We start from the raw sequence: 55,784 nt of genomic DNA, 5'->3' as shown, positions 1-55,784 counted from the left end.
TTAAAAACTCCAGACAAAAGCCGCCGCAGCCGCCAGCCAAGGAAAAGCCATTGCAATGCCAGGCTTTCCAATCCGACACACCCCCACCTCCGCAGGCCCGCTTATGCAGCCCCCAGATCAGGTTCTGGAGAAATCCAGCAGGTTCTGACAGGTTCTGGAGAACCGGTAGCAGAAATGTCTAGTAGTTTGGAGAACCGGTAGCGGAAATGTTGAGTATTTCGGAGAACCGGTAGCGGAAATTTTGAGTAGTACAGAGAACCAGTAGCGGAAATTTTGAGTAATTCAGAGAACCAGTAGCGGAAATGTTGAGTAGTTTGGAGAACCGGTAGCGGAAATGTTGAGTATTTCGGAGAACCGGTAGCGGAAATGTTGAGTAGTACAGAGAACCGGTAGCGGAAATGTTGAGTAGTACAGAGAACCGGTAGCGGAAATGTTGAGTATTTCGGAGAACCGGTAGCGGAAATGTTGAGTATTTCGGAGAACCGGTAGCAGAAATTTTGAGTAGTTTGGAGAACCGGTAGCGGAAATTTTGAGTAATTCAGAGAACCGATAGCAGAAATGTCTAGTAGTTTGGAGAACCGGTAGCGGAAATGTTGGGTAGTTTAGAAAACTGGTAGTGGAAATTTTGAGTATTTCGGAGAACTGGTAGTGGAAATTTTGAGTAATACAGAGAACCAGTAGCGGAAATGTTGAGTAGTTTGGAGAACCGGTAGCGGAAATGTTGAGTATTTCGGAGAACCGGTAGCGGAAATGTTGAGTAGTACAGAGAACCGGTAGCAGAAATGTCTAGTAGTTTGGAGAACCGGTAGCGGAAATGTTGGGTAGTTTGGAGAACTGGTAGTGGAAATTTTGAGTATTTTGGAGAACCGGTAGTAGAAATTTTGAGTAGTACAGAGAACCGGTAGCGGAAATGTTGAGTAGTTCGAAGAACTGGTAGCGGAAATGTTGAGTAGTTTGGAGAACCGGTAGTGGAAATTTTTAGTATTTCAGAGAACCGGTAGCGGAAAATTTGAGTAATTCAGAGAACCAGTAGTGGAAATTTTGAGTATTTCGGAGAACCGATAGTGGAAATTTTGAGTAGTACAGAGAACCGGCAGCGGAAATGTTGAGTAGTTCGGAGAACCGGTAGCGGAAATGTTGAGTAGTTTGGAGAACCAGTAGTGGAAATTTTTAGTATTTTGGAGAACCAGCATATACCACCACTGGCTGGCCCCAGAGCGGGGTGGAAATGGAGATTTTGCAGTATCCTTCCCCCAGGAGTGGGGAGGGAACGGAGATTTTGCAGAATCCTTCCCCCAGGAGTGAGGTGGGAATGGAGATTTTGCAGTATCCTTCCCCCAGGAGTGGGGTGGGAATGGAGATTTTGCAGTATCCTTCCCCCAGGAATGGGGAGGGAATGGAGATTTTGCAGTATCCTTCCCCCAGGAGTGGGGTGGGAATGGAGATTTTGCAGTATCCTTCCCCCAGGAGTGGGATGGGAATGGGTATTTTGCAAGATCCTTCCCCTGCCATGCCCACCACGCCCCCCAAGCCACGCCCACAGAACCGGTAGTAAAAAAAAAATTGAATTTCACCACCACCAGATAAGCTTTCTCCCCCCCTCCTCCCAATCCCCGCAAATCCCTGAACCCCACTCCCACTGGATCTGGGGATTCACATGACACGTGGATCCTTCTCCCGAGCATCGGCTGCGCACGGACTGAATGAAAGTGGAGATTTTTCAAAACCGAGGCTGGGATGAATGACTCCTTGAAGAATGCTCCCCACTTTACTGCCGCCATTGCGTATTTGCGAAGCGGCGAAAGCTGGCTGGTCGCCTGAAAGGGCCTCTGTGGCTCAGACTGGTAAGACAGTCTTATTAACAGCAGCTGCCTGCAATTACTGCAGGTTCAAGCCCCACCAGGCCCAAGGTTGACTCAGCCTTCCATCCTTTATAAGGTAGGTAAAATGAGGACCCAGATTGTTGGGGGCAATAAAAAGTTGACTTTGTATATAATATACAAATGGATGAAGAGTGTAAGCCGCTCTGAGTCTTCGGAGAAGGGCGGGATATAAATGCAAATAAAATCAATCAATCAATCAATCAATAAATAAAAAAAGGGCGAAGGCAGCAAATGTCCTCGGGGGCCGTGAAGAGAAGCTTCTTCGTCACTGGAAGCTTTTCAAGGAGAGACTGGACTGCCATCTGTCAGAAATGGTGGAGGCAGGGTCTCCTGCTTGGGGGTGGGTGGGTCTGGACTAGATGAAGGGGAAGGGCCTTCTCTGTGGGGGCTCCCGCCCTCTGGAACGAACTCCCCCCAGGACTTCGTCAACTTCCGGACCTCCGAACCTTTCGCCGCGAGCTTAAAACCTACTTATTCATCTGCGCTGGACTGGGTTAGTGTTTTAATGGGTTTTAATGGGTTTTTAGCTCTAAATTTTAATCCTGGCCAATTTTAATAAGTTTCTTAATTGTATTTTAATTTGTATTTATTGTATTGTATTCTATTCTGTTCTATTCTGTTCTATTCTGTTCACGGTATCCATTTTAATAAATAAATAAATAAATAAATAATGACCTCCAAGGTCCCTTCCAGCTCTGTTTATTCTATTCTATTCTATTCTATTCTATTCCACTCCAATCCATTCCATTCCATTCCATATTTCCTATTCTATTCTATTCTATTCTATTCTATTCTATTCTATTCTATTCTATTCTATTCTATTCTATTCCACTCCAATCCATTCCATTCCATATTTCCTATTCTATTCTATTCTATTCTATTCTATTCTATTCTATTCTATTCTATTCTATTCCACTCCACTCCAATCCATTCCATTCCATATTTTCTATTCTATTCTATTCTATTCTATTCTATTCTATTCTATTCCACTCCAATCCATTCCATTCCATTCCATATTTCCTATTCTATTCTATTCTATTCTATTCTATTCTATTCTATTCCACTCCAATCCATTCCATTCCATATTTTCTATTCTATTCTATTCTATTCTATTCTATTCTATTCTATTCTATTCTATTCCACTCCAATCCATTCCATTCCATTCCATATTTTCTATTCTATTCTATTCTATTCTATTCTCTTCTATTCTATTCTATTCTATTCCACTCCAATCCATTCCATTCCATTCCATATTTTCTATTCTATTCTATTCTATTCTATTCCACTCCACTCCACTCCATTCCATTCCATTCCATATTTTCTATTCTATTCTATTCTATTCTATTCTATTCTATTCTATTCTATTCTATTCTATTCTGTTCCATTCCATTCCACTCCACTCCACTCCATTCCATTCCATTCCATTCCATATTTTCTATTCTATTCTATTCTATTCTATTCTATTCTATTCTATTCTATTCTATTCTATTCTATTCTATTCTATTCCACTCCAATCCATTCCATTCCATTCCATTCCATTCCATATTTTCTATTCTATTCTATTCTATTCCATCCTATCCTATCCTATCTTCCCCTCCCTCTGTTCCAGTGTTGGCAAACCTTTTCAGAACCAAGTGCCGAAACGGGAATGCGCGCACGCGGAGCGAGAGAACACTGGAAATTGGAAGAGCAGCTCCCTGGCACGTGTGCAGAGGAGCACCAAAAACCGGAAGAGCAGTTCCCGGGCGCGCATGTGCACGCCGGGAAGCTGAGCTTCCGGTTTCCAGCGTGTACATGCACGCCGCTCATCTGGTCTTATGGTTTCTGGCGTGCCTGTGCGCGGGAAGATCAGCTGGCCTACGTGCATGCGCGCAGCAGAAACCGGAAGCTCAGCTTCCCGGCGCGGGAATGCGCGCCAGGGAGCTGCTGTTCCGGTTTCCGGTGCTCCTGCGTGGCGCGAAGACCAGCTGCCAGGGTGCATGTGGGCGCTGGAACCCAGAAGAGCAGCGGATAATGCTCCTATTCTATTCTATTCTAGTCTAGTCTAGTCTAGTCTAGTCTAGTCTATTCTAGTCTAGTCTAGTCTAGTCTAGTCTAGTCTAGTCAGCCAGCTGATTTTCAGGCCTTCTGGGCTCACCAGAAGTAGGGAAACAGGCTGTTTCCTGCTTCCGGAGGGCCTCAGGGTAGTGGTGGGGAAGGCCTGTTTTTCTCTCTCCCCAGCCTCCAGAGCCTTTCTAGGAGTCTGGGGAGGGCAAAAACGACCTTCTCACCCCCCGAAGGCCCACCAGAGGCCAGAAACGGCCCATTTGCCAACTTCCAGTTGACCTCCAAGGTTCTCTTCTATTCTGTTGTTGTTTTTTTATTTGCATTTATATCCCGCCCTTCTCCGAAGACTCAGGGCGGCTTACACTATGTTAGCAATAGTTTTCATCCTATTTGTATATTTATATACAAAGTCAACTTATTGCCCCCAACAATCTGGGTCCTCATTTTACCTACCTTATAAAGGATGGAAGGCTGAGTCAACCTTGGGCCTGGTGGGACTAGAACCTGCAGTAATTGCAGGCAGCTGCTGTTAATAACAGACTGTCTTACCAGTCTGAGCCACAGAGGCCCCTTTGAAATATTCTATTCTATTCTATTCTATTCTATTCTACTCTACTCTACTCTACTCTACTCTACTCTACTCTACTCTACTCTACTCAGCCTGCTGTTTTTCACGCCTTCTGGGCCCACCAGAAGTAGGGAAACAGGCTATTTCCTGCCTCCGGAGGCCTCGGGTAGCAGTGGGGAAGGCCCGTTTTTCTCTCTTCCCAGCCTCCAGAGCCTTTCTAGGAGTCCGGGGAGGGCAAAAACAGCCTTCTCACCACCCCCGGAGGCCCTCCAAAGGCCAGAAATGGGCCATTTGCCAACTCCCAGTTTACCTCCAAAGTTATATTCTATTCTATTCTAGTCTAGTCTATAGTCTAGTCTAGTCTAGTCTAGTCAGCCAGCTGTTTTTCAGGCCTTCTGGGCCCACCAGAAGTAGGGAAACAGGCTATTTCCTCCCTCCGGAGGCCTTGGGTAGCAGTGGGGAAGGTCTGTTTTTCTCTCTTCCCAGCCTCCAGAGCCTTTCTAGGAGTCTGGGGAGGGCAAAAACAGCCTTCTCACCACCACCCCCGGAGGTCCCCCCAGAAGCCAGAAACGGCCCAAAGCTGGCTGAGGAACTCTGGGAGTTGAAGTCCACAAGTCTTAAAGGGACCAAGGTTGGAGACCCCTGGTCTAAGAAAATAGCATCTCGGCCTGTAACAGAAACTTAATAACTGGGCTGGACATTTAGGGATGAGAGACAATGAGGAAATCTCATGGTTTCAGACTAGACAGGGAAATTGGAACCTCAACATGGAAGGAGGAAACGGTGCATCACTTCCATGTATGTGCACTCTTTGACGTACAACCACAATCGAGGCCAATTTTTTTTTGCTGCTAAGCGAGACAGCTGTTAAGTGAATTTTGTCCCCTTTTTACGGCTTTTCATGCCGTAGTTGTTAAGCGAATCTGAGTTTCCCCATTGACGTGGCTGATCAGAAGGTGTCGTGTCCCACTCCTCCTCTGACGGCCGGGTCGGGGAAGTCTGTATCAAGCGTGGCTGCAAAGCCTCTGCAGCTTTGCCAAAGTTCTGTCAGAGTTCTCAGGGCAGGCAGGAGTCCAAGATGTGACTTCAGCAATCCAAATTAGACTTTGCCTGACTCAAAGAATGCCAGAAAGCAGATCCTTTATATAGGCCATGGGGTGTGGCTCCATGACTCAGCACTTATCCAGGCCTGCCCCTCCCTTCCTTTTGCTGACGTCGCCTCTCCATTCTCCGAAAGCGTGGATCTGTCTATCCTCCGGCGGCCGTCAATTCCAGCTCGTGACTCGCTTCATGCTCCTCATGTTCACATGCTGTGGGGCAGGGGTTTATTTGCTCGGTTTGTCCGGGCATGGTGCCAGGACTGGGGGCTGGAGGCAAGCCAGGCCATTCGTCTGCACTATCAGTCCCTGGCTGAGATAACAGGAGATGAGAGGGGCCCGGCTGCGGAGAGGGGGGCGGGCGAGGCACAACAGAAGGTGGCGAAAATGGACCGCGTGACCCCCCCCTGCAACCGTCGTAAATGTGAGTCAGTGATCTGAATTTGGATGACATGATGATTGGGATGCTGCATTGGTCGTAAGTGTGCAAACGGTCGTAAGTCACTTTTTCCCATTGCCGTTGTAACTTCGAATTGTCACTAAGCAAACTGTTGTAAATCAAGGTTTTACAGGGTTGTAGGAGATTTTAGGAATTTAATAGGATTGGCGACTTGATCGGTCTGTGTGGGGCAGGAGTCAGCAACCCGCAGCTCGGGAGCCGCATGTGGCTCTTTCATCCCTCGGCTGCGGCTCCCTGTCGCTCAAAATATGTGTCACAACCGCCACTGTGCAACACCCGCCGGCACACCATTTATTGAGCTTTTCGAGCCTGGTAGGCCAATCATGGATAAATCCAAGAAAAGAAAAGTTTCAGAAGAAAACAGAACGTTTAATTCAACTACGCATGTGTTGTGGTCCGCCAGCAGCCTGCAGAGCTGGCAACAGAGTCGGACAGTGATGAGGCTGAGGAAGAACGTGAGCCAGTCCTGGAGGCTGGGGAAGGCCCGGATGAGGGCTTTGCGTCAGAGGCAGAGGTGAGGCCAGGGCCATCGGGGAGTGAGGTGCGGACTCCGGAGCCTCCAGAGGCTGACAGTAGTGAGACAGAGTGTCGTGTCCCACTCCTCCGCTGACGGCCGGGTCAGGGAAATCCGAATCAGGCTTGCCTCTGCAGCTCTGCCCAAAGTCCTAGCAAAGTCCTCAGAGCAGGCAGGAGACCAGAAAGTGACTTCAGCAAGATAAGTTCGACTTTGCCTGACTCAGAGACTGCCAGAAAGCAGATCCTTTATATAGGCCATGGGGTGTGGCTCCATGACTCAGCACTCATTAAGGCCTGCCCCTCCCTTCCTTCTGTTGCTTCCGCCTATCCAGTCTTCTGATGCGAGGGTCACTCCAATCAGCAGCTGTTGGAAATAAACCCTCCTCAGGCTCACGTGCTGTGGAGGAGGGGGAGGGGTCTAGCTGCTCTGTTTGCCTGGGCATGGAGCCAGGGCTGGGGCTGGGAGGTGCTTCTTCCTCTGCAGCTTGTCTGGGCATGGAGCCAGGACTGGGGCCGGGAGGCATACATTCCTCCGTGTTCGGGAGCAGGTAAGAAGGCCCCGGCTGCTGTGAAAGCGGGCAAGACACAACACAGAGGAACAGGAGGAGTCTGTTCCTAATGCACGCATGAGAAGAGCTGCCAGAAGGCAAGAACAGCTCAAGCAAAGAGGACGACTTGGGTTGAGTAAGGCCAGGAGATGATTGGGCCCTCCCATAAAGCTTAAAAGACCAGCAATGGCTTTTGGGCTCTTTGCCGGAAAACAACGTTATAGCTTCGTCTTGCTGCTTTTGAACTTTTGCCAAGAAAGCCCTTTGCCTAATGAAAACCAAGGTTGGTGATAAGACCGAGGAATTGTGTTGGGAAGAATTTGCTTCGGTTTTAGTTTGGATGACGCTGAGCACAAGTTAATTCTCAGCTGTTCTAATAAAGTTTGTTTGTTTTTAAACTGAGTTTACTATTACCTGCTTGGGCCTTGGTCACAAAAACATGCTAGTTTTGTGGCCGCTCGGGAAATAATCAGGCACGGGAAGGGTTTTTGTGGCTCCCGGTGTTTTCTTTTCTGTGGGAAACGGGTCCAAACGGCTCTTTGGATGTTTAAGTTTGTCGACCCCTGGGATTCTGGGGAATTCTGGGAGTTGAAGTCCACGTACCTTCAACCTGCCAAGAAACAGCACTCTATCTAGATCATTCTGTCTCTGCCAGCTTAGCATTGCCAAGACCCCTGTTAGAGAGGAGTTCGGGGAACTCAGCTCATGTGTGAATGTGATGTTTTTGGATCGATCGCTGTCGCGAACAGCCGCTGTTGAGATGGCAGGCAGTTGTGGTTGCTGCCTTTGAGTGGACGGTGAAAAGGGCATTTTTCTGGCTGATCAGCAACACTGGCTAAGGCTGAGGTCTGCTGCTAAGGGAGAGAGGGAGAAATACTTATTTTCTTCCCTGGTGGGCATGCCTTTTTTCTCATTTTGTTTCTCTTTTGCCTGCTCTTTTAGATGCCCTCCCTGTGTGCAAGCGATAGAGGGAGAGAGAGAGAGAGAGGAGGGAGGAAGGGAGGGAGAGAAGGAGAAAAGAAGGAAGGGATTGAGGAAGGAAGGAGGAAAGGGAGGGAGGCTTGAGGAAGAAAGGAAGGGCTTGAGAAAGGAAGGAGGGATTGAAGGAAGAAAGGGAGGACGGAAGGAAGGGAGGGAGGATTGAGGAAGAGGGAGGAAGGAAGGAAGGAAGGAAGGGAAGGAAGGAGAGATTGCAGGAAGAAAGGGAGGAAGGGGGGGAAGGAAGAGAGGGAGGATTGAGGAAGAGGAAGGAAGGAAGGAAGGGAAGGAAGGAGGGATTGCAGGAAGAAAAGGAGGAGGGGGAAGGAAGGAATTGAGGAGGAAGAGATTGAGAAGAAGGGAGGGAGGGAGGGGTTGAGGAAGAGAAGGAGGGAGGGATTGAAGGAAGAAAGGGAGAAAGGGAGGGACGGAGGATTGAGGAAGAGGGAGAAAGGAAGGGATTGAGAAGGGGAAAGAAGGAGGGATTGCAGGAAAAAAGGGAGGATGGAGGGAAGGAAGGGAGGAAGGATTGAGGAAGAGACGAAAGGAAGGATTGAAGGAAGAAAGGGGGGAAGGGAGGATTGAGGAAGAGACCGAGCTGGAAGGAAGGAATTGAGGAGGAAGGGATTGAGAAGAAGGGAGGGAGGGAGGAAGGAAGGGAGGATTGAGGAAGAGACGGAGGACGGAAGGAAGGGATTGAGAAGAAGGGAGGGAGGGAGGGGTTGAGGGAGGGGGGAGGGAGGGATTGCAGAAAGGAAGGAGGGAGGGAGGGAGGAAGAAGGAAGGGATTGAGGAAGGAAGGAAGGAAGGAAGAGATTGAGGAAGGGAAGGAGGGAGAGAGGAAGGAAGAGTGAGGGAGGAAGGAAGGAAGGAAGGAAGAGATTGAAGGATGGAGGGATGGAAGGGGGAACGAAGGAAAGGAGGGATTGATGAAAGAAGGAAGGAAACAAAGCCGGAAGGGAATGAGGAGGGAGGGAGGGAGGGATTGCAGAAAGGAAGGAGGGAGGGAGGGAGGAAGAAGGAAGGGATTGAGGAAGGAAGGAAGGAAGAGATTGAGGAAGGGAAGGAGGGAGAGAGGAAGGAAGAGTGAGGGAGGAAGGAAGGAAGGAAGGAAGGAAGAGATTGAAGGATGGAGGGATGGAAGGGGGAACGAAGGAAAGGGGGGAAGGAGAAAAGAAGGAAGGAAACAAAGGCGGAAGGGATGGAGGGGGGAGGGAGGGAGGGATTGCAGAAAGGAAGGAGGGAGGGAGGGAGGAAGAAGGAAGGGATTGAGGAAGGAAGGAAGGAAGAGATTGAGGAAGGAAGGAGGAGAGAGGAAGGAAGAGTGAGGGAGGAAGGAAGGAAGGAAGGAAGGAAGGAAGAGATTGAAGGATGGAGGGATGGAAGGGGGAACGAAGGAAAGGAGGGATTGATGAAAGAAGGAAGGAAACAAAGGCGGAAGGATTGAGTAAGGAAGGGATTGAGGAGGGAGGGAGGGAGGGATTGAGGAAGGGAAGGAGGGAAGAAGGAAGGGCTCAAGGAAGGGAGGGAGGAGGAAAGGGAGGGAGGGAGGAAGGCGGGAAGGAAGGCTTGAGAAAGAGACGGAGGAGGGAAGGAAGGGATTGAAGCGGGAGGGAGAGAGGAAGAAGGGATTGTGGGAGGAAGAAAAAAGGAAGGAAGGAAGGAAGGAAGGAAGGAAGGAAGCCTACCTCCCACTGCCCCTGTTTGGAGACCGCGTGGCTTTCTCCAAAGGCCCCATGTGATCGATGTGGTATTATTAGGCCTTGTCACTCCGCCGACCAGCTAGCCATACCGGAGGTTGGGACAGCCGAGTGCAAGGAAGGGCCTGGCCTGAAAACCCCAGTTTGAATAAACCATGATGTGGCCAGTTATGATGGGGGCTGCTGGGGGTGGGGGTGGGGTGGGGGGAGAGCAAGGACATTGAACCGTGGCTTCGAATCCCCTCAGAAATCATTTCCCTCTGGAGCAGCTTCGGATTTCGGGACGTGGCGTTTCTTGATTGGGACGCATTAGGACTACAAACACCATCATCAAGGAAGGACGGGGACTCCCCAGCCCGTTGTAACTGGAGGTCAATTTGGAGCAAGGGGGCTCCAGAAAGACCCCCCCCCTTTTCTCTCCCTGCAGAAAACTCCAAAGGGGTTTTTCTGCAAATCCAGGGAGAATTTCATTTCAATTCTCCTTGCTTCCTTCCTTCCTTCCTTTCTCAATCTCTTCCTTTCCTCTTTCTTTCATCTCTTCCTTCCTTCTTTCCTCAATCTCTTCCTTCCTTCCTTTTTCAATCTCTTCCTTCCTTCCTTTCTCAATCCCTTCCTTCCTTCCTTCCTTCCTTCCTTCCTTCCTTCATCTCTTCCTTCCTTCTTTCATCAATCTCTTCCTTCCATTCCTTCCTTCCTTCCTTCTTTCCTCAATCTCTTCCTTCCTTCCTTCAATTCCTTCCTTCCATCCTCAAACTTTTCCTTCCTTCCTTCCTTCCTTCCTTCCTTCCTCAATCTCTTCCTTCCTTCCTCAATCCCTTCCTTTCTCAATCTCTTCCTTCCTTCCTTCAATTCCTTCCTTCCTTCAATTTCTTCCTTCCTTCAATTCCTTCCTTCCTTCCTCAACCCCTTCATTTCTTCCTTCCTCAATCTCTTCCTTCCTTCCTCAATCCCTTCCTTTCTCAACCTCTTCCTTCCTTCAAGTCCTTCTTTCAATTCCTTCCTTCCTTCCTTCCTTCCTTCCTTCCTTCCTTCCTTCCTTCCTCAATCTCTTTTTCCTTCCTCAATCCCTTCCTTTCTCAACCTCTTCCTTCCTTCCTTCCGTCCTCAATCTCTTCCTCCCTCCCTCCCTCCTTTCAGTCCCTCCCTCCCTCCCTTTTTTCTTCCTCCCTCAATGCTCCTTCCATTTAACCCAGTCGTTGGGGAGAGGGGGGGAGGAAGACGACCTTCCACCTTCCCTCCCCCTTTTATTTGCCCACATTGAAACTCTCTTTCCAAAGCTATTCTTCTGGCCTTCGTGATTTGCAGGCTGCGGAGGCTCAGCCCGATGCAGCCTCCGTGTTCACGCAAGCGTTTTCCAGGCTGTTTAATATTGCATGCTGGTTTTTTTGGAGGGTGGGTTTTCTTGGGGTGGGTGAGCGACAAAACAAGGATCTGTATCTTTTCAGTGAACAGATTTGAACCTGTATGTGTCCCAATGAAACTCTGGAAAAGAGAGAGAGAGAGAGAGGGAGAGAGAGAGAGAGAGAGAGAGAGATGGCTAGACAGACAGACACAGGTAGATAGACAAATAGATTAGAGATAGATAGATAGATAGATAGATAGATACTGTGTGTGTGTGTGTGTGTGTGTGTGTGTTTAGGTCTTTGGTTATTCGGGTTTTCTCCCGCGTAAAATTGGAAGTGTCTTGGCGACGTTTCGACGAAATCCCATTCGTCATCTTCAGGCTAGGTCTTCGTCGTCTTCACCTAGCCTGAAGATGACGAATGGGATTTCAAAACGTCGCCACGACACTTCCAATTTTACGCGGGAGAAAACCCGAATAACCAAAGACCTACATACAAACACCCGTGAAAACCTCAGAAAACAAATATATATATATATATAGAGAGAGAGACAGTGACAGACAGAGACAGACAGAGAGAGAGGCAGACAGACAGACAGACACAGACAGATAGACAAATAGAATATATATATATATATATATATATATATATATATATATATATATATATATATATATATATATATATATATATATATATATATTTTCTGAGGTTTTCACGGTGTTTGTATATAGGTCTTTGGTTATTCGGGTTTTCTCCGCGTAAAATTGGAAGTGTCTTGGCGACGTTTCGACGAAATCCCATTCGTCATCTTCAGGCTTCAGCCGTGCTTCTGGTAGCAAGAAGCAAGCTGAAGCCTGAAGATGACGAATGGGATTTCAAAACGTCGCCAAGACACTTCCACTATATATATATATATATATATAGGAGAGAGAGAGAGAGAGAGAGATATGGATCGACAGACATATATGGATAGATAGGCAGAGATAGATAGGTGACAAATAGATTAAATTAAATAGATAGATAGAGATGGGTGGATTAATAGAAATACATAGATGATAGAGAGAGAGAGATGGATAGATGATAGAAAGATAGATGATAAATGATAGAGACAGATGATAGATAGAAATATATATATATATAGAGAGAGAGATGGATAGTTAAATGATAGCTAAATGAGAGAGGCAGACAGACAGACAGATAGACAGAGATAGATAGATAGATAGATAGATAGATAGATAGATAGATAGATAGATAGATTTAGATAGATAGAGACAGAGCGACATATAGATATAAATATAGATATAGATATATGCTCCAACGGGCAGAGGGGAAACCAAGTTTGCCAATTTCCTGCAGGGGGAATGTGGTTATTTTTAAATGGCAGGAGAAAGAAATTAAGAATTTGGAGGAGTGTGCGTGTTTGTGTATGTGTGTACACACGCTTCAGGTAAGGGTGAGCAGGTGAGGGAATAAGAAAAATTGATATTTTTGGCAGCTGTTTCACGTGCCTCTGTTCGAAATGGAGCGAGGAAGAACAAAATGGAAAATAAAAGCAACATAACGCAGGGAGTCCTCGACTCACGACCTCAACTCAGCCCAACGTTTCTGTCGCTAAGCGAGGCATTCGCGAAGCGAGTTGGCCCCCACTTTACCGCCTTTCTCTCTTGCCACGGTTGTTAAACGAATCGCGGTGGTCGTTGAGTCCGTCGCATGGTTGTTAAGCGAATCTGGGCTTCCCCGTTGGACTTGGCTTACTAGACGGTCGCAAAAGGGGACCGTGTGACCCCGGGGGGACACCCGCAACCGTCGTAAATAGGAGTCGGTGGCCAAAGCGTCTGAATTTTGATCACGTGACCAAACGTCACGGAAAGCTGAAACGGTCGTGAGGGTGAAAAACGGACGCAAGTCACTTCTGCCGGTGCCGTCGTAAGTGCGAATGGTCACTGAGTGAACTGCTGTGAATTGAGGACTATCTGTATAGCTTTCCTCCTTGAGCAGGGGATTGGACTAGATGACCTCCGAGGTCCCCTTTCAACTGTTCTATTCTGTTAACCTCAGAAAGGCTCATTGATACGGACAGAGGAGAAGACTGGGAAAAAAAAGGCGAGGTATCAGATTAGTTTCCTATTATAGATTGCCCATTCGTTTAACGACCGTCCAAAATGACTTAGGATTTGTCTTTTCACACTTAACGGCCGTTGCAGCATCCCCGTGGTCAGGAGATCGAAATTCGGACGCTTGGCAATTGACTCACATTTATGGCGGTTGCGGTGTCCCGAGGTCGTGTGTGACCTCCTTTTGTGACCTTCGGAGGCGCTATGTCGATGGAGAAGCCAGCTTGGCTTAACAACGGCCTTACGCGCTCAAGGACGCTTCATTTTATTTATTATTCATTTATTATTCAAATGTCTATACCGCCCTATCTCCCGAAGGGCGACTCAGGGCGGTTTGACAGCCTTATAAAACATAAAGTATAAAATAAATAAATAAAGTATAAATAAAGTATAAAATAAAGTAAGGTTCTACATTTAGGCCAAAAAAACAAAATGCACCAGTACCGGATATGTGGTACCTTGCTCAATAGAAGTAACTGTGAGAGGGATCTTGGAGTCCTAGTGGACAACCATTTAGATATGAGCCAGCAGTGTGCAGCAGCTGCTAAAAAAGCCAACACAGTTTTGGGCTGCATAAACAGAGGGATAGAATCAAGATCACGTGAAGTGTTAGTACCACTTTATAATGCCTTGGTAAGGCCACACTTGGAATATTGCATCCAGTTTTGGTCGCCACGATGTAAAAAAGATGCTGAGACTCTAGAAAGAGTGCAGAGAAGAGCAACAAAGATGATTAGGGGACTGGAGGATAAAACATATGAAGAACGGTTGCAGGAACTGGGTATGTCTAGTTTAACAAAAAGAAGGACTAGGGGAGACATGATAGCAGTGTTCCAATATCTCAGGGGCTGCCACAAAGAAGAGGGAGTCGGGCTGTTCTCCAAAGCACCTGAGGGTAGAACAAGAAGCAATGGGTGGAAACTGATCAAAGAAAGAAGCAACTTAGAACTAAGGAGAAATTTCCTGACAGTTAGAACAATTAATAAGTGGAACGACTTGCCTTCAGAAGTTGTGAATGCTCCAACACTGGAAATTTTTAAGAAAATGTTGGATAACCATCTGACTGAGATGGTGTAGGGTTTCCTGCCTGGGCAGGGGGTTGGACTAGAAGGCCTCCAAGGTCCCTTCCAACTCTGATGTTATGTTATGTTATGTAAATACATGTTAAAACAACATTTAAAAAACTTATTCCATTAGGCCAAATTTAAAACTACGGTTAAAAAAATACAAAACCCCATTTAAAATTAATTTTAAAATTAAACCCCAGGCCAGCCCTGCACAAATAAATAGACGCGTCTTAAGCTCGCGGCGGAAGGTTCGAAGGTCAGGAAGTTGACCTAGTCCTGGGGGGACCCTCGTTCCAGAGGGTGGGGGGCCCCCACAGAGAAGGCCCTTCCCCTGGGTGTCGCCAGTCGGCACTGCTGGGATTCGCTTCGCGATTATGGCAAGCGACACTCGCTTAACGAATGGAAATTTTGGTGCTGAACTGTAGCCGTAAGTTTAGGGACTGCCTGTATTTAACTACCGTTTTTCCCCCCTTCTAATTCTTACTGGTCATTGACCGAATAAATAAATAAATTTCAATTTTTTTAAAAAAAAAAAATCATTTTTTCCCCCCTAATTCTTTTCCAGATGCTTCTACTTCTTCTTCTTCTTTGTTTTTGTTTGTTTTGTTTTTTTGTCGTGGGCTATTTTTCAGTTAAGAGTTTTTGGAAAATCGGGCCCATTTTTCTCCCTCGTTTCTCGGCGTGAAGTAGATTGCGTCGGTCGAAGAGATCCCGAAGCCAAACAAGGCTGGGAGCGATGGGAGTTAGCGAAGGGTGTGTTTCCCTAGTATGGATATTACGAAATACAGGCCGCTCTCCATTTTTACAACCATTTGTTTCGCGACCGTTTAGTCACGATGACACCCAAAAAAGTGGTATGTAAACCAGTCATCGCGCTTACGACTATCTTGGCATTCTCCATAGTCACATGATCGCTTGGCAACCAGCACAACGTCTCGAGGATGTTCGCGTCGTCCTAGGATCACGTGATCCGCTTAACAGGTGAGGCGAATAAAATCGGTAACATCGGGGACGATTTTGAGTTAAACGCCTCGCTTTATAAAGGAAATTCTGGACCGTAGACCTCCCTGGGCAACGGAAATGCCTAGTTTAATGAAAAGAAGGACTAGGGGAGACATGATAGCAGTCTTCCAATATCTCAGGGGCTGCCCCAAAGAAGAGGGAGTCACACTATTCTCCAAAGCACCTGAGGGTAGAACAAGAGGCAATGGGTGGAAACTGATCAAGGAGAGAAGCAACTTAGAACTAAGGAGAAATTTCCTAACAATTAGAACAATTAATCAGTGGAACAACTTGCCTGCAGAAGTTGTGAATGCTCCAACACTGGAAATTTTTAAGAAAATGTTGGATAACCATTTGTCTGAAATGGTGTAGGGTTTCCTGCCTGGGCAGGGGGTTGGACTAGAAGACCTCCAAGGTCCCTTCCAACTCTGATATTATTATTATTATTATTAATATTCTGGAAATTCAAGGACTTCCCCATATTGGGGGAGCTACGGACTTTTTTTTTTTTGCTTTAAACCAAATTCAGCAGCTTTTCAGTGGAAAAGTTCTTTCCATTTCGACATCTGAAAAAAAAATATCGTTTTTCCCCCCCTCTCTTGCCTATCCATTTTAATCAATTGCTTCTGCTTGCAATTATAAAGGTCCTTGAGGGACCAGTATATTAGAAACCACTTATGTCCACTTTCTGGGAGTTTCTGCAGCTTGATCAAATAAAAATCCTTCCTCCAATTAGTTATGTCGGTGACGGATGTGACTAGGCAAAGGGGAAACTCCGGATTCCCAACCGGAGCGCTTTTTGGATTGCAGCCGTAGTTTTGGTAATAACCCCTTCTTCTTAAAAGAGAAGAAGAGCTGGATTTGTATCGGTGCGATGGTCATTGAAAGGAAGGTTTCCAGAGGTGGTTTCACATAATTTTACCGCCGGTTCGCCGCGCACCGAAAATGTGAGCATGCGTGCTCACATGCATGATTAAATAGGACGGCATAGCGCCGGGGCAGGTAGCCGGGCAGGCGGGCCCACCTGCAGGTTGACATTATCAGTTCGTTTGAACCGGTCTGAACCGGCGGAGTCCTGAAGCTTTCATGTACTTTTGGGTACCGGTTTTGTAAAGTGGCTTTGAAAATGAAAAAAAAAATTCTTTTTCTTCCTTTATCTATAAAATGCTTGAGTAATTTTTAAAATTTGTGAAAAGCGCTATCGAAAGTGAGTCGGTAATAAGGCAATCCTTATGATTTATATTGATATATTGATCATCAATTGTGTTGTAAATGTTGTACCTTGATGAACGTATCTTTTCTTTTATGTACACTGAGAGCATATGCACCAAGACAAATTCCTTGTGTGTCCAATCACACTTGGCCAATAAAAAAAAAAATTCTAATTCTAATTCTAAAGCATGTGTGTTAAGAGGAAGTTTTTTTTAAAAAAGCAAAGTTTTAAGCAATGGCTTTAAAATTTAGAAAGGGTGGGTTTTTCCCCCCCTTTAGGGTTAAACATTTAAAAGATTGCAGCTGATTTTATTAATATAAATTAGTCTATAAAGATTAATGATAGTCTATAAAGATTAATCCCACAGCAGAGATTGTTAAAATGAAGAGAATATAGTTAATTTTGTTTCTCTTCGGAAATCGCTTCTGGACTTTTTGCTCGTGATGAGAGGGAGGAAACGAAATTTTGATTCTTTTTTGGGTTGATTAGATAGGTTTTGTTGTTATAGAAATGGCTAGTATATACTATTGTATAAAAGTAAAACATTAAATCAATCATAATAGAGCTAGAAGGGACCTTGGAGGTCTTCTAGTCCGGCCCCTTGCTCAGACAAGTGGCTGTCTAGTCTCTTCTTAAAAATCTCCAGTGATGGAGGACCTACAACTTCTGGTGGCAAGCTGTTCCACTGGTTAATTGTCCTCCCTGTTAGGAAGTTTCTCCTTAATTCCAGGTTGCCTCTCTCCTTGATTAGGTTGTTTCCCCGAAAATAAGACCCTGTCTTTTATTTTTTTGAACCCTGAAATAAACGCTTGGCCTTATTGCCATGCGCTCAAAAGCCTGATTGGGCTTATTATCAGGAGATGTCTTATTTTGGGGGAAACAGGGTAATATGACGTTAAATATAATATTATTTTCTACGATACCAAAGAGAGTTGGAAGCCAATGCCTCCCCCCACTTTTCCCCTTTCTACCCCACATTTCCTCTTCTTCCCTTTTTCCTTCCCCGAATTTTCCATTACAGGTGGTCCTCGACTTACGACCGCAACTGTATCCAACATTTACGTTGCTAAGTGAGACACGGGCTAAGCGAGTCTCGCCCCATTTTACGACTGTTCTTGCCACGCTGGGTGAAGCGAATCCCTGCGGTTTTTTAAATTAGACACACGGTCGTTAAGTGAATCTGGCATCCCTCCATGGACTTTGCATGTCAGAAGGTCGCAAAAAGGGATTGTGCCACCCCGGGAAACACCTCAACCGTCATAAATAGTAGCCGACTTGTCCAGCACCCGAATGTAAATCACGAGACTATGTGGATGCTGTAACGGTCACAAGTGTGAAAAAGTCACTTTTTTCAGTGCCACTGTAACTTTGAACGGTCACTAAGTGAACTGTTGTTAAGTCGAGGGCTACCTGGACTTTTAATTATTTTTTCTGTCTTATCATTTAACAACCACATCATCCCTTGCGCGGTGGAGTCTGGGCAACTGAATGGAGCTAACAGAGTGTTTTTTACTGGCCGGATGCCCTTCCCTGTTGCCAGTCTGGAGTTTTGTTCAGCAGATATAGTCTCATTGTGCCCAGAGAGAGAAAGAGAAATATCTGCCTCTACCTGGGATTGAACTCACAGCCTCCTGATTGTAAGGCGAGAGCTCCACCGCTAGATCACCGCACCACTCCTCTTTTCTGTCTTATATTTTGATAAAATAATTGATAAATTTGAAACCGCGAAAAAAGAAGCTAGTACAAGATCCTGCTTTGTGGCTCGCGCACACAACTCACCTTGGCCTTCTCTCGCTCTCTCTTTTTTTTTTTAGAAAATAAATCGTTTATTACGAAATTATAACATGGATGTTCCCACCTGACACTGATTTCACCTGAACTCCCTAGATTGTAGAACAATAGTCTGGAGACGCAGCGTTTTCGCTCCCCCCCTCCCTTTGGTGTCAGAAAAGGGGGAGGGCGTCCCCAAAATCCACGGTTTTTTTAGTCCTTCCGCGGAGGCTGCCAAAACTCCACCGATAGAATTGAAGTGACCCGACAGGTCATCGGAGAGTGGTTTGGTTCTGCTGTCAGGGCATGGGAGATGCACTTTGAATGATAGAGGTCAATCCATGCTGGCAAGACTGGATAAGTATAGGATCCAGGGAGGGGAGGGGAGTCTGGAACCGAGAGATCTGGGAAGGGGAAAGATGAATGCATAGAATATTTTAGATAGGAATTGGGGTGAGGTGGGGTGGGGGGAAGGAAACGTAAGAAACACGGCACAGATCGCGTCAAAAATGAAACGGGGAGCAAAACGGGACAGGACGGGACGAGAAAGGCAGACGAGACAGCGGGGAGTGGGTGGCGGAGAGGATACGAGCAGTTGAACAGAGGAAGACGAGACGAGGAAATGAGGAGAAAGCGAATGGTGGGCAGAGAAGGATGAGAAGCTACGGGAAAGAAGAGAAAAGAGAAGGGAAAAGAAGGAAAAGAAAGGGGAGGGAGGGAAAGGGTAAGGAAAGGAAAAGAAAAGGAAGATAGAAAAGAAAAGGAAGATAGAAAAGGAAAGGAAGGAAGGAAGGAAAAGAAAAGAAGGGAAGGAAGGAAGGAAGGAGAAAGGAAAGGAAGATAGAAAAGGAAAGGAAAGGAAGGAAGGAAAGGAAAGGAAGGAAAGGAAGATAGAAAAGGAGAGAAAGGAAAGGAAAGGAAGGAAAAGAAAGGAGAAAGGAAGGAAGGAAAGGAAGGAAAGATGAATGCATAGAATATTTTAGATAGGAATTGGGGTGAGGTGGGGTGGGGGGGAAGGAAACGTAAGAAACACGGCACAGATCGCGTCAAAAATGAAACGGGGAGCAAAATGGGACAGGACGGGACGAGAAAGGCAGACGAGACAGCGGGGAGTGGGTGGCGGAGAGGATACGAGCAGTTGAACAGAGGAAGACGAGACGAGGAAATGAGGAGAAAGCGAAGGGTGGGCAGAGAAGGATGAGAAGCTACGGGAAAGAAGAGAAAAGAGAAGGGAAAAGAAGGAAAAGAAAGGGGAGGGGAGGGAAAGGGTAAGGGTAAGGGAAAAGAAAGAAAAGGAAGATAGAAAAAGGAAAGGAAGATAGAAAAAGGAAAGGAAGGGAAAGGAAGGAAAAGAAAAGAAGGGAAGGAAGGAAGGGAAGGAGAAAGGAAAGGAAGATAGAAAAGGAAAGGAAAGGAAGGGAAGGAATGGAAAGGAAAGGAAGATAGAAAAGGAGAGAAAGGAAAGGAAAGGAAGGAAAAGAAAGGAGAAAGGAAGGGAACGGAAGGGAAGGAAAGGAAGGGAAGACAGATAAAAGGAAGTGAAGATAGAAAAGGGAAAGGAAAGGAAGATAGAAAAAGAAAAGGAAGATAGAAAAAGGAAAGGAAGGAAAAGAAAAGAAAGGAGAAAGGAAGGGAAGGAATGGAAAGGAAAGGAAGGGAAGGAAGACAGATAAAGGAAGGAAGAAAGAAAAGGAAAGGAAAGGTAGATAGAAAAGAAAGGAAGATAGAAAAGGAAAGGAAAGGAAAGGAAGATAGAAAAGAAAGGAAGATAGAAAAAGGAAAGAAAAGGAAGGGAAGGGAAGGAAAAGAAAGGAAGGGAAGGAAAAGAAAGGAGAAAGGAAAGGAAGATAGAAAAAAGAAAGAAAAGGAAAGGAACAAAAGGAAAAATAAGGAAAGGAAAAGAGAAAAGAAAAGAACAGGCTACACAGACATAAGAAACGGAAAGAAAAACGTTGATTGACAAACACAGCAAAACAAGAGGAGGTCAACAGGAAGGATTTGGGAATCCATGAGATGATGGAGTTTATCATGGACAAATCCAAAACTGAGAAACAAGGAAGCTGGTGGACGGAACGGAGAACAAGCAACCGGAAAAAAAAGGAAGGGGTTCGAGGTCCACGCTCTTCCATGGAGGCATCGGGCCCACAAGGGATCAAGTTGGAGGAGGACCCTCTGGTGCCCCGTACAGCTCGGCCAGCGTTCGGAAGAGGGGCCCCCATTCTTCCAGATACTCGTACCCGCCGGCGTCGCTGTCCCCAGCGCAGGAAGAGCCGGGGGAACTGAGAGACCCGGCGGAGGAGCCCTGGCCTTCGTAGCCGTACACCTGGATGGAGTCATACGGAGGCACGGAAGGATCGGCGTCCACCTCGCTCAAGCGGGCTGTGAGAAAACTGGCCACGTCGTGGGGCTGCGGTGGCATCCGGGTGGACAGGGACGGTGGGAAGTGTGGACGGGGCAGGACGTCCCGCCGGAGGAGGCGCCGTTGCTGCGAGGGTGGAGGGGCAGCGTCCGGGTTCTGCAGGGCAGCCATGTCGAAGGCCTCTGTGTCTTCTTCTCCTCCGCCCTCATCGTCGTAAGTGATGATGTTCTCACGGACGTCTTCCTCCTCAAAGGGCAGCAATGCAGCCTGTTTCTGCCTCCGGAGGGCGACAAAGAGCAGCACCAGGGCTAGAGGCGATCGGGAAGTTGGTGCATTGGTGAAGTCAGATGGACCAATGGGAGGAGAAGGTGAGATGTTAATCACAACAAGCCATTGCAAACACCCCCACCTATGGCTGAACTACCCATAATACAGGAAGCTAAACCATTTGTTTAGCGGCCGCGCAAAGTTGCCACGACACCAAAAAAAAAAGTGACTTCTGACTGGTTTTCGCGCAACCGTTGTCATGTGATCAGTAATAGCAATAGCGCTTAGACTTCTATACCGCCTCACAGTGCTTTTACAGCTCTCTCCAAGCGGTTTACAGAGTCGACCTCTTATCGACCCCAACAATCTGGGTCCTCATTTTACCAACCTCAGAAGGCTGGAAGGAAGGCCGAGTCAACCTTGAGCCGGTCAGGATCGAACTGCCGAACTGCTGGCAGCTGGCAGTCGGCAGAAGTAGCCTGCAATACTGTGTTCTAACCAGTGGTGGGATTCAGCCGGTTCTATCCGGTTCGGGTGAACCGGTAGTGGCAATTGCAGGAGGCTCTGCCCACTCGCCCGGACATAATACGCGAGTACTGCGCATACGTGGAAGGCTTTACGCATGTGCAGAGAAGGCATGCACATTTGCGAACGGTAGGGAAGGTAAGTGAATCTCCCCTCTGGTTCTAACCACTGCGCCACCACGGCTGTTGTCAATTGGCATGTATTTATGACAATTGCACTGTCCTGGGGGTCACCTGATCAGCTTTTGTAACCTTCCCAGATGGCTTCTGACCAGCAAAATCAACAGGGGGAAGCCAGATTCATTTAACAATCTCATGATTCAATTAACAACCGTGGCAAAAAAAAGTTTGTAAACAGAGGACACAACTGTCGTGCCTAGCGGTTGATGTTTCGAGCCTCATTGCGATCGTAAGTTGAGGGCCGCCTGTGCTATCCTCCTTTCTCTGTCCACCCATGCCATCCGAATGCCAGCTCGAAGTCTCACCAAGTAGGGTGCCAACGCAGGCGAGGATGGCCAGCAAAGCCCCAGTGCTGAGGCCAGCAGGAGATCCAAGGGCCTCAGGACCACAGGTCTGCATGGCCCCGTCTCGCCGACACCGGCAGATGCTGACTGTCAGAGTTGGGGAGCCCGTGCGAGTGGGGGAACCGCCGTCCACTAGTTCCAGCGGCACAAGCAGAAATCCACCTTGGGGAGGCAGACGGGTGGCCCGGAGTAACAAGGACGCCGAATTGTCTGGAGATGAGAAGATTCGAAGGAGACGATTGAATTGAGGTCCATTATATTTTTGAAATGTTTCCTTGTAGGCAGTAATAACCCAAGCCTTACATCAAGGGTGTCAAACTCAAGGCCCGGGGGCTGGATCCGGCCCATGCGGTGCTTAGATCTGTCCCATGGGGCTGCCCTGGAAACAGCATAGGACCGGCCCGCGGTGCCTCTTAGACTTCTATGGAAGTTCACAGTGCTTTACAGCCCTATAAGTGGTTTACGGAGTCAGCCTCTTGCCCCCCAATAATCTGGGTCCTCATTTTACCAACCTCGGAAGGATGCAAGGAAGGCTGAGTAAACCTTGAGCTGGCAAAAACAGAGCTTGGGAGTACTGTGCGCAGCCGTCGCACCAAAAACGAAGCTCGCGAACCTGTTTTCACTGGCAGAGGGCTCGGGCCACCACAGGCCCTCCCGACATGAGTGACGTTGAGCTGGCCACGCCCATCCTGGCCATACCCACCCCATCCCTCCAAAGTCAAACACAACCCTGATGTGGCCCTCAATGAAATCTAGTTTGACATCCCTGTCTTAGATTGTAGGTACGTACAGCCATCTTCAAGGGGACAATATAATGTTGATTAATACTATATTTTCGTATAGATTTCTGAATTACTAGATCAGTGTTCCTCAACCTTGGAAACTTTAAGAGATCTGGACTTTGACTCCCAGAATCCCCCAGCCAGCATTGCCGGCTGGGGGATTCTGGGAGCCGAAATCTGTACCTCTTAAAGTTGTTAAAACTGAGAAGCACTGCTATACGTTCTGTACACAGCTCGTGACATATTCTTGAAAATGTCTACTCTCCTTTTATCAACAGTGCAAGTTCCTAGTCCATAAGGAACGTTCTGAAATCTGTTCTACATTTTAGGAGAGGCATGCGTGTTTTACCCTTGTTATCCCGCACGGTGACGTTTGGTTCTCTGACCATGGACGGGGAACGGATGATGATACGGCTCGTGTTACCATCCTCGTCTCGGTCGACCGCTCGGATCAACTGCACCAGCTGGCCAAGAAAAAAAAAAAAGGCAAAAATTATTTTCAGGCAGCGCTTTCTTTTCCCATCCCACCCTGCCCCATCAGTGTCCTAGGGACCCCTTACTTACGTGGCCCGGGATGGCGTTATCACAGGCAAAAGGTTCGTAGCTCTGTTCCAGCTGGGGTGGGTTATCGTTGACATCCAGGATTTGAACGGCCACGTGTATCTGGGAACCTTGTGTGGGACTGTCTGAGGGTAAGAGGCGGGGGTAAGGAGCAACGTGGAACCACGTGACGGGATGTGCAGGGCGATCCAGTCGAAAAACGGGGAAGGCAGGAAGGTAACACCAAGAACATCCCAACGAGTAAGTCGACCGTTAAGGATATGGGACAAATGATTCAGCCATGCGAGAAAGCCGTACAGGTCATTCATGGGGGAGCCAGTGCAATCCGTAGTCCCAAATCCAGCGGGAGGGGGTTGGATCCCATTCATAACCCCGCACACACACACACCCCGAAAGAGTCCACCGTCGTACCACCGGCAGAACCAGACAGGCAAGAATCACGTCATGAGGTTGAAAGACGTGGGCAGACGTGCAGAGTGAAGGAGACGGAAGCGAGCAACGGTGCACGATGAAGCACATTTGCGCATGGGTGGGCGAACATAAATGTCCAATGTGGCCAACAAGTGAAATCACAGGCCGCCGATATATAAAACCATCCAGCCGACATTAGGCAATCAATCAATCAGTCAGTCACGGGGGAAAAACACACAGAAAGCGCAGCCCCACTCCACAATGTCGGAGCGCAAAAAATGCACCGTTGCGCACGTTCGACACGCAAAACGAAAACAGAGAGCAGAAACCATTCCGAAAGATCACCAAACAGACACGGGGATGCAGAAAGGAAGAAGGAAAAGAAAGGGAGAAGAAAATTAATACACAATTGCCATTGCTTTTTCTCCTCGACGTCCTCGACGTATGACTACATTTAGAGCCAAAATTTTGATTGCTAAGCAAGACGGTTCTTCAAGTGACCTTTTTCTTTTGGCCATGACGGTTAACCAAATCACTGCCGTTGTTAAGTGAATCGTGTGGTCGTTAAGTGAATCCACTTCCCCCCCCATTGACTTTATTTGTTGGAAGACAGTTGGGAAGGGGACCGCCTGACCCCGGGACGCTGCAACTGACTTTCCAGTTGCCAACCACCTGAATTTCGATCAGATAGTGGGGAATGCTGCAACAGTCATAAGTCTGAGGACTGGTCATACGTCACTTTTTTCAGTGCTTTTGCGATTTTGAGCAGTCACTAAACAAATGGTTGTAAGTCGAGAACTACAGGCAATCCTCGACTTGTGACCACACTGGAGGCCAAAATTTATTTGTTCGTTTGCTAACATTTATTTATTTGTTCATTCGTTAAGTGAGGTTTTCCCCCATTTTATGAGTTTTCTTGCTACGTTTGTTAAGTGAATCGCTGCAGTTGTTAAGTGAGTCACACGGTTGTTAAGTGAATCTGGCTCCCCCGTTGACTTTGTTTGTCGCAGAAGGTCGCAGAAAGGAAATCACGTGACCCCCCGGGACACCGCGGCTCTCATAAATATGAAACACGCATCGGAATGTAAATTACGTGACCCTGGGGATGCTGCAGTGGTCGTTAAGTGTGAAAAATGGTGCCCAGTCACTTTTGTAACGTCAAACAAATGATCTGAATGACCTGTTGTAAGTATGCTTTATATCAGGGGTGTCAAACTGGATTTCTTCAAGGGCCGGATCAGCATTGTAATTGTCCTCGGTGGGCCGGCCAAGTGTGGGGGTGGGGATGGATGGCAGGCGGGACAGACGCCTCCTGCAGCACTCTGGCAGCCAAAACGGGGCAGGGGGGAGCCGTGTGCGGCCCTTGTCGTGTCCCACTCCTCCGCTGACGGCCGGGTCAGGGAAATCCGAATCAGGCTTGCCTCTGCAGCTCTGCCCAAAGTCCTAGCAAAGTCCTCAGAGCAGGCAGGAGACCAGTAAGTGACTTCAGCAAGATAAGTTCGACTTTGCCTGACTCAGAGACTGCCAGAAAGCAGATCCTTTATATAGGCCATGGGGTGTGGCTCCATGACTCAGCACTCATTAAGGCCTGCCCCTCCCTTCCCTCTGTTGCCTCCGCCTATCCAATCTTCTGATGCGAGGGTCACACCAATCAGCTGTTGGTAATAAACCCTCCTCAGGCTCACATGCTGTGGAGGAGGGGGAGGGGTCTAGCTGCTCTGTTTGCCTGGGCATGGAGTCAGGGCTGGGGCAGGGAGATTCTCCTTCTTCTGCAGTTTGTGTGGGCATGGAGCCAGGACTGGGACCGGGAGGCATACATTCCTCAGTGTTCGGGAGCAGGTAAGAAGGCCCCGGCTGCTCTGAGGGCGGGCAAGACACAACACCCCTGTTTTGGCTGGCAGAGTGCTGCAGAAGGCCGTCTAGGCTGAAAACAGGGCACGGGGGATGCTGTGCGCTCTCTCTGCGCCCCATTTTTCTCTAGCAGAGGCACCGCAGGCCGGTCCCTTGTTGTTGTATCTGCACCCCCCGGAGCTGGGCCTCCTGCCAGAAAGTGACTTGGAGCCAGGCCTCCTGCCAGAAAGTGACTTGGAAAGTGAGGGGGAAGGGCCATCAGGAGTTACCTCGGGAGCACCGGCTTCCCTGGCTCAGCTCCAGGAACCGGAGGCAGGCCAGGTGGAACAGATAACGAGGCCTCCGTCCCCTGACTCTTCTCCCCCCCAGGCCAGGCCTTCAGACCCAGCTGATGGCAATCAGGCTTGGTTGGACCCTAGGTTTCGTAGGCAGGAGAGGAGGGAACAACAGAAGCAGGGGTGGGGCAGGCCTAGGAAGTGCTGAGTCATGGAGCCACACCTCACAGGATATAAAGGCAGCGAGAGCTGCTGTGCCTCTTCGTAGCAGGCAAATCAACTGATTAACTAAAAGCTGAAGATTGTTCCTGGGTGACTCATAGGCATCGAGGGAGATAACAGAGACACTTGGCAGACGCTCGCTATTTTGCTGCCAGAGCTGATAGTGCCGGCTAATTAAGCCATCACTCGGATGGAGGCGAAGGAGGACAGAACACTTGTTACTTTCAGGCCTGCCCCATGGACCAGATCCAAGCACCCCATGGGCCAGATTTGGCCCACAGGCCTTGAGTTTGACACCCTGGCTTTATATGTTTCATTGCAAACATAGAATTTTCATATCTGTACTGTCCCGATGAATCAAAATACTACAAAATACTACATGTTTGCAATGCAAAGCTTCCATCCCCTTGGAGCCTCCTGGACTACGACCCGCCATTTCAACTTGGCTCTTACCAAGTTCCGTTGCCAGTACAGTCATATTGTGCCAGGCCAAAACCTCTCGGTCGAGTGGCACCGAGGTCAGAATCGCACCATCCTGCGGGTTGATGCTGAAATAGCGCTCGGGGTCCGTATGCTGCAGGATGGAGTATCTGGAAGATGGAGGGTGGGCACCTGGGGTATCAGGTTGTCACGGCAACGAAGTATAAATGGAGTAACTGAAACTTCACACACACACAAAGACAACAAACACCGGTTTCCCACCCTGCAGTAGCAGTGTTCTCCCCAGCCATTACCGGATGACACTGCTGGGCGTATCCAGGTCGACCGCCGTGACTTTGCCCACCAGGGTCCCCGGTGGGCCATTCTCATAAACGGCCAGATGGTACTCGGGACGGGAGAAGACCGGAGGTTCGTCAGCATCTTCTACCGTCACGCGGACGGTGGCCACGTCCTTGAAGGGGCCCTTCCGGATGTACTGAGGGTCGATCTGCGTGTTGGTGGCCTCAACTCGGAAGGTATAAGAGTGACGGGACTCGAAATCCAGAGGCTACCATGCCCATCCAAGCAGAGAAGAACAACAATGAGAGAGAAAAAAAACATGATTGGAAGCAAGCAAAGGCAAGCGGTTCAAACGAGTTCGTGAAGGACGTGCAAACGGCCAAGAATGGTTGGTGAGGTATCTAATATCCCGTGTCGTCCGAAGAAAACGAGGGCCAGTTTGGTCTAGTGGTTAAAGCACAAAGCTTTAAAGCAGGAGACGATGAGTTCTAGTTATTGTGACCTAGGCTTCCTGAGTCATTAAAACACACAAGTAGTCCCAAAAACCTCTTTTATTGCAACAGCTGTGAATTATGTTCATTCACAGCTGAGTCCCAATTAGTTGCAAAAAGTCCTTCCGGATAATCTCCAACCTTCATCTCCCTTGACATGCTGCCAAAGACCTACTTGGCAAAGCCACACAGAGTCCAGAATCAAACAGAGATGCCGACTGGGAACAGAATTAACAACGTTGCTTTCCTGCAAAGGGCCCACGTACTTTTGCTCCTCTTTTAAGCCTTAAGCCAATCATTTCCAGGCCTTACTCCCGAGTCGTCCCTTTTGTTTTAACTGTTCTTGCCTTCTGGCAGCTCTGCACATGCGCACACTAGGAACAGGCTCCTCCTGTTCCTCTGCCTCTCTGATGTCCGACTGGAAGCTCCGGAGTCCGCGCATGGCTCCCAGATGGCCCTAGCCCCGTCTCTGCCTCTGATGCAGGGCCCTCGTCCGAGCCTTCCCCAGACTCCAGGACTGGCCCATGTTCCTCCCCAGCCTCCTCACTGTCTGACTCCGTTGCCAGCTTCGCAGGATGCTGGCAGACCACAACAGTAGTCCTGTTTTAGGCATGAAAGCCAGCTGGGGGACTTGTGCCTCTCACTTTTTCTCATCCCAACCCACCTCACAGGGTTGTGGGGAAAAGAGCAGGAGGAGGATCTGGTGGCCATTTTTGCTGCCTTGAGTTATGTATAAAAATACAAGTAGTTCTATGCCAACAGTTGAGGAAGGAAGGAAGGAAGGAAGGAAAAAGAAAAAGAAAGGGAAAAAGAGAGAGAGAGAGAGAAAGACGGAAGGAAGGAAAGAAAAAGGAAAGAAAGAAAGAAAGAAAGAAAGAAAGACAGGAGGAAGGAAGAAAGGAAGGAAGGAAAAAGAAAAAGAAAGGGAAGAAGAGAGAGAGAGAGAGAGAAAGACGGAAGGAAGGAAGGAAGGAAAGAAAAAGGAAAGAAGGAAAGAAGGAAAGAAGGAAAGAAAGAAAGAAAGAAAGAAAGAAAGAAAGAAAGAAAAGGAAGAAGGAAGAAGGAAGGAAGGAAGGAAGGAAGGAAGAAGGAAGGAAGGAAGAAAAGAAAGGGAAGAAGAGAGAGAGAGAGAAAGACGGAAGGAAGGAAGGAAAGAAAGAAGGAAAGAAGGAAAGAAAGAAAGAAAGAAAGAAAGACAGGAGGAAGGAAGGAAGGAAAAAGAAAAAGGGAAGAAGAGAGAGAGAGAGAGAGAGAGAAAGACGGAAGGAAGGAAGGAAGGAAAGAAAAAGGAAAGAAGGAAAGAAGGAAAGAAGGAAAGAAAGAAAGAAAGAAAGAAAGACGGACAGGAGGAAGGAAGGAAGGAAGGAAAGAAAGAAAGAAAGAGGGAAAGAAGGAAGGAAAGAAAGAAAGAAAAAGAAAAAAGGAAAGAAGGAACAGAGGAAGGACAGGAAGGAAAGATGGATAGGAAGAAGGAAGAAAAGAATGAGAAAGAAAACAAAAGAAAGAAAGAGAAAGGAGGAAGGAAGGACAGAAGAGAGGGAGGGAAGGAAGGAAGGAAGGACAGGAGGAAGGAAGGGAAGAAGGAAGGAAGAAAGAAAGATGATAGATCGATCGATCGATCGATCGATCGATCGATCGATAGATAGATAGATAGATAGATAGATAGATAGATGGAGGCTTCCACATCAAAGCTCCAAGAAGGAAGAGAGACACGAGAAGTCCATACTTCTGGGGCGCTTCCCCCACCTTTTTCAAAGTAATGATCCCATCCTGTCCCAACATGTCCGTGTGAATGGCAAAGGCCTCGGCTCCATCTCCTCCGTCCAGGATGCTGTAGGCAAGCAGGGCGTTTTCCCCTTCATCAGGATCGTGCGCGCGCAGTCTCCCCACCGCGGACCCAGGAGGCGCCGTTTCCACCACGGAAAATTGGTAGGAACCTAGAGAGAAACGGAGTGGAAAGATAAGCGGGTTTCTACATCCTTCGGAACTTACGTTGTGACCTAGACTCACTTAGGCATAAAAGACACACTTAGTCGTACACAAACCTGTTTTATTGTAACAACTGGGAATTACTTCATTCCCAGCTTAGTCCAAATTAATTCCAAAACGAAGTCCTTCAGAAAAAGTCCTTCGGCCGTATCACGAACCTTTATCTCCTTTGGCACCCTGCCAAAGGCTTTTCCTGGCAAAGCCCCACGAAGTTCAGAAACAAGAGATGCCGACTAGAAACAGATCTGGCAATGTTGCTTTCCTACAAAGAGCCCAAGAGCCGTTGCTGCTCTTTTAAGCCTTATGAGAGGGGCCAATCATCTCCTGGCTTTACTCCCGAGTTGTCCTTTTTGCTTCAGCTGCTCTTGCCTTCTGGCAGCTCTGCGCATGCGTGCACTAGGAACAGGCTCATCCTGTTCCTCTATCTCTCTGCTGTCTGCCTCTGGAGGCTCCGGAGTCCACGCATTGCCCCCAGATAGCCTAGGTCTCATCTCTGCCTCCGACACAGAGCCCTCGTCTGGGCCTTCCCCGACTTCAGGACTGGCCCGTTGTTCTCCCCAGCTTCCTCACTGTCCGACTCCCCTGCCAGCTCCGCAGGCTGCTGGTGGACCACAACAACTTGGCATCCTCTAGGTGCGTTGGACCACAAGTCCCATCCTACCGTACTCAGCCATCTTGTCAGCCATAAACCAGACAGGAAACAAGAACAGATGAGCTAATTCTACATTATTGCAAGGCTAATTAACAGAATCTTTCAGAAGTCTGAAAATACAAGTCTCGCACTGTCTGTTTTAGAGCCTGAGGATCTAAGGAAGGTTTATTCTGAGCCATTTTCCCTTTTCCCCGTTAAGCAGTTCTGGGCTTTGCTTGCTCTTATCTGACATATTCCCTAGGTAGAATTTTTTTGCCCTGTTGCCATTGTTCACATACCATTTACACCAGTGGTTCTCAACCTTTATAGTGCTGCGACCCCTTTAATACAATTCCCCACGATGTGGCGACCCCAACCGTAAAATTATTTTCGTTTTTGACTTTATCGCGCCTGAAGCTGTATTGGCTAGCGATCTGAACTGCTTGCGATTGCCTTGAGGACGGAGGCATTAAAGCGGAGACTCTTCCCCTATTAAGTTTATGGCGCCTGAAGCCAGATTAGGCTAGCGATTGGGAGCGATTGCAGCTGGCTTGAGAGGGAGACATCAGAGCAAAGATTTCTCTTTTTTTTTAATTCATCGCGCCTGGAGCCGAATTCGGCTAGCGATTTGAAGAGCCTGCAGCTGGTTTGTGGAGTCAACCATTGGAGCGCGATTCTTTGACTCGCAAGTATACTTCCCATATTTCCGATGGTCTTAGGCGACCCCTGGCAAATCGTCATTCGACCCCCAACGGGGTCCCGACCCACAGGTTGAGAACCGCTGCTTTACACCATAGGTGGTATTCAGTCGGTTCGTACCGATTCGGACAAACCAGTTGCGGAGATCGCAGGTGGGGCTCGCCCTGGTTCTATGCTGGCCTGTTTAGGCACGGCTTTGAGGCTGGGCTCATGTGTGGAAGACGCGCGCATGAGCAAAACACACATGCGGAAGGCTGGGTTCATTTGTGGAAGGTACACGCGCGCGCGCAAAGCATGTGTGCATGTGCGTGGCAAACTGATAGCAACAAAATGTGAAACCCACCACTGATTTACACATTGCTCCGCTGACAGAATGGGACAACACACTGCGGAACAATGGGACAATCCAACAATTCATTTTACAGGTGGTCCTTGACTTAACAACAATTCATTTAGTGACCGTTTGAAGTTACAACAGCACTGAAAAAAAGTGACCTAGGACCGTTTTTCACACTTACGGCCATTACAGCCTCTCCATCACGTGATCAAAATTCAGAGGCTTGGCCACCGACTCATATTTACGACGGTCGCAGTGTTCCGCAGTTATGTCCTCATCTTTTGCGACCTCCTGATCAGCAAAGTCAATGCGGGGGGAGCCAGATTCACTTAACATCCGTGTTACTAATCTAACATTTGCGGTGATTCACTTAACAACTGTGTCGAGAAAGGTTGTAGAATGGGCCAAAATTCACTTAGGAAATGTCTCGCTTATCAACAAAAATGTTGGGCTCTATTGCGGGCGTATATCGAGAACTACTTGTAATTATTTAAAATATTTTTTAAAAAATTTTTTGCCGTTCATATTTCATGTCGTCCCTTCTTTTACATCCTTTCTTTAGGGATTCTGTTTCAACATTTCTGTTCTGCCACCCCCCTCGCCTCTGCTGAGACACACTTTAACAAGCTCTACGATTGGAGCGACTTCAAATCCATATTCTTCCTTCGCTATTATCTGCCCTGCTACAAGGCTGGAAAATTTCCAGGGCATTGTTTGCTGGACATAATTATTCCAGATGTTTGGGCTACTTCCTCTGATCGTTCGTCCCTACCTCTCTGGCCAATCAATTTCACACGTCCGTGAAGATGAACCTGTCAGGTAGCTGTTAAAAATTGACGGATGGCTGGCTGGCTGAAAATATTTATAGGTTTCCCCCTCCTCTCTCCTCCCCCCCCACCCCCCGCTTTCCAGATCATCTGTTGATGGGTTGCAAAACGTTAGGAACAATCCCGCGATGTAAATATCTATCAGAGGCAGCCGGGTAACCCCGAGAGGCACGTTTGAGGGACAGAAGAGACAGGTGGACATCGTGTCCCAGATACAAGTACGAAAAAAGCCGGGCGTTGAAAGGCAGACGAATGTCATGCTTGATATTCCTTGACATCCCAAGGAAAGGACGTTTCCCCAACAAGCCAGAATCTTTTGGCTTCCATGCTCAGCGCATCGCTTGAGTTATGATGCACCCATGGGGTCCTCCAGTCCTTGTACACAAAGAGATACCGGGAGGTCCTTTCATTCAAGTCCTTGAGCTTAAGGAGATACTTTCATATCATGGGCCGGGTGGGAGGTCTCCAACCTATTAAGAACCTTGGATGTCATTCAGTGGTGGGATTCAGCCGGTTCAGCCCGGTTCAGGCGAACCGGTAGTGATAACTGTGGGAGGCTCCGCTCACCTGCCTGGATGTAATGCGTGAGTACTGCACAAGCCTGGAAGGCCATGAACATGCGCAGAGGAGGCAAGTGTGAGCGAAGCGAGCGCAAGCGTGTGCCCGCTCACGTTTGTGAACCAGTAGGGAAGGTAATTGAATCCCACCTCTGATGCCGTTGCTTAAACCAGCATGTTCAACCTTAGCAACTTTTAAGATGGGTGGACTTGGATGGCTTGGTAGCTGGGGGAATTCTGGGAGTTGCAGTCCACCCATCTTAAAAGTTGCTGAGGTTTCAGAAACGTCGGCTGAAACTTTGAAACCTTGAGAAACGTTGGCTTAAACCTTGAAATCTTGATAAATCTTGGCTTAAAATTTGAAACCTTGAGAAATCTTGGCTTAAAACTTGAAACCTTGAAAAACGTTGGCTTAAACCTTGAAACCTTGATAATTCTTGGCTTAAAACTTGAAACCTTGATAAATGTTGGCTTAAACCTTTAAACCTGGAGAAACATTGGCTTAAACCTTGAAACCTTGAGAAATGTTGGCTTAAACTTGAAACCTTGATAAATGTTGGCTTAAACCTTGAAATCTTGATAATTCTTGGCTTAAAACTTGAAATCTTGATAAATCTTGGTTTAAACCTTGAAACCTTGAGAAATGTTGGCTTAAACCTTTAAACCTGGAGAAACATTGGCTTAAACCTTGAAACCTTGAGAAATGTTGGCTTAAACCTTGAAGTCCAGAAGGCATGGACCGTTAGGACAATTCATTCAGAGGCGGTGGTATGCGGTCATAGAATCGTAGGGCTGGAAGGGACCTTGGAGGTCTTGTAGCCCAACCCTCTGTCCCAAGTCTCTGAAGGATGTCTAGATCATAGCCTTAGGGTCATATCTTGCATCAGTTACAGGTTTTGAGACATTACGGGAGTAGAACAGATTGGAAGACGTGAGGTGTTTCATGACCCAAACCGAGTTAACATCATCCGTGCTCTCTCGTCGGCACTGATGATGTTCCCTAGTTGGGTCATGAAACGTCTGCAAGAAAACCACCAAACCCAGAGAGCACCAAGGACTCCACAATCCTCTTCTTCTCCCTCCCCTCTCCCCTTCCTGCCCCATTCCACAAATCCTGCTCCCTTCTAGCACAGATGATGTTACCTAGTTTGGTAATGAAACGTCTGCAAGAAAACCATCAAGCTCAGAGAGCACCAAGGATCCCATCATCGCCTCCTCCTCCTCCTCCTCCTCCTCCTCCTCCTCCTCCTCCTCCTCCTCCTCCTCCTCCTCCTCCTCCTCCTCCTCCTCCTCCTCCTCCTCCTCCCTGCAAACCCCACTCCCTTCTAGCACTGATGATGTTCCTAGTTGGGTCATGAAACGACTGCGAGAAAACCACCCAGCTCAGAGAGCATCAAGGACCCCACAGCCCTCTTCTTCTTCTTCTTCTTCTTCTTCTTCTTCTTCTTCTTCTTCTTCTTCTTCTTCTTCTTCTTCTTCTTCTTCTTCTTCTTCTTCTTCTTCTTCTTCTTCTTCTTCTTCTTCTTCTCCTCCTCCTCCTCTTCCTCCTCCTCCTCCTCCTCTTCTTCTTCTTCTTCTTCTTCTTCTTCTCCTCCTCCTTCTCCTCCTTCTCTTCCTCCACCTCCTCCTCCTCCTCCTCTTCCTCCTCCTCCTCTTCCTCCACAAACCCCATTCCCTTCTACCACTAATGATGTTCCCTAGTTGGGTCATGAAATGTCTGCGAGAAAACCGCCAAGCTCAGAGACTACCAAGGAGCCATATGTCCTCCCCCTCCTCTTCCTTCTCCCCCTCTTCTTCCTCCTCCTCCTCCTCCTTCACAAACCCCACTCCCTTCTAACACTGAAGATGTTCCCTAGTTGGGTCACAAAATGTCTGCGAGAAAACCCCCAACCTCAGAGAGCACCAAGGACCCTGTAGTTCAACCCCGAGCTACAATTTTTCTCCTTTATTGGTACAAATGGGAAGTTACCGGAAGATGGGCCGTAGGTCATAGGTCAGCCTAGGCACAGCTTCCCAGGTCTTCTCTGGGCCACCAATGGTCATTAGGAACATACTAACGGAGGAAAGCTATGGCAAATCTAGACAGCGTACTAAAAAGCAGAGACATCACCCTGCCAACCAAAGTGCGTATAGTCAAGGCTATGGTTTTCCCAGTTGCAATGTATGGCTGTGAAGGTTGGACCATAAGAAAGGCTGAGCGCCAAAGAATTGAGGCCTTTGAACTCTGGTGCTGGAGAAGACTCCTGCAAGTCCCTTGGACTGCAAGGTGAACAAATAAGTCAGTCCTAGAGGAGATCAACCCTGACTGCTCTTTAGAAGGTCAGATCCTGAAGAGGAAACTGAAATACTTTGGCCACCTAATGAGATCGAAGGACTCACTGGAGAAGAGCCTAGTGCTGGGAAAGATTGAGGGCAAAATAAGAAGGGGACGACAGAGAATGAGGTGGCTGGATGGAGTCACTAAAGCAGTAGGCATGAATTTAAATGGACTCCAGAGGATGGTAGAGGACAGGAAGGCCTGGAGGAATGTTGTCCATGGGGTCGCGATGAGTCGGACACGGCTTCGCAACTAACAACAACAAACGGTGGGCTCCCAAATCACCCCCTATAGACATGGTTGTCTTCTTCTCATGTTCCGGTGGGCTGATGTTTCCACATCTCCACTTCTTTGGGTCTACAAATACGCACCAGGGGTCTGCTGCCGAAGGTTCGCAGAGGTTCAGGAGAACGTCTAGCGAAGATTTTGTGCAGTTCGGAGGTCCCCCAAATCCCACCCCTGGCTGGCCCCGCCCAGTCCTCCCCTCTCCTCCCAGGAGTTCCCACGCGGCTCCGTTTTGGATGCACGTAAATGCAGGGCGCACACAAAGGCTCGGGGAGGGTAAAAAATGGGCCTACCCAAAGTTCGGGAAGGCGCGTTTTCAGCCTCCAGAGCCTGGGAAGGCCGTTTTTGCCCTCCCAGAGGCTCGAGAAAAACCTCCGGAGCCCGGGGAGGGTAAAAACGCCTCCCCCATGGTGCACGAGGCTGACTAGGCCACACCCACCATGGCCACGCCCACCCCGCAACCAGGCAGAGAACCCTTTGCTAAAATTTTTGAAGCCCACTCCTGAATATGGCCATTCTTCCCAGCTCTGCCCTTGTTCTGCCTCATTGAAGCCCCACCCCTGAATGCGGCCATTCTTCCCAGCTCTGCCCTTGTTCTGCCTCGTTGAAGCCCCACCCCTGAATGCGGCCATTCTCCCCAGCTCTGCCCTTGTTCTGCCTTGTTGAATGCGGCCATTCTCCCCAGCTCTGCCCTTGTTCTGCCTTGTTGAAGCCCCACCCCTGAATACGGCCATTCTCCCCAGCTCTGCCCTTCTTCTCAGCAGCTCTTTCTCACTTACTCTGTGGGAAGCGGGGAGGGTTATCGTTGACGTCGCTAAGTGTGACCGTGACAGTCGTGCTTCCAGAAAGTCCACCAGTATGGCCGCCCATGTCCTTGGCCTGCACCACGACAAGGAATTCCTGCTGAGTTTCCCGGTCCATGTTGGGAGTGGCTGTCCGAATGACGCCTAAAATCACGGGGAGAAGGAAGCAAGAGGAGAATCAAGAGAAGGACAGCAGGAGAACTGGCGGATGGGTCGGGTAGGAAAAGCAGTTGGGTTTCGGAGTCCCATCCCATCCCATGATGGAGAAAGGGAAGAACCCCACATTGGCAGAGGAGACAACCCGAGACTCAGCGGAGTCAAAAGGTACGGGGAGAAATATGGGTGGTTAAACCAAAACTTTCACTGGGTCTCTAGGTTCAGGTGATGAGTAGGATGGATGGGAAGAATGGATGGGAAGATAGATGGAGGGATGGATGGAAAGATGGAGGGAGGGAGAGAGGGATGGGAAGGGTGGAAGAATGGATAGACGGAAAGATGGAGGGATGGAAGGGTGGAAGGATGGAGATGATAGATAGATAGATAGATAGATAGATAGATAGATAGATAGATAGATAGATAGATAGATAGATAGATAGATAGATAGATAGGTAGGTAGGTAGGTAGGTAGGTAGGTAGGTAGGTAGGTAGGTAGGTAGATAGGTAGGTAGATAGATAGATAGGAATGGATGGAGGGAGGGAGGGAGGGAGGGAGGGAGGGAGAGATAGAAAGAATGGATAGATGGAAGAATGGATGGATGGAAGGATGGACATGATAGATAGATAGATGATAGATAGAATGGATAGATGGAAAGATGGATGGGTGGGTGGAAGTATGGTTGAGAATAATGGATGTATGGATGGAAAGATGGATGGATGGAGGGGTAGAAGGATGGATGGGAAGGATGGAGAGAGGGAGGGATGGAAGGAGGGATGGATGGGAGGAATGGAAAGATGGATGGATGGAAGTGTGGAAGGATGGATGGATAGATAGATAGATAGATAGATAGATAGATAGGTAGGTAGGTAGGTAGGTAGGTAGGTAGGTAGGTAGGTAGGTAGGTAGGTAGGTAGATAGATAGATAGATAGATAGATAGATAGATAGATAGATAGATAGATAGATAGATAGATAGATAGATAGATAGATAGATAGGTAAATAGGTAAGTGTCAGGTTTCCAACTGAAGAAACCCATTCAAAAAAGATAGATAGAGATGGATGAATGGAAGGGTGGAAGGATGACTGGGAAGAATGGAGGGGTGCATAGATGGGAAGAATGGATGGATGGAAAGGATGGAAGGAAGGGTGGAAGGATGGATAGATGGGAAGAATGGATAGATGGATAGTTTAATAGATGGATCGCTGGATGGGAAGAATGGATGGATGGATGGATCGGTAGATGGGTGGGTGCGGATGGAAGGAAGGATGAAAGGACAGAGGGAAGGATGGATCAATAGATGGTGGGTGGACGCTGATGGAGTAAAATTAGCGGTAGATGGATGGATGTTGAGAGACGGAGCTTCTCTTTCGACTACATCAACGGTTCCAACAGAGAAGATACGAAGGCATCTACCCAGCAACACACAGGAGGCTCTACCAAGCATTTTTCCAAGATCAGGAGCTGTGTAACCAGAGCTAAGAAAGTGAAGAGCGTAAGACCATGGCTTTGAGGGCTGAGTGGTTTCTCTTCTAAAACATGTTGCTGGTTCTCTAACACTTGTACAGTTCAGAGCATCTGCTGTCCCCCACCAGGCCGTCCCCGCCAGCTACTTCCCCTGGACCACCTGCTTCTTCTCCCCTTACAATGGGGGTGGGGTGTGGGGGTTGACATTTGTAGCCCTGCGTTCCTCCCCAAAGCTATCGCCCCCTCCCCATCGTGTACCCGTCTGGGGGTCGACGGAGAAGAACGGCAAGCCCTCGAGTACCGTATAGACCAGCTTGGCGCTGTTCCCGTAGGTGGGGTCGTCAGCGTCGTGGGCCGTCACCTGGATCACGGACGTACCTGGGGGAAACGAAGTGGGAGAAGGAGAAAAGGGTTGTTGTGAAGAGCAGCAGGAAGGAGAGAATGCCCAGGATCGTTCAGTACTCGCTCACGAGCTACTATATAGTCGCAGCCAAAATCGTGGAAACCTTTTGGGAAAAGTGTATTTTTTTTTGAGGTTTTTTTTTTTTTTTTAATTTGAATTTATATCCCGCCCTTCTCCGAAGACTCAGGGCGGCTTACAATGTGTTAAGCAATAGTCTTCATCCATTTGTATATTATATACAAAGTCAACTTTTATTGCCCCCAACAATCTGGGTCCTCATATTACCTACCTTATAAAGGATGGAAGGCTGAGTCAACCTTGGGCCTGGTGGGACTTGAACTTGCAGTAATTGCAAGCAGCTGTGTTAATAACAGACAGACTTAGTCTGCTGAGCCACCAGAGGCCCTAGTTTGAAAGGCCCTAGAGGTTGAATGGCTAATGACACTATTTTTTGGGGGGGGGAGTTTCAAGCTAATCCTATTCCCCTTGGAATAGCCCAGACCTTCACCCGATTGAAAATCGATGGAGCCCACTAAAGAAACTTGTTAATCGGAAATGACCTAGCACTAAACCCCAGTTAATCGAAGCCATCCTTCCATCTTGGTTTCAACATTGTAACAGCGGCAGGACTCAAAGACTGGGTTCACTCCATGGGAAGATGTCATAAGACCGTCATTCAAGCGAAAGGTGACCCAACAAAGTATTCATTGACACGGCGATCATTTTTGTATCTCTCGTTTTTTTTCTACAATGATCGCTTTTTGGGTATCGCGTCGTTTTATACGTGTTTCGCTTTTCTTCTTTATACCGTAACTGCTATTCTATTAGCAAATCCTTTATCAAAGGCATCGCGTTACATTCTTGATTAAATTATCTTTCCATTGATATCAAATTTTATGGTACTACTCTCCCCCCCCCAAAAAAAGTGGGGTACTATGAGGTAGTTTTAGAAAATATACTTTTCCCAAAAGATTTCCACAAATTTGGCCACTACTGTACATACTGAAATAGATTAGTTTGCGGTTCAATCCAGAAAACCCAGCGGGTTTCCTTAGAAGGTTCTATGAGTTAGACCATGGAGTTATCAGGATGTAACAGAAAAGCAAAGTTGGAAGGGACCTTGGAGGTCTTCTAGCCTAGCCCCCTGTTCAAGCAGAAGGCCCTATAGTACCATTCCGGACCAAACGGCTGTCCAATCTCTTCTTCGAAATCTCCAGTGACGAAGCACCCACAACTTCTGGAGGCAAGTTGTTCCACTGATTAATAGTTCTCACTGTCAGCAATTTCCTCCTTATTTCTAGGTGGCTTCTCTCCTTAGTTTCCCTCCTTCTTGTCCTGCCTTCAGGTGCTTTGGGGAACAGGTGGACCCCTTCTTCTTTGTGGCACCTCCTCAAATTTTCAAATTTTCAAATAAGACGGCTATCATAGAATAGAATAGAATAGAATAGAATATTTTTATTTATAGACCGCCCTTCTCCCAAAGGACTCAGGGCGGTGTACAGCCACGAATAAAATACAGAAAAAAACAACAATACAAAACTAAAAACAACCCTTAAAAAACCTATTTAATATGGCTACTTATAGATAAAATATTACCCTCTGAAATTTACAAAAAATTTAAAACCCATAAATCAATTTGTTAATATAAAATTTTCCAGCAAGACGAAATAAGTAGGTTTTAAGTTCGCGGCGGAAGGTCCTAAGGTCAGGTATTTGTCGGAGTCCAGGGGGAAGCTCGTTCCATAGGGTAGGAGCCCCCACAGAGAAGGCCCTCCCCCTGGGGGCCGCCAGCCGACATTGCTTGGCTGACGGCACCCTGAGGAGCCCCTCTCTGTGAGAGCGCACGGGTCGTTGGGAGATAGACGTTGGCAGTAGACGGTCCCGTAGGTATCCTGGTACACCTTGAAGCGCACCCGGAAGACAACAGGCAGCCAGTTCAGTCTGCGCAGGATAGGTGTTACATGGGAGCTCCGAACTGCTCCCTCTATCACCCGCGCAGCTGCATTCTGGACTAACTGGAGTCTCCGGGTGCTCTTCAAGGGGAGCCCCATGTAGAGAGCATTGCAATAGTCCAGACGAGAGGTAACGAGAGCATGAGTGACCATGCATAGGGCATCCCGGTCCAGGAAGGGACGCAACTGGCGGATCAGGCGAACCTGATAAAAAGCTCTCCTGGAGACGGCTGTCAAATGGTCTTCGAAAGACAACCGCCCATCCAGGAGCATGCCCAAGTTGCACACCCTCTCCATCGGGGCCAATGACTCGCCCCCAACAGACAGCCGCGGCTGCAGCTGACTGTACCGGGGTGCCGGCATCCACAGCCACTCCGTCTTGGAGGGATTAAGCTTGAGCCTGTTCCTCCCCATCCAGTCATGTCAGCCCCTCAGTCCTTCTCTTTGTTAGACTAACTCAGGTGTCAGCAATCTGTGGCTCCAGAGCTGCATGTGGCTCTTTCGTCCCCCTGCTGTGGCTCCCTATCGGCTGAGCCCACCACTGGCTGGCCCTCCCCTTCCATCACTCCTCACCTGGCCTGAGAGAGAGGGAGGGAGGGAGGGAGGGAGAGATACATGTTTGCCACAGAAAACACTGGGAGCCACAAAACCTGGCTAGGCGTGGCTGGGATGTGCATCATGTGACTGGGTGGGAGTGAATAACGTCGAGTTGGCCACACCCACCCAGGTTTTGTGGCTCCCGGTGTTTTGTTTTGTTTTGCTGTGGGAAATGGGTCCAAATGGCTCTTTTGAGTGTTTTAAGGTTGCAGGCCCCTGGACTAACAGAAAAGCAGAGTTGGAAGGGACCTTGGAGGTCTTCTAGTCCAACCCAAAAAGGGCCATAATAGCTCAGGCTGTTAGAAGCCTGTTATTAGAACACAGCAGCCTGCAATTACTGCAGGTTCAAGCCCGGCCCGAGGTTGACTCAGCCTTCCATCCTTTATAAGGTAGGTAAAATGAGGACCCAGATTGTTGGGGGGGCAATAAGTTGACTTTGTAAATATACAAATAGAATGAGACTATTGCCTTACACACTGTAAGCCGCCCTGAGTCTTCGGAGAAGGGCGGGATATAAATGTAAAAACAACAACAACAACCCTCTGTTGAAGCATGAAAACCTGTGCAATTTCTCCTTATTTCTAGGTGGCTTCTCTCCTTGATTAGTTTTTATCCGTTGTCCTGCCTTCAGGTGTTTTGGAGACTAAATTGACCCCTCTCTTCTTTGGGGCAGCCCCTCAAATATTGGGGAATTGCTATAATGTCACCCCTAGGCCTTCTTTTCCTTAAACTAGACCAGGGGTCTGCAATTTTAAACACTCAAAAGAGCCATTTGGACCCATTTCTTACAAAAAAGAAAACGCGGGGAGCCACAAAACCTGGGTGGGCGTGGCCAACTCGACATCACTCACTCCCACCCAGTCACATGACACACACCCCAGCCACACCCACCCAGGTTTTGTGCTTCCCAGTGTTTTTTTTCTGTGGGAAACATTTATTTCTGTCTGTGTATGTCTCTCTCTCTCTGTCCTCTCTCTCTCTCTCTCTCTGTTTCTCTCACTCCCTCTCTCTTTTTCTTTTTCTCTCTCTCTTTCTCTCACTCTCTTTCTCTCACTCTCTTTCTCATTCTCTCTCTCTCTCTCTCTGTCTCTCTGCTCTCTCTTTCTCTCTCTCTCTCTTTCTCTCCCTGCCTCTCTCTCTGTCTCATTCTCTCTCTTTCTCTTTCTCTCACTGCCTTTTTGTCTCTCTCTCTGTGCTCTCTTTCTCTCTCTCCCTTTCTTTCTCTCTCTCTCTTTCTCTCACTGTCTCTCTCTCTCTCTCTCTCTCTGTCATTCTCTCTTTCTCTCACTGCCTCTCTTTCTCTCTCTGTCTCTCTGTGCTCTCTCTTTCTCTCTGTCTGTTTCGCTCTCCCTCTCTCTTTCTCTCACGGCCTCTTTCTCTCTCTCTCTGTCATTCTCTCTCTCTGCCTCTCTTTCTCTCTCTTTCTCTCTTTCTCTGTCTCTCTGTGCTCTCTCTCTCTCTGTTTCTCTCTCTCACTTTCTCTGTCTCATTCTCTCTCTCTCTCTCTTTCTCTAACTGCCTCTCTCTCTGTGTGTGTGCGCTCTCTCTCTCTCTCTCTGTGTCATTCTCTCTCTTTTTCTCTTTCTCTCACTGTCTCTCTCTCTTTCTCTGTCTCTCTGTGCTCTCTTTCTCTCTCTCTCGCTCTGTTTCTCTCTTTCTCTCTCTCTCTCTTTCTCTCTCTGTCTCTCTCTCTTTCTCTGTCTCTCTGTGCTCTCTCTCTCTCTCTCTCTCTCTTTCTCTCACTGTCTCTCTCTCTCTCTCTCCATGGTCTCCTGCCCAGCTTCATGTGTTGAGTGACTGGGAGGAAAGGGTGAGGGGCGGGGCCAGCCAATGGTGGGATCCCCCAACAAGGAGCCACAGAAGAGGGACGAAAGAGCCGCATGCGGATCTGGAGCCGCAGGTTGCCGACACCCGAACTAGACCTACCTATCCAATTCCTGCAACTATTTTTCATATGTTTTAGCCTCCAGTCCCCTAATCATCTTTGTTGCCCTTCTCTGCATGCTTTCCAGAGTCTCCACGTCCTTTTTAATATCTTGCGGTTAATTATCCTCACCGTTGGGAAGTTTCTCCTTAATTCCAGGTTGCTTCTATGCAGCAGCTTACAGCAGGGGTCTCCAACCTTGACAGCTTTAAGACTTGTGGACTTCAACTCCCAGAATTCCTCAGCCACCTTTGCTGGCTGAGGTATTCTGGGAATTGAAGTCCACAAGTCTTAAAGTTGCCAAGGTTGGAGACCCCAGGTTTACAGTATTCCATGATTCAGCAGACAACCACGGGTTCCTGTGAAAAATCCAGCCGCCCCGTCCTAAAACCGCAAAAGTAACGGTGGGGGAAGGAACCTCAGAGGTCATCTAATCTAACCCCCTTTCCAGGCAGGAACCCGCAACATCTCTTTTAGCAAATTCAACAGCCAACGTTTGGAATTTGGATGCCCTTGAGGAAAATAAATAAATAAATAGCACCAACCAAATAAAATATTTGACCCACTCTGGAAAAGCCCAAATTTTAAATTCCTCTTTTAAATCCGTTTGCTCCATTAGGTAACGGACAATTTATTTTCCCTTTTTCTTTCTTTCTTTTTTTTTTTTTGCAACATGCGGCCAGCCTGTGCTCTTATTATTTCTAGGGAGCGGTTGACTTCTTTAAAAATGTAACACCTGGTCTGCCCAGAGGCTTACAACAGAAAAACAGTTCCAAAAAAAATCTCCCATAGCAACATAGATCAAACCCTCCGGAAGCTAATCAAACGTGCAACAATCTCAATTTAAAAGACGCCTGAGAACGGTTAGATCTACAAACGGAAGGATGGGGAAGGAATTGAGGTCTTCCCCAACTCAATGCAAGTGTCCAGTTTGCCAAACAAATGTAAAATAAATCGATTTTAGATCAGTGTTTCTCAAACCTTGGCTACTTTAAAATTGGTGGACTTCAACTCCCAGAATTCCCCAAGCCAGCATGTGTGGACTTCAACTCCCAGAATTCCCTAGCCAGCATGCGGGGACTTCAACTCCCAGAATTCCCCAAGCCAGCATGTATGGACTTCAACTCTCCCAGAATTCCCCAGCCAGCATGTGTGAACTTTAACTCCCAGAATTCCCCAGCCAGCATGTGTGAACTTTAACTCCCAGAATTCCCTAGCCAGCATGTATGGACTTCAACTCGCCCAGAATTCCCCAGCCAGCATGTGTGAACTTGAACTCCCAGAATTCCCCAGCCAGCATGTGTGAACTTCAACTCCCAGAATTCCCTAGCCAGCATGTATGGATTTCAACTCCCAGAATTCCTCAGCCAGCATGTGTGGACTTCAATTCTCCCAGAATTCCCCAGCCAGCATGTATGAACTTCAACTCCCAGAATTCCCCAGCCAGCATGTGTGAACTTCAACTCCCAGAATTCCCCAGCCAGCATGTGTGAACTTCAACTCCCAGAATTCCCTAGCCAGCATGTATGGACTTCAACTCGCCCAGAATTCCCTAGCCAGCATGTGTGAACTTCAACTCCCAGAATTCCCCAGCCAGCATGTGTGAACTTCAACTCCCAGAATTCCCTAGCCAGCATGTATGGACTTCAACTCCCAGAATTCCTCAGCCAGCATGTGTGGACTGAATGGAATACCTCGAAACGGGTGAAGTAATTTAGTTAAATTAGCATGTCTCAGAGCAATTCAAAGTGAGGGAAACGATCTAAATATATATATAATATTTCTCAAACCTTAGGCACTTTAGGATCGGTGGACTTCAACTCCCAGAAACCTCCAGCCAGATTGCTGGCTCAAGAATTCTGGGAGTCGAAGTCCACACATGCTGATTTGGGGAATTCTGGGAGTCGAAGTCCACACATGCTGGCTTGGGGAATTCTGGGAGTCGAAGTCCACACATGCTGGCTTGGGGAATTCTGGGAGTCGAAGTCCACACATGCTGGCTTGGGGAATTCTGGGAGTCAAAGTCCACACATGCTGGCTTGGGGAATTCTGGGAGTCGAAGTCCACACATGCTGGCTTGGGGAATTCTGGGAGTCAAAGTCCACACATGCTGGCTTGGGGAATTCTGGGAGTCGAAGTCCACACATGCTGGCTTGGGGAATTCTGGGAGTCGAAGTCCACACATGCTGGCTTGGGGAATTCTGGGAGTCAAAGTCCACACATGCTGGCTTGGGGAATTCTGGGAGTCGAAGTCCACACATGCTGGCTTGGGGAATTCTGGGAGTCGAAGTCCACACATCTTCAAGTTGCCAAGTGTGAAAAGCAATGGACTAAGCCAACATTTTGGGTTGTTAAAAATCCTTGTGCGCTCTTCAATTATAAATTCAGGAAGGAAACCCATTCCAGCTCAATAATATCATAATGTTGACAGATAATGTCAACACGCCTCACTATAAATTGGTTTTTTTTTAATTAAGTCTCTGTTCACACAATATATTTAAACGGGTGGCAGCGTTAGCCTCCAAGCGGGGCGTCAAAGCACACCTTGAACCAGAAAGAATGCAACTGGCTGGACTGGATCCTGCATTGAGGCAGGAAAATACAAACTACAAGTAGTAGTCCTCGACTTACAGTGATTCATTTAGTGACCGTTTGAAGTTACAACACCACTGGAAAAAAATGAGCTAGGACCGTTTTTCACCCTTACGACCATTGCAGTACCCCTGAGGGGGATCCTGCAATCAAAATTCAGACCCTTGCCAACTCATAGTTACGACGGTTGCAATTTTCCCAGAGCCACAAGATTCCCCTTTTGCGACCTTCTGACAAGCAAAGTCGTAACATAACATAACATAACATAACATAACATAACATAACATAACATAACATAAGATAACATAAGATAACATAAGATAACATAAGATAACATAACATAACATAACATAACATAACATAACATGAGTTGGAAGGGACCTTGGAGGTCTTCTAGTCCAACCCCCCGCCCAGGCAGGAAACCCTACACCATTTCAGACAAATGGCTATCCAACATTTTCTTAAAAATTTCCAGTGTTGGAGCATTCACAACTTCTGCAGGCAAGTTGTTCCACTTATTGATTGTTCTAACTGTCAGGAAATTTCTCCTTAGTTCTAAGTTGCTTCTCTCCTTGATTAGTTTCCACCCGTTGCTTCTTGTTCTACCCTCAGGTGCTTTGGAGAACAGCCCGACTCCCTCTTCTTTGTGGCAACCCCTGAGATATTGGAACACTGCTATCATGTCTCCCCTAGTCTTTTCTTTTCATTAAACTAGACATACCCAGTTCCTGCAACCGTTCTTCATATGTTTTAGCCTCCAGTCCCCTAATCATCTTTGTTGCTCTTCTCTGCACTCTTTCTAGAATCTCAGCATCTTTTTTACATCGTGGCGACCAAAACTGGATGCAATATTCCTAGTGTGGCCTTACCAAGGCATTATAAAGTGGTATTAGCACTTCATATGATCTTGATTCTATCCCTCTGTTTATGCAGCCCAGAACTGTGTTGGCTTTTTTGGCAGCTGCTGCACATTGCTGGCTCATCAGTCCGATGGGGAAGTCCGATTCACTTAACAACTGGGTCGTTTCTGCGTTGTAGAATATCTCAAAGACGTCATACGGACCCCAGCGGTGGTATTCAACTTGTTCTATCCGGTTCGTGCGAACCGGTAGAGGCGACTGCGGGATGCCTTGCCCACCAGCACAGATGTCCCGACGTCCCATTTTTCCTCGTTTTCGAGGCTCCCCGCCCACGCGCCCACATTTGCAAACCGGTAGGGAAGGGAAGTCAAGGCCACCCCCCGACGGACACTACCAACAACCAAAACATCATCGAAAAAGCACGGCAGAGAATGTTCTCCCCGCGCCAACTCAGAAAGCTCGGACTGGCCAAGGAGCTGCCGATACGGTTCAACGGAGGAATGACTAAGTCTGTCATCTGCATCTTTTGTAACCAGTCTGGTTTGGGACTGCAACCAAACAAGATGGACACAGACGTCGGCGGGTTGTTAGAAACGCAGAAAAAAAAACCCACATTACAACCAGCCTGCCCTCTATGGAGGACCTGTATATTCTATGGGTCAGAAAGAGGGCTGTGAAAATATCACATCCTGGACATAAACGGTTACAACTTCTTCCCTCAAGATGACGCGATAGGGCATTGCACGCCGAAAACAACTAGACACAAGGACACAAGGACTGATGAGCCAGCAATGTGCAGCAGCTGCCAAAAAAGCCAACACAGTTCTGCCACCACTTGCTAAACAACTCATTCCCACAACACTGAGAAACTACCTACGAGCGATGCATTTCTATTGTCCTTATCCTCTTTCCTATGACCTATTTCCTTCCATTCTTAAGATTATAACTTTGTTGCTTGTAGCTTACAATTTATATTGTTTTATGGAGTTTCCAGGTATGATTTATGTTGATTGCTTATTTATGATTATGATGAATGTATTTTATGATGATTATGATCACGATTTATCACTTGTTGCTTGTATGCGCACTGAGAGCTTATGCACCGGAGACAAATTCCTTGTGTGTCTGCTCACATTTGGCCAATAAAGAATATTCTATTCTATTCTATTCTATTCTATTCTATTCTATTCTATTAGAACTGCAGAAAAAATAATTGCTACCAACCTGCCTTCCATTGAGGACATGTATACTGCACGAATCAAGAAGAGGGCCGTGAAAATATTTACAGATCCCTCACATCCTGGACATAAACTGTTTCAACTCCTACCCTCAAAACGACGCTATAGAGCACTGCACACCAGAACAACTAGACACAAGAACAGTTTTTTCCCGAAGGCCATCACTCTGCTAAACAAATAATTCCCTCAACACTGTCAAACTATTTACTAAATCTGCACTACTATTAATCTTCTCATAGTTCCCATCATCAATCTCTTTCCACTTATGACTTTGTTGCTGGCAATCTTTATGATTTATATTGATATATTGACCATCAATTATGTTGTAAATGTTGTACCTTGATGAACATATCTTTTTTTTTATGTACATTGAGAGCATATGCACCAAGACAAATTCCTTGTGTGTCCAATCACACTTGGCCAATAAAATTCTATTCTATTCTATTCTATTCTATTCTATTCTATTCTATTCTATTCTATTCTATTCTATTCCATTCCATTCCATTCCATTCTATTGTGTATTGTGTATTCTATTGTGTATTTTATTCTATTCTGCATTGTGTATTCTATTGTATATTGTATTATATTCTGTATTGTGTATTCTATTCTGTACTGTGTATCTATTCTGTATTGTGTATTGTGTATGCTATTCTATTCTATTCTATTTTATTCTATTCTATTCTATTCTATTCTATTGTGTATTGTGTATTCTATTTCATTCCATTCTGTGTATTCCATTCTGTATTGATACCTTGATGAACGTATCTTTTCTTTTATGTACACTGAGAGCATATGCACCAAGACAAATTCCTTGTGTGTCCAATCACACTTGGCCAATAAAATTCTATTCTATTCTATTCTATTCTATTCTATTCTATTGTGTATTCTATTCTGTATTGTACATTGTATTGTATTCTGTATTGTCTATCTATTCTATTCTATACTATACTATTCTATTCTATTGTGTATTGTGTATTCTATTTCATTCCATTCTGTGTATTCTATTCTGTATTGTGTATTCTATTCTGTATTGTACATTGTATTGTATTCTGTATTGTCTATTCTATTCTATTCTATTCTATTCTATTCTATTCTATTCTATTCTATTCTATTCTATTCTATTCTATATTGTCTATTCTATTCTATATTGTCTATTCCATTCCATTCCATTCTATTTTATTCGATTTGATTCAATTCTGATTTCATTTCTTCTTATAAATGTTGCTTGTATTTTATGAGTTAAATTACAGGTAGTCAGTGACTTACAAGAGTTCATTTAGTAACCGTTCAAAGTTACAATGCCCCTGAAAATCGTGGCTTCGGCACTATTTTCAGCATCCCCATGGTTATGCGACGTGACTGCAACTTTCCGACAAGCCAAGTCAATGGGGAAACCAGATTCACTTAACAACCGGGTTACTAATGTAAGAACTGCAGCAATTCACTTAACGAACCTGTTCAGAAAAGTTGTAAGACGGAGCAAACTCATTTCCGAACCAATTTCTCAGTTAACAACATAAACTCAACATCAGTTGCGGTTGTAAGTTGAAGGCTACCTGTAATTGTTCTATGGAACATCCTAGCATGATTTATGTCGATTTATGACGCATATTTTTTACGAGGATGATGATGGTCATGATTTATCGCTCGTCGCTTGCATGCACAGTGCGAGCTTATGCACCGGAGACAAATTCCTCGTGTGTGTCCAATTACACACGTGGCCAATAAAGAATTCTAATACCACCGTTTTCCCATTCGGAAAAGAAATTAGAAGTCCCTCCCTGTTCCGGAGGGGGATTTAAGAAGATCGGGAAATCCACGGATCATCTGCAGATGTTCTCCTCAAATTTCCTCACAACCAACTCACCGACGTTGCTCATTTCTGGCACAGTGGCATGATAGGGGCCCTGAAGGAAGACGGGTGGATTGTCATTAATGTCCTGGACTTTGATAATGAACTCAGAGGGGGGTTCCAGAGGCCGGTTGGACGCCCGATCCACCGCTTGGGCCAGTAACGTGTACTGTGCCTTCTCCTCTCGATCCAACGTCTTGGTGACATGGATGTTGCCCGTCTTCTCATCGATGACAAAGACCGTGCCGGCCCCTTCTCCGGTCAAGACATACTTGATGCGACCTTCCCCATGATCCACGTCCGTGTGCAACTGCCAAAACAAGAAGGAAGAAGACGTACAAGTATGGACGTTGGCCAACGGGATCTGTAGAGTAAGATCATCTTGAGATGAACACAGAATAATAGGGTGGGAAGGGACCTTGGTGGTCTTCCAGTCCAATTCCCTCCTCAATGAGGAGAACCTATATCACTATGGACAAACAGGTGTCCAATTACTTAGAGTAGGAGAATTGGAAGGGACCTTGGAGGTCTTCTAGTCCAACCCCCGCCAGGCAGGAAATCATTTCAGACAAATGGTTATCCAATCTCTTCTTAAAAACTTCCAGTGTTGGAGCATTCACAACTTCTGGAGGCAAGTTGTTCCACTGGTTCATTGTTCTAACTGTCAGGAAATTTCTCCTTAGTTCTAGGTTGCTTCTCTCCTGGATTAGTTTCCACCCGTTGCTTCTTGTCCTGCCTTCAGGTGCTTTGGAGAATAGCTTGACTCAGAGGCGAAATCCAGCAGGTTCTGACAGGTTCTTTAGAACCGGTAGCTGAAATTTTGAGTAGTTCGGAGAACCGGCAAATGCCATCTCCGGCTGGCCCCAGAGTGGGGTGGGAATGGAGATTTTGCAGTAGCCTTCCCAGTGATGAAATCCAATTTTTTTTTTACTACCGGTTCTGTGGGTGTGGCTTGGTGGGCGTGGTGTGGCTTGGTGGGCGTGGCAGGGGAAGGATACTGCAAAATCTCCATTCCCACCCGACTCTGGGACCAGCCAGAGGTGGTATTTGCTGCTTCTCCAAACTACTCAAACTTTCTGCTACTGGTTCTTCAGAACCGTTCAGAACCTGCTGGATTTCATCCCTGATCCTTCCCCTGCCACACCCACCAAGCCACGCCCACAGAACTGGTAGTAAAAAAAAATTGAATTCTACTACTGGGTCAAGCTCTTCTCCAAAGCACCAGAAGGCAGGACAAGAAACAACGGATGGATAAGTATCAGATTAAAAAATATCAATTAGTTTTTGAGTGAAGTTAGGAATTGCTATGTATTAGTTTAAGAAAGAAGGGAATTGGTAGTGTGATGGTGTGAAATGGAATATGTTTTATGTTATATTTTAGATTATGTTTGTTAGTTACAATACCCTGTATTCTGTTCTGGGAAGTCTCGGGGGGGGGAAGGGGGGAAGTGGGGGGGGGGAGGGGAAGACTATAAATTAGTTGGTTGCCATTGTACAGGAATAATGGTAGAAATAAACAAGTTGGAATGGTGTAAAGTCGGGACAGCTCGGTAACCACTCCTGAAGGGAAAGGGTAAGGAAAGAGGAGTAAAGAAGGAAGAAAGTAGGTAGGTAGGTGGGTAGGTAGGAAAGAAGGGAGGGAGAAGAAAGGATAGGAGGAGAAGAAGAAGGAGAAGATAGAGGGTTAGAAAGGATGGTAGTGAGAAGTGGGAAAGAGGAGAGGAAGTAGGAAAGCGAGGAGAAGATGGTGGGGAAAGTTGAAGAAGGATGAGAAGGGAAGAAAGGATTAAGGGAGGGAGTGGCGGTCGAGCAGCCCTGATTGAGTATAATTTGAGAATAGGATTGATTGTTGGATAAGTGATTGTATTGTACATTAGTCAAATTGTGGGAATTATTATGGAAAATAAAAATTTTGATTTAAAAAAAAGAAAAGAAAAAAAGAAACAACGGATGGAAACTAAGGACCAGGAGAGACAGGATAGCGGTCTTCCAATATTTGAGGGGCTGCCCCAGAGAGGAGGAGGGCGGGGTCAAGCTATTTTCCAAGGTACCCGAAGGTCAGACAAAGGAATAATGGATGGAAACTGATCAAGGAAAGATTCAACCTGGAAATAAGGAGGAATTTCCTGACAGTGAAAAGAATCAACCCATGGAACAGAAGTTGCCTTCGGAAGTTGTGGGAGCTTCATCGCTTCCAGAAGAGATTGGATTGCCGTTTGTCAGAAATGGTGTGTAAGGTCTCCTGCTTGGGGGGGGGGGGAGGTCGGACTAGATGACCTACAAGGTCCCGTCCAACTCTGTTAGCAATAGCAATAGCACTTAGACTTACATACCGCTTCACAGTGCTTTTACAGCCCTCTCTAAGCGGTTTACAGAGTCAGCCTCTGGCCCCCAACAATCGGGCTCCTCATTTGACCCACCTCGGAAGGATGGAAGGCTGAGTCAACCTGGAGCCTGGTGAGACTCGAACTGCCGAGCCGCAGCTAGCAGTCAGCTGAAGTAGCCTGCAAGCGCTGCACTCTAACGGCTGCGCCACCTCAACTCTGAATCTTAATTAATAATAATAATAATATCAGAGTTGGAAGGGACCTTGGAGGTCTTCTAGTCCAACCCCCTGCCCAGGCAGGAAACCCTACACCATTTCAGACAAATGGTTATCCAACATTTTCTTAAAAATTTCCAGTGTTGGAGCATTCACAACTTCTGCAGGCAAGTCGTTCCACTGATTAATTGTTCTAACTCTCAGGAAATTTCTCCTTAGTTCTAAGTTGCTTCTTTCCTTGATTAGTTTCCACCCATTGCTTCTTGTTCTACCCTCAGATGCTTTGGAGAATAGCTTGACTCCCTCTGGCAACCCCTGAGATATTGGAAGACTGCTATCATGTCTCCCCTAGTCCTTCTTTTTATTAAACTAGACATACCCAGTTCCTGCAATCGTTCTTCATATGTTTTAGCCTCCAGTCCCCTAATCATCTTTGTTGCTCTTCTCTGCACTCTTTCTAGAGTCTCAACATCTTTTTTTACATCGTGGCGACCAAAACTGAATGCAATATTCCATTAATATTCCATTAATCTGAATTAATTCAGGAGAGAAGCCGCCTTAAGGAGAAATTTCCTGACAGTGAGAACAATTAATCAGTGGAACGACTTGCCACTAGAAGTTGTGGGTGCGCCAACACAGGAGGTTTTTTTTAAGAAGAGATCGGTCAACCCTTTGTTTGAAATGGTATTTCGTGCTTAAGAAGGGGGCAGGACTAGAAGACCTCCAAGGTCCCTTCCAACTCTGTTGTTCTGTTAAGACATTAGGTGTAAGTGTGGGGTTTTTTTTTGCGTTTATTCTGCCTGCCAGTCACTTGGCCAATCATTGTTCAGTATTAAATTGCCCACAAAGGCCAACAACTGCCTTGTTGTAATGAATTCACGGCGCAAGCAAGATGTGACCTTAGGATTTCTTGACCAAGAACTAGTTTGAATTAAGACTGTCTATTATATATATATATATATTTCCCGTATTCAGCATCCAATTAGCGGACCGTTTATTGATTCTGAGCTGGCCTTTGATTGAATACGGAATTTTAAATATTCACTCCCCCTCCTCCCGGGGGGATAATTCCAGGGAGATAACGTCAGGATGAGAAGTTTGGGAAAATTTGCATTAATTTCTAAAATGCAAGATCTGAGGCCGTGGTAGAATTGACCGGGAGAATTTGAGAAAAGGAAAGATCAAGAAAGAATAAAATCTCCAAGAAGGAGAAACTTCAGAGCTGGGATTCGGACCAGTTCAGGTGAACTGGTAGTGGAAATCGCAGGTGGGATAGCCCACCCGCCGCAGGTCTATGCCGTCCTATTTTAGGCACGTTTATGAGGCTGGGCACATGCGCGGAACGTGCGCGTGTGAGCAAAGTGTGTGCGCAGAAGGCCGGGCACGTGCATGGAAGTTGCGCACGAAGCGAGTGTGCGTATGGCGAACCGGTGGTAACAAAATGTGAAACCCACCGCTGAGAAACTTCCAGAAGGACTTGAATCAGGGGTGAAATGCTCCCGGTTCAGACCGGATTGCACGATCCGGTAGCGATAGGGGGTGGGTAGTTCGGAGAACCGGTAGCAAAAATCCCTGCCCCCCCCACCGCTCAGGCCTTGCTGTTCCTCTTCTCTGTCCCTGAAGCTCTCGGTGGTGATATAGCTGCAAACAGCCTTAAATGATTGCCTCGGCGCTTCAAAGGGCCACTCTACAGCTGATCAGCACTGTAGGCAGCTAATAGACCGGTGCCTCTATTTTTAAAGAAGGTAGACTGGTGCGCTTCCAAAAAAAGGCGGTTGGTAGACTGAGGCCTCTATCTTTGAAGAAGGTAGACAGGGGCCTCCCAAAAAGGGGCAATTGGTAGACTGGTGCCTTCCAAAAAAAAGGCAATTACTAGACCGGTGCCTCTATTTTTAAAGAAGGTCGACTGGTGTGCTTCCAAGTTTTGTATACTTCATTATTTTTATTATTTATTATTATTGGCCATGCCCATTCAGTCACCTGACTACCAAGCCACGGCCACCAATTAAGCCACGCCCACAGAACCGGTAGGGAAAAATTTTCAATTTCACCCCTGACTTGAATCCAGAATCCTAAAAGGTGAGAGTCAAACCTGAGAAAAAGTTTCCAGAAAACAAGGATACCTCAAAACTACGAATTCCATGTCTCCCCCTCAACCATGGAGGATTCAGGACTCACCCTTCCGATGAGGACAGGTTCGGGACCCGAATATTCTTCAATGACGAAGAACTGGTTCCACACCCAACTGCGACGGGTCCTGAAAAGAGGTCGCTCCCAACGTTGAGATAGGTTTCCTCGGAAGGATCCGGTCTTGGCTCCCTGGTTGGGGGGCACCAGACGGCCGGCGCAACCACACCCTCCCAGCCAAGCAAGGAGAAGCTGCAGGAAGCTGACCATGGCTCGTCCCTCAGGTTCAGTCTTCTCGCAACAGGACGTTCAGTTCTTCTGCATGGCCCATGAGGATCGGTTACCCCATCTGGGGTGGCGGTGGAAGATCTGGGCACAAGGAAGAAGATTGGAGATCAAACATGGCTCCCAACACATGATCAATCCTCGGAAGAACACACCGGCGGAACATCTGGGCATCTTTGGGTTTGCATGTCTCCAGCCATACATGTCTTGCGGTCAGATTTAACTGTCTTTAATTGATGACCCACTTTTTTTTTTAATTTGAATTTATATCCCGCCCTTCTCCGAAGACTCAGGGCAGCTTACATTGTGTTAAGCAATAGTCTTCATCCATTTGTATATTATATACAAAGTCAACTTTTATTGCCCCCCCAACAATCTGGGTCCTCATTTTACCTACCTTATAAAGGATGGAAGGCTGAGTCAACCTTTTTTTTTTTTTAAATTTACATTTATATCCCGCCCTTCTCCGAAGACTCAGGGCGGTTTACTTGTAATTGCAAGCAGCTGTGTTAATAACAGACTGCTTAGTTTGTTGAGCCACCAGAGGCCCAACACTTGACCAAGGAAGCAAGGAACGTTATCAGTGGTGGGATTCAGCTGGTTCGCACCAGTTCGGGAGAACCGGTTGTTAAATTACCCACCCACCCAGCTATCAAAGTGGATCCTGGGTGCTGCGCTGCAATGGAGAAACGGGCAACGGAGCAGCCAGCACGCGGGAAGGATAAGGCCGCCTCCCCTTTTTTTCTCCATGCTCCTCCTCCTTCCCTCGTTGCAGCGCAGCGCCCAGGATCCACTTTGATCATGGTTATGTATGTGTAATTTAACAACCAGTTCACCTGGGGTCAGTTTGGCTGTCGCGGGAAACTCGTCCCACATGTGCGGCAGAACTGGAGGACGGGGATGGGCCACACCTTCCGCGACAGCCAATCTGACCCTGAGCGAACCAGTTGTTAAGTTATTTGAATCCCCACCACTGGACGTTTTGGGTCCTCCTCGATAAGGAAGTCCCTTATCTCGGGCAGGGGTCTCGGCAACTTTAAGAATCGCGGACTTCAAGGCATCAAAGTCCGCAAAAAATTGCCAGGTTTGGAGAGGCCTGCTTCAGCGGGACCGAGGAGGAGGGCCTTCTCTGTGGTGGCTCCCTCCCCAAAGAGCATCAACCTTGCAGAAATAAGACGGACCCTTGCCCCCAGTTGTGGGATTCAAATAATTTAACAACCGGTTCTCTGCCCTAATGATTTCTTCCAACAACCAGTTCACCAAACTGCTCAGAAAGTTAACAACCGGTTCTCCTGAAGTGATGCAAACCGGCTGAATCCCACCACTGTGACCCCGCCTTCCCCATCTTGGTACTCTTTCGAACGGCCTGAAAGACGTGGTTTTTGCCCGTGGACCTGGAGACCCTAAATGGTAATGGGGCCCAAACCAATGGTGAGATTCAGCCAGTTCGCACCTATTTGGGAGAACCGGTTGTTAACTTTCTAAGCAGTTCAGAGAACCAATTGTTGGAAGAAATCTTATTTAGTTTTTTTCCACTTTACAGGGCTAATCCTGTAAGGAAGGCAGGAAGGAACATTCTGGTGGTGTTTCTAGCCTAATCTTTATTGCCCTGCTTACAGAAACGGCCTCTCTGGTTAACCCTTAGTACATTGTAACAGCTAAAGCGAAGCGCCCATCGACGTGAGTGACGTTGAGTTGGCTACGCCCACACGGTCACATGACCACTGAGCCACGCCTACCCAGCTGGTCATTAGGGCAGAGAACCAGTTGTTAAATTATTTGAATCCCACCACTGGCCCAAACCAAGATGCTGGCTTGTTTGTTGTCCCCGATGAGGTGGGGATTTTATTAGGGTTTTATTTCTGTAAGACGCCTGAGCTGGGCAGCCCTCTAAAATTTTCAACCGAATTCAATATTTGCGTTTGCAAACGGACGCGACCATTAAAAACATCTTTGGAGTGCCTGTGGTTAGCATGAACCACAATATCACATCAGCAGCGCCGAGTGTGTCTCTCTCGGCAAATGTGTTCCTGAATTGACACCTGAACCCC

General features: G+C 47.2%; 1 protein-coding gene across 1 annotated transcript; it reads right to left on the bottom strand.

Moving 5' to 3' along the window:
• Positions 1–20,460: 20,460 nt before the first annotated feature.
• Positions 20,461–53,718, bottom strand: CDH24 (cadherin 24). Its single transcript, XM_058183925.1, has 11 exons — positions 53,500–53,718; positions 48,795–49,089; positions 37,620–37,739; positions 35,717–35,884; positions 29,042–29,232; positions 26,819–27,072; positions 26,538–26,674; positions 23,329–23,450; positions 23,114–23,228; positions 21,944–22,192; positions 20,461–20,975 (listed from the first exon to the last, which is right to left on the bottom strand). The coding sequence occupies exons 1-11, from the start codon at positions 53,716–53,718 to the stop codon at positions 20,461–20,463; spliced, it is 2,385 nt and encodes a 794-aa protein (XP_058039908.1).
• Positions 53,719–55,784: the final 2,066 nt, after the last annotated feature.

The sequence above is a fragment of the Ahaetulla prasina genome, chromosome 4, assembly GCF_028640845.1.
Source record: "Ahaetulla prasina isolate Xishuangbanna chromosome 4, ASM2864084v1, whole genome shotgun sequence".
Lineage (NCBI taxonomy): Eukaryota > Metazoa > Chordata > Lepidosauria > Squamata > Colubridae > Ahaetulla > Ahaetulla prasina.
Note: the sequence above shows the minus strand (reverse complement) of the source record. Positions and strands in the feature narration are given on the sequence as shown.

Coding starts and splice junctions, on each gene's coding strand:
- CDH24 (XM_058183925.1), bottom strand. CDS start 53,718: ATGGTCAGCTTCCTGCAGCTTCTCCTTGCTTGGCTGGGAGGGTGTGGT. Junction 49,090..53,499: donor AACCTGTCCTCATCGGAAGG/GTGAGTCCTGAA, acceptor TTGTTTTGGCAG/TTGCACACGGACGTGGATCA. Junction 35,885..37,619: donor CTCCGTCGACCCCCAGACGG/GTACACGATGGG, acceptor CCGTGATTTTAG/GCGTCATTCGGACAGCCACT.